This window comes from Eupeodes corollae, chromosome X (assembly GCF_945859685.1).
Source record: "Eupeodes corollae chromosome X, idEupCoro1.1, whole genome shotgun sequence".
In the NCBI taxonomy this organism is placed as follows: domain Eukaryota; kingdom Metazoa; phylum Arthropoda; class Insecta; order Diptera; family Syrphidae; genus Eupeodes; species Eupeodes corollae.
Window position 1 is genome coordinate 4,266,386 of NC_079150.1, and position 60,948 is coordinate 4,327,333.

At 28.8% G+C, this 60,948-nt stretch overlaps 1 protein-coding gene across 15 annotated transcripts; it reads left to right on the plus strand.

Annotated features, from left to right (window-relative positions):
• The first annotated feature begins 4,039 nt into the window (after positions 1-4,039).
• On the plus strand, positions 4,040-60,409 carry LOC129953421 (calcium-dependent secretion activator). Of its 15 annotated transcripts, none has more exons than XR_008782521.1 (28): positions 4,810-5,740; positions 8,530-8,589; positions 9,803-11,003; positions 12,834-13,041; positions 13,101-13,268; positions 13,326-13,501; positions 13,577-13,662; positions 13,728-13,873; positions 13,990-14,240; positions 16,816-16,830; positions 19,723-19,953; positions 20,032-20,176; positions 20,238-20,344; positions 20,849-21,024; positions 21,125-21,331; positions 22,596-22,732; positions 25,796-25,983; positions 26,128-26,417; positions 27,652-27,764; positions 32,866-33,105; positions 37,109-37,265; positions 42,639-42,780; positions 47,966-48,043; positions 51,635-51,944; positions 52,913-53,293; positions 53,969-54,108; positions 54,191-57,987; positions 58,115-60,409. XR_008782521.1 is itself a non-coding variant. In XM_056066644.1 (28 exons), the coding sequence occupies exons 3-28, from the start codon at positions 10,651-10,653 to the stop codon at positions 54,444-54,446; spliced, it is 4,647 nt and encodes a 1,548-aa protein (XP_055922619.1). In that variant the 5' UTR covers positions 4,815-5,740; positions 8,530-8,589; positions 9,803-10,650; the 3' UTR covers positions 54,447-60,409. The 15 variants fall into 15 exon arrangements, 13 of the variants coding, with proteins under 13 accessions (XP_055922616.1, XP_055922612.1, XP_055922614.1 ...); XR_008782522.1 differs by having other exon boundaries at positions 54,191-55,589; XM_056066644.1 differs by having other exon boundaries at positions 4,815-5,740; positions 54,191-54,318; positions 54,373-60,409.
• The last annotated feature ends 539 nt before the right edge of the window (positions 60,410-60,948 follow it).

A 60,948-nucleotide genomic window follows, 5' to 3' on the forward strand; every position in this document is an offset into this window, starting at 1 on the left:
TAAAATTCAATTCAAATATTCATTTATTGCAAGTAATCATTATAAATTTAACAACAGCTTTTATGAATTTTTTAATCATTGGCGAGCCGTCAGCTCGACTGGAAACTTTAAAATATTTAAGTATACAATTGAACAAGTACATAATGGTATAAAATTAAAAAAAAAAGTAAAGAGGTATAATTTGATTGTATAAATAATTTCATTATATAACTTATGTATATTCCGTTACTATAAGCATTCTCTAGTGGTAGCTAGCTCTGACAAATTTGACAAGGTTCGCCCAATCTGATCCATTTAAAATTTCAATCGTTTTCAAGGTTTACCAAAGCATACTCTTCTTTGCTGGTTAAAAATTGGACACACACTAATGAAATGAAAGCAATCTTCTTTAGATTTTAAGTAACATGAATTGATTTAAAAATAAGGAAAATATCTTTGTAGGAGAAAGAATCTTGGAAGTAGTTCTTGTCAAACAAGTTATAATTAAGTTGGCTATAGAGTAATCTGCTCTCCGATTGACATGCATTTTCAATCATCTGGTTTCGATTATATTCTTCAAGTTCTTTGATGATTTCGTAGAACTTCGTTTTCATCTGAACAATATTGTTGGGATTGATCTGCACAACTTCTCCAGAGGAAGCAGCAATATTTTCCCATGTCCTCATCCACCAGTCCTTATTCCGAATTTCGTAGAGCATCGTTATCTTACATAACCGAGTTTCCCGTAGACCAAGCACTTTAATTAAATAATCAGCCTGTAACTTTAGAGTTAAAGTAAAAAGTTTTGGCAGGCCTGTTTCCAAATAAATAGAATAGTTTGGTGCGGTTAAGGGAATATTGAATATTTTCTTTATGAAATTTCTTTGAAACTTTTCAATTTTTCGTATTCTTGAATATCCCATATTTGTGCCGCATAACAAAGCGAAGATTTCACGACTGCATTGAAAATATTATATTTTGTTAAAAGTTTCATGTATAATCGTTATTGAAAATCTTCTTCCAAGTAACATTTATTAAGCTTGTGAAGTTTTTGCTTTTTCTACAAGGTGCTTGCTATGATCCAAGGTTGGGTTTAGTAAAACTCCCAAATACTTGTATTCTTTCGATTTTTCTACGATTTCCATTAAGTATCCCGGTGTTCCTAACTTCACTCCGATTGGAACGCGAAGAGACCATTACTTTCGTTTTGATTGTGCTGAAGATTAAACTCCACTTGAGACAATAGTCCGTAAGACGATTTACCATCAATTGTAGGGTTTCTGCTGATTTCAGATAGCAAAAGAAGGTCATTAGCGTAGAGTGATACATTTATTACGATACCCGCAATTCGGACACTTCCTGGAATGTGCGTAGCTAAATCATTAATAAAAAGAGCTAATAGAAGAGCATTGAGTAGACATCACTGCCTAATTCCAGTAAGTGATTTAAATGGTTTTGAATATGTTTTGCCATCCCAGACTGCAACTTCAGTATCTGTGTACAAACAACGAATTATTTGGATGCATTTTGTCGACACTCCAAGTTGGGAAAGTTTAAAAAATAAAGCATTCCGATTCACCAAATCAAATGCAGCTTTAAAATCGACAAACAATGTGTATGCTTTTTTGTTTCTATCTTTAATGCTTTTACTATTGATGTTAAAGTAAATATGTTGTCAACAGTGGAAAAGTTCTTTCCAAAGCCTGATTGAACCTCTGTAAGAATGTTGTTTACATACACCCAATTTTCAAGCCTGTTAATGAGAACATCACAAAATATCTTTCCAATGACATTCATGAAGGATATGCCTCGGTAGTTATCAACTGCATTAAGATCACCTTTCTTATGGATTGGAAAAATTACCGATTTTTTAAAAGAGGACGGCATATCAGCATTATCAAAAATCTGATTAAAAAGTGTATGTAGATGGTTTTAAAAGGAAGGGGTTGCATTTTTAAAATATTCGTAGGGTATCCCATCTTCACCTGGTTGAAATATTCAGATAGATCATCGGCAGAAACACTTAAGCCTATAGAGTTGTGTGAACCGTTAAATTATTTTGCTATTTTCCAGAACTGTTTTGTGTTTTTGATTTGACTGAGTGAATGGGCTTGTATGGATTCAAAATTGGGTTTTTTAATGAAGAAGATTTAAACTAAGCAGTTACTTAGTTTTTGAAAAATCTTATTAGTAATGAGTCCTTATATCAAGTTTAGAGCAATCCTTTAATTTAGTACTTTCATTGTTTCAAAAAATACGTTTTGGAGTTGAATTTTAATGCTTATTTCGAAACCAAACTTTAATTTCACATCATCAGCACATCCGTACATCCGTACGTTCGGGAAGCTTTTTTTCGTCGGTCATGTCTCAAGAGTCAGCAGCGATATCGACTTCGAATAAATTTTGTTATACAGTTAATAACACAGAGACAGGCAGAAAGTTCGTTCAAAAATTGTCAACTCCGATATTTTACGAACAACCAATTATTTTGTCTCCAAAAGAATTGTATGCAACGAAGTATAACCGTTTGGGAAGGTAAAATTTTGAAAAAATCAAATTGATTTTTTTTTACAAAAAGTAAAAACCTAAAAAATCATTACTAAAAATTAGTACCTAAGATTTGATTTTCGACTCAAATATCTTTTCAAAATTAAAAATATGTTCTTTAAATTACTTTCATCTTATATCGTTTTCGACAATCAGTAAAATGTTCATTATTAGTCTACAAAAGCAGTATGCAAAATTGATAAAAACTGATATTCGATATCTCTGGAATAAAGGAATGTAGACTCCCAAATGATTTCATTTCCTCATAAATTTACTTAAAAAAATCGTATCTGTATTTGTTTAGGTAAGAAATAAAAAAATGGTTTTCAAACAAAAAAAGCTTTTGAAATTATGTGAAAAATATTGTTTGTTATTTTAAGTTAATTTTTAAGAAAAATGCAACTGACAACTTTTGAAAAAAAAACACGAAAACCTACCAAAACAAAAAAAAAACTAGTAAGAAATGGTTTTTGACTAAAGTATTAGGAAAACAAAGAAAGATATTTACTCCAAATAATTTATCTCACACAAAATATTGTTATACATATTTTATTTACGTTTTAATCAAAACAAATCGACAAACGGAACAGGAAGTTATTAGTGTGGGTAGCATTTCAGCCTCTTTTTTCTTTTTATCATTACTTTTTTTAATAATACCAATCTCAAAACCAGCAATTGTTTTTTATTATTGAATTTCACCTACTTACAAAAGAGAAAATGTACGACCAACCAATTGTGAGTTAAATTAAATAGACTCACTTATATTTTCGAAGTTAATAGGCATTACATCAAAGAAGTTATAACGGACGAATTCAAATAATTTTCTTCAGCTAATATAATCATCATATGCAGCACACAGCAATTTTATTTGGGTTTTGGATATCAGACCCATTTAGAATTTCAAAGACTATTAGTAGTTTTGAGAGTTATAGTTAGTTTGGTTGGTGAGTAACACAATACATTTTTTAGTTATAACATTCATAATTCAAAAACTTATTAACAGGTGTTGGTGAAGTGGCAAAACAATCCAAACATCATATCCTTCTTTACAGTAAAATTGATTGATGAAACAGGTTTTCCTTTTTTTTAAATCTAAGCAAGCGACCTTTGTAAATGTAATAAATTAAATCGCATAAAAAGTTTAATATTCTAGTACTTTTTTTTCCAATGGAAAATTAAACCATATCTTAAGGTGGTTTTTATAATAGAAACGATACGGTATAGGTATATTTTTTAAATTAATATCAGGATTCTGTATGACCAAAGAGAAACTTTTTTAAAGTTTTCATGGTAAATATAAAGTCATTTAAGGTCACTGACGAAATGCGCTTGCAGGGAAGTTAGCTCTATCAAAGTGGCCTGTTGGTGTGAAAAGCTCTACAGGCTACGCACGCTCCACTTCTATTTTATGCTATGTCAAAGAACAAAAAAAAAACATTTTATGCACGTTGGGTTACAATGGTTCCAGGAATCGGAAGATACTATTTAAATGAAAATGGTTCCAAAAATCAGAAGATACTATTCAAATGAAAATAATCTATAACCTTTAAAAAAGCAAATGTGTTTATCATAAATGCAAATTAATTCTTAAACTAAAATAAAGTAAAAAGTGAACCTTTAAATCATATCACACAAATTTAAATAAAACTTTGTTCATTTAAAAATAACCTTTCCTTTTCGTTAACATTATGCGATGCGTGCGCAAGTACGGTTTTGTGGATGTGGCGATGTTGGGTTTATGAAAAGCTACAAGCCTACCTCTTACAAAAAAGTTTGTACATACCTACATTGCATTACAGAATATGGCTCTGAGCTGCCTGTCGTACGTGCGTGTAGGTATTCGTGTATGTATGTATTAGCAGATTTTAATGTAAATGTTATTTTGTAAAGAGTATATATATATATTTTTAAAGCTTTTGACGGGGTCTGTTCATTTGATATTCCTAGAACTTATGGTTGTATTTTTACACTCATTTTGAAAATTAGTTATTTTGCAATCGTCCGCGTCGTCACTGTCGTGTGTCTGCAGCAATCACACTTGTGAGTTGTGCGTAAGGATTCTATTTCTACAAGAACAGTGTTTCATTACCTTTTTTGGCAAAAAATAAAATGAAATAAAATAAATATAAACCTACATATAAATTTAAAACAAAGTTAAATTTGAACTCCATAGAATAAACGAAATTTTGAGTTTGTATTAATAAATAAATTTAAAAAAAAATAGCTTACACCTCCATACAGAAACAAATACATTTTCAATATAATCATGTGTAATACATATAAATGTGTTGAAACACAAAGCTCATTAATATGTGGCACGCATGCCACAGGGTTGTCACTGTCATCGAAATTTCAAAATTTAGTATATAAAAAAGTTCAAACTTCTCATAACACCTTCAGTTAAACTGCTCATATGTGTTGTTCTGGGGCGCATACGCCGTAATTATCGGCTCATAAGAATTGCGCGCCAACAAATATCCCCATTACAATGTTTTTTTAATGAAACAACCAAAAAGTTTCTGCCCCGAGGACGCAAGTCTTTAAAGACCTAATTCAAGAGCTTTAACAAGCTTCTTTCAGCACGTTTTTTTTTTTTGAGATATAAATACAGGATGAAAAAAACGATACCTACCCTTTAGATTTTTCCGCGAAAGAAATATGCCAATTTCCTTCCTTTCGGAGTTTTTTTTGTTAATTAGAAAAACCAATCGTCTTCGTTTTTAGACTTAATATTTCTCAAAGTATATTTAAAATCTTTTAAATATTTATCTTTTGCTGTTTTAAATTTTTTCAACTCGTAAATAATATTCCAAAAGTGTGCAATGTGTTCACGACGACGATTATGAAGGGATAATGTTTCATGTTTAATTTTGACACTATAAGTCAAACTCTTCTCAGAAATAAACATTAACAAAGTACCTACTTATATGATTAAAATTGTAATAAATTAAATCAAAGAACAACAAAATTTTAATTTATTCTAGCCAAAATAAAATAAAATAAAATAAAAGTGTGTTAAAGAGTTTAGCCTAAGGAGTTTCTTATTAACTTAAAGGTATCAACCAAGAAAGAGATAACGACTTATACCGAGTGAAAAATATCTTGTTATAAATAATATAAAAAAACACACACATTTATAATTTAAAGAATCAAACATATTAAAAATATAAGAAGTGGAATCGATTGATTTCGTTTAGTTCATTCAGTTTTGTTGGTTAGTTGGTTATACTAATATTTAATAAAATTTGAATTTAAGTATAAATATATCTATCTTTGATGAATTTTTTCGCAATAACTCGAGAGAAAAAATATTAAAAAACAATCATCCTCATCCATACCTACATATATCTTCCATTATTTTGTTACATACATTTATTGTATGAAAGTTCAATAACTCTATTTTTTGTTTCCTTCTTAGCTACCTTTTTAGTAGTACCCCATTTTTATTTGTTTAGTTCTTGAGGAGGTTATCGTCTGCTTTTATTTTGCACATATGAAGATATTATAATTATTTGCATAATAGTGTGACCTTCATGATTAAGTGTTTATCTGTGTTATACATCTTTTGAAAACCTATATTCCAGTGATGACACCCATTCCCCTTGGATAAAGTTATTACACGAAAGTTTCCAAAAGTTTTGTTTTTGACATATTTCGAAAGGCCTTCGCTAGTGTGTCGCCTTGTCAAGTTAATAAATCCTGTTTTTGTGTTTCTGAGTGCTGGAGATATTAAGTTTTTACAGCATCCGCATTTCCTAAAAACATTGTATAGGAATAAAACGTGTAATTCGATTCGAATGTTTTATTTGTATTTGCTAGTATGTGTAGGTATGGTTTTTGCAAGTGGGAATAAATTTGATACTGGTAAATAATTTTGAAACTGTACCGCAATTGTCAAAAGGCCTTAGTCACAAAAATTAGATATTTGTAAGCAGAATTTACGAGATGATCCTATTATTATGGTTCAATATCAAATTCACATACTACACGTGTCCTTATTTTCAAGACAAGAAGAATTATTAATTGTTAATTTTGGTCATTATCATGGTAACTTAGAGGTCAGAAGAATTATTAATTGTTAATTTTGGTCATTATCATGGTAACTTAGAGGTCAGAAAATTTCAATTTTTTACCCCAGTGCATTTGTAACAATTAATAGACATTATTTAATGCATGAATGCCAAACGGAAAAGTTATATTATTTTTTAATATATTATTAATTTTTGTTATTTTTTTGTGTATGCATTTAGCATGATACAAGTTTTAAAAGTTAGGACGAAATAATTTAAATAATAAATTAAATTTTTCCAGTTATGTCGAATGTGACGATTTAATAAATGTTTATTTGATAACAATTTAATAATGCAAGTATTATGGCAAATTTAACTAAAAATTTAGACTTGTTGCCTTTGTTGGATATGCTGATATGAACACATATGATCAAAATCAATGTAATCCTAGACTTACGCACCAATAAAAACTTATTTTTTTTTTACAAAAAACGGAGCGGAATTTTTAACAATTCCAGGTTATGCAGCTTGAGTTATGGTTTCTCCAAATAAAATAAGAGGGAAGTTCCTAAATTGATTTAAGTTTAAAAAAAGACTGGGACTGTGGGTGGCCACACTGATAACTTCCCATTCCGTCTGTCGATTTGCCTCGCTTAAAACTTTAACAAAATATTCATAACAATATTTTGTTTTAATTAAATACTTTGAAGTTAATATCTGTCTCTGTTCTCCTTACAATTAAGTCGGAAACCATTCCATATCAGTTTTATGTTATTTTTGCAGGTTTTTGTGTTTTGATAAACAAGCTGTCTGTTGAATTTTTATAAAAAAAAATTACTTAAAACTACAATATTTTGCATAAAATACAATAGTTTGATTTTTAAATCTATTTTTGTTAACGAGATCTTTGTTTTAGTAGAATTTCTTAAGAGTTTTTGTTTCTTATATAAATCATACAACATTTGTAGATTTAAATTTTTATGAAAAACTGACTATTGGATTTTAATAAAAAATATTACTTAATATTGAAGTAAATATTTTTCATAAAATGAAATTTGTTTGAATCCAGTATTTTTAACTCTTGAAAAGATATTTGAGTCTAAAATAAATTGTTTTTTTTTTTTTTGTAAGAAAACTGTCACTTTGATTTGTCTCAAAATTTTACCAGATGTCAAAACGATATTTTTGGTTGCACAAAACTATTTTGAAATCAATTTTTGTTCGTAAACTATTTAAGGTAACAATTATTTTTTTAAATTTTGTTTAATTTAAAAAAAAACAGATATTTGTATAATCAAATTACAGTTATCAAAATTATATCCGTTTGGTATCACAGCACAATATGTAATATATATTTTAATTAAAGTCTAATCTTTTATTTTTTGTTGTTCTGTATTAATTCATGTTATGTTTTGTATTTTGTGCGTGTGTTAGGCTTTAATTGTATTGTTATCTTAATACGAGTAACAACTAACTCATGCACTTATGATGAGCCTCTGATCGTGGTTTGAAGCTTGCTATAAGCTAACTAATTTCTGAAATTCTGAAGTGTAAAGTCGAAAGCATTATTGGTTCCTTAGATATATTGGGTTAACCAAAATATTCCCTTTTTATACATTTCTATAGTTAAAAAACACCTTCCCTTTCTGTGTCTTTCTGCTTCATTATCTGGATATTATATTTGCTTTTCTGATTCTTATTTTGTTGTGGCTTATAAAATCGTTTTGATTATCTTCAAATTACAAATAGACTTCTTTGCTTTTAAAATGCATCTATAAGAGTGCGAAAGAAGCGAACAAATCAGCTTTACATTTTATGGTTTCTAAAAACTTGACTGTTTTTGAGTAAAAATTGAAGACAAGGTATTCTCTTAAAAGTGTTCTTATTCATTAACATCCCACAGAGAAGGAAAGACATCCAATAATTAAATAAAAAATTATTATGTGACATAATTTGACTAATGGAAAGAAAAAAAACATATTTTATTTTACAGATCTGTATTAATTTTAAGCAACTCGCCAAGCAATAGAAGGATTTAAAATGGCCCAAGCAGGTAAGTTGTGGTTAGATTTGGAAAGAAGGGAATATTTTAGGCATAATTAGGGAATTTTATTTCAAGGACTAATGCTTTTAGTGATACATACAAAACAATCTGCCTTAATCTGAAGAAAATAGAATTCCAGATGAGATGCTAAATGTAGTCTTGGTCAAATTTATTTAGTTTGAAGTAGTAATTACACTGGTGAAAAATAACGTTTTTTTTTCTTTTGCACAAACAAAAGAATAATTTGTTTCAGGATTAAGATTTTCTAAATTCGAATATCGCCTTTAAACTTTTTTTTATCACATCAGGTTCTTAAAATATGCGTTTTTAAAAATGCTGAAAACAATTAAAAACGTGGATTTAAAGCCTTACGCTAAACTCAAAATTTCTCTGAACAATAACAAGTATGATGATTTGAAACGTACACATTTTTTTAAAGATACAATTTAAAGCATTATAGTATCTTACTTAGTTTTTATAAATTCTCATTAGTTATGAGTCTTTATTATAATCTTTATAAAATTTCGAGAAAAGCCTGAATTTTATAGGTACCTTAATAGTTTTGGAAAATACGTTATGTACTTCATTTTTGGTAATTTAATTTTTTGAACTATTTGATCAAGTTTTAAAAGTATCTGTTTTCTAAATTATTTCTATATTTTTTAATTTATTTCAAAAACTTGATATAATAGAATTATTAAGACAACAGATTCGTTACAAGAACCAAACTCATTTAAATTTTTTGCTTTTGTCAGATGAAACCCATTTGTGTAGCACAAATGGTTTAGCGTATCTTTTATATTTGTGTAAAACAGGTGAAATCAAACAAGCTTTGAAGTTTTTTCGAATATTATATGAAATAATATATATATTTCAATTGAATATTGAAGAAAAGGATAACAGATTTGGAAAAGCATCAAAGTGAAGTCTGAAAAACCTAACGTGATACATTAATTTTTAAGCCGCCAAAACCCATTGCAAAAGTTCATTTTTATTGCGATAAAGAAAACATTTTCGACCAGTGATATTATTTACAGAAAATGAAATGTATTTTTCTGTTGCAAATACCTATGCATATCTGTTGCAATTTTATATTATTATGTGTACACATATAACGCGTGAAAATTTGTAGTCGCTCTTGTCGAAAAAAAACAGAGCAGACTTAAAACACGTTAGCTGGTTTGCATTTACTTTATACTATAATTTTTATTCTATATTTCAGGTGCAAAATTAAATGGAAAAAATTAAAATTCAACTATTAATTATAAGAAACTTCACAGACCATAAATAAAAAAACAAAATGTTGAAATAACACATCGAACAATAACTATTGTTTGTTAAGCCTTTTTTGATAACAAAATTAAGATTTGCTTCCGAAGAAAAATATTATAATTAATAAAAAACAACAAAACAATATAATATAAAAGTTAGCCCATTTCAACTTTATGAAAAAATTAGAAACAAAACAAAAAAGTCAACATAATTTAATTGTATAAAATAAAAGCTGTGTAAAATTTACTATAAAAATACATAAAACATAAAATATGCGCGACTTAAATTAAGAACTCTCAGTACAAACACATATTTGAACTCTAATCAACAATAATTATCGAATATTTTTTAGTTAGTGCAAAAGTTGAATTCAACAAAACATAAAATGTATTTTAATTAATACAAAACACAAAAATCTTTATAATAATAAACAAAAAATAATCATTTCTACCACAGTTCGCCTTATTAGTGATTTAAGTTTGGAAGGAAAATTATAAAAAATAGATCATCAAACAATAATTTGCAAGGGATACATATATAAATATAAATATCTTATAAGAGTATAAAGTAATTTAATTAAATTTAGTTCAAAATAAATAATAATAATAATAATCAGAAAAGAACGCACACATACATAAAAGCAATATAAACAATAAATAATATAGAATGTTCACCCAATTTTTTTAAGATTAAAACAATACAATAAAAAAATTAGTTAAAAACAAAAAAGCTTAAAAACAAAAAACGAAGACCAACAGATAATAAAACCAAACAATAAATAGTTAACACCAAATCACAATGATTGATCCAAGCTCAAGCGAAGAAGAAGCTGATGATGATCCAGGATTAGGAAAGGGAAGTCGTTCTCAGGGTGGCGGTGCATCGCATAAATCAAGCGGTGCAGCTCATGGTGGACCCGTTTTAGTTACAACAAATTTAGAAGTAAGTGCGGCGACACAAAATGGAGATTTTACGCCACACGGTTCGCCACATCATGGTGGTGGCAGTGCCTTGGAGTCAGGTGGCTCAAGTTCGGTTGCATCAGCACCAATGGGTTCCGCACATCACACTGCAGGTAAAGAGTTTGGAGCTCATCTACATTCCGGGGGCGATGCTTCTGGTAGTCTTGAAGTGCCAGGTGGTGTTCCAAGGTAAGCTCCCCTCATATAATGTCCCCTATGTTAACAAACCTACATGTTGTCCTCTTTACACATAAAACATCTTTACTATTATTTTAAAATTGAAGATTTGTTTAGGGTTTTGATTGAAATTGAAAGTTAATTTTTGTTATTAGAATAGAATTGCTTGTATTCGTAGCCATTGTTTGTTAATACAATATTTTTAATTTTTTGTATTTAAAAAAAAAACATATTTCAAATATTGTATCCAAAGACACTGCTTATAAAAAGTTCTTACATTTTAAAATTTACCTGCAAAATAAGTTTCTTCAAAAATTCAAATGAAAAAAGGCTGGGATGCGGCTCACACTGATAACTTCCCATCCCGTCTGACGATTTGTCTTGCTTAAAAGTTTGTACGTTTTCGTGTTTTGTTAAAAAGTTGTCCGTTGTTTTATTCTAAAAAAAAATTTAAAAATTACCAACAATATTTTGCATATGACGAAATAGTTTGATTTCAAAATCTATTTTTGTGAACGGGATTTTTAGTCTAAAACCAATTTTTACCAATTTAAGTAGCATTTCTTTAAAGTTTTAATTTTGCGTAGTATTTTTTGTAGATTTTAGTTTTCATGAAAAAACTGACTGTTGAATTTTTATAAAAAAAAAATTGCTGAATGTCAAAAACCATTCTGTGAGATCAAATTAGTTTGAAGTAATATTTTTAATTTTTGAAAAGATGTTTGATTCGAAAGTAAATGTTTCCCAAGTTTTAGTACTGTTTTTTTAAGGTTTTTATCTCTTGTAAAAAAAACTGTTGATTCGATTTTTCTTAAAATCTTACAAGATGTCCAGAACGTTATTTTTCGTTGCATAAAATTGTTTTGGAAATAAATATTCGAAGAGAGAATCATTTCTTTTCTGTTTTTTTCTCGCTTTATTTTTTTTTTGTCAAAATATAATTTTTTGGTATCAATTCACAATATTTAATATACAATTAAATTCAAGTCGCAAGCGTTATGGGTTCGTGAGATGTTTTGGGTTAAGCAAAATTGTCACTTTTTTCTTAAATTACTATGGTTAAAAAACAGCCCACTCAATTTTTTGGAGAGTCTGCATCTTTCTGCATTATTTTCTGTCATTCATTTGATTTATTTATTCAATCACTTGAGAAAACTTAAAATAAAAAAAAAAACCGTTCTATGGGGACACTGCAAGAAAATATTTATTTTTATTGAAAGAAGTAAACTTAAGAAAAATTTGAATTTTTTAATCTCTTTACAAAATTCGAATTCTTCTTTGTGTCCCAAAATGTGTATGGCACATAGACTAAAACTTACCAAAAATCATAAGTAGTACAAATTCAATAATTTGAAATATGTTTCCTTTTAAAATTGTATTTAATTAATATTTTGCAATAATTTTAAAAGTTTGAAAATAGTTTCGCTTAACATACAATTTCATAATTTAATTCTATTATTTCTTCCATTTTTGCAAATAAAATCTGTTTGAATATTCATCAATTTGAATTTTAAAAAACTATGTTTATGTATATACAAATTTTCTAAATACTTTTTGTTTGTAGTTTGTGATTTCAAATATTTAAAAGCTTTATAAACCTAAAATAGCATATATTTATCTTTTTATCTTTTCATATTTAAAAATTAATAAAACCCAAAACAATGTATGTATAAAACATGCATATTTGCTTGCCCATTTGGTTTCGCCTATGTAATTACGTACTAATCCACAATTATATAATCCACCATCATGTTTTGCAACTAAATTTGCTATTTACGAAAAATAAAATATTCATCATTAATCAAAAAAAAAAAAATTGGAAATTTTGGTCAACAAATCAAGTAGTATGACACATTCATCATTTAAATCGATAAATAAAAATAAATCGAATCATAGAAATAGTTTTAATAACCGAATATTATCGCCATCTAGTGGAATGGCTCAAGAAACACTCAGTCAAACAATTGGCTCTTCAAAGGCGAATTCGCTCCCTAGACCCTTATCCCCTTCACCATCAGTGGTAAGCGAGAAAAATGATGGTGATGCACAGGTAAGTTCTTAATTTAGTTAATTATTATTTGAAAAACTTAAAGACGGATTTGTTGGTAGGAAAAACATGAACGAGAAGAAGAAGAACGAAAACGTCGAATTCAACTTTATGTTTTTGTATCGCGATGTATATCATATCCATTCAATGCGAAACAGCCGACGGACATGACGAAACGACAAACGAAAATAGCAAAACACCAATTAGAATCAATAACTGCAAGATTTCAGGTTAAATTATTTTCTAAATTTATCAAAATTTCTTTATGAATAATCTTGAAATCGTAGGCATTCTTGAAAGGCGAAACACAAATAATGGCGGATGAGGCATTTCAGAATGCTGTACAAAGCTATCACGATGTCTTTTTGAAATCAGATCGTGTTCAAAAAATGGTTCAATCAGGTGCTTGTTCCCAGCATGATTTTCGTGAGGTTTTCCGAAATAATATCGAGAAACGAGTGAGGTATTTAAAAATATATTAAGTGTTGTATATAGTGGATTCTTAATTGATGAACATTTTTGAAAATATTTTTCTTAGGTCCTTACCAGAAATTGACGGTTTGAGTAAGGAAACGGTTTTGACATCATGGATGGCTAAGTTTGATATTATCCTGAAAGGAACCGGTGAGTTTTTTTTTTGAAAATGCGAGCATCTCCTTAAGTGTGTGAATTGCTATTTTCTTGTTTAGGTGAAGAAGATACCAAGCGGCCATCAAGAATGCAACAATCATTAAACAGCGAATTGATTTTATCGAAGGAACAGCTTTATGATATGTTTCAACAGATCCTGAGCGTGAAAAAATTCGAACATCAAATCCTTTTTAATGCACTGATGGTATGTATTGCATTGTACTCTTTTTTCAATGTATAGATTATAACATCAACTTGTAAATTATATACCCTTGCAGTAGTTAAAAAAAAAAAAACTATACTAAAATTTTCCTTTTATAGCTTGATTCAGCGGACGAACAAGCTGCTGCTATTCGACGAGAACTAGATGGTCGATTACAACGAGTCAGTGAAATGGAACGGAATCGCAAACTTATGCCAAAATTCGTACTTAAAGAAATGGAATCTCTTTACATAGATGAACTTAAGTCATCAATTAACTTGTTAATGGCTAATCTGGAATCATTACCAGTTTCAAAAGGTTCCATGGACTCCAAGTACGGACTGCAGAAGTTTAAGCGATACAACCACAGGTAATTGTTAAATCCTCTATTGTAAAATTAACATTATTTAGTTCTATTTTTTTTATTTCTGACTATACAACAAACAAACAAAACTTTTTTGCTCTGTATAAAATAATTAATATGACTGAACTCAATCTTACAAAATTCTTACAGATTTTCCAGATGCATGTTTGCATATGATCGATAAAATACAATTTTTTTCTTTATATTTTATTTTACTTCAAAAACAGCAACAACAACTACACTTTTTTATTACTCAATATAATAATGAATTAAAAACAAAATATCTTCTTCATTATCATTTTATTTTTCTTCATTTCTCTTGCTACAATAAATTAATAAAAACCAAAACTTGAAAAATAAAAGTAAAAACAGAAGCAATTTCCTTTTAAGGTATTTTTATTCTTCAAAAACGAATATTAAAATATTGATTATTTAATTTAGAGTATATGGATTCGTCTAGAAGTATTTGTATTCACCTATTGATTCATTTTTAAAACAAATTCCAACAAAATAGTTTATGGAAACAATAGTTCAAAAGAAACAAAAGGAATAAAAAGATTGTGTGTGTTTAACAATACTAAGATGATTTGAAAAGTTTCAAACATATTTGGCTGGTTTCAGAAATTTGAGAAATGTATGCCCCCGAAACAACGTTTACGTGATAGTCCGTTATAAAGTTCCAAAATAGTCACATTGATACCAAAGCAATAATAAAGGAGGCCTTTATTATTAAGATCTGTTAATAAAATAATGAATCGATAAAACACGCTGTTGATCTGGTTGTTTATCTTATCGGATATTTTAAAAAGCCCCTATTTTGTCCGAAACTTGAAAAAAAATTACCTATGTGTCCAGAATCAATACTCTAATAAAGTAGTCTTAAACCTTTATACCCGTACTTCTATGAATGCCTGTGCACAAGTACTAAAAATTCGAACAAAAGTGTCACCGTTATTCGAAGTTCTGAGTTTAAACTTCGTGAATTAATCAACTATGTACAAATATCAATTTTACTAGGGAATATCGTTAGACGAAGTCTTTCGATTTTGACGTACTAGGATAAGTTTAAAATTTGATTTACATGTACTAATTCACTTTAAACTTGTCTGTTGGAATTTGTTTTATGTGAAATATAGAAGCTCCATTTAATATTTAGATTTTTGTTTAATTAGTCTTAAAATATAAGATATATTATTGCATATTATCAGTTATGCTAGACCAAAGGGATAGTTTTACCAAAGTATATTGTTTATAGGCTGTGAAGCTATTACTTACGAAAATACAATTTAAGTATTAGAAAAATTTGTTAATTTCTGTAATCCTTTGTTCCTGAGTTCGTACTATATTTTTAACAATCACGATGTATGAAAATGTTCATTCCGTTTAGACATTGAATATCAAACATTTTCTTTATTTATAAACTATTTAGGATTTGATAACCTTAGTGTCCAATGTATAGTGCTCACTTCTTCATTTCGATCTTAAGAGCAGTGATCATTTATTTATACTGTAACTCTTTAATTAGAAACTAACTCCTATTAGAAACTAAAAAAGAGATTTTGCCAGTCGGCAGGAACAAGTTATTTCTAATCTGCATAAGACCACTTAGAACGTTAATTTGCTGACACAACCTACGAAGCTTTCAAACTAAGGTTTCCATACGTTTATTATCTTTAGTAAATGAACAACAATAATAACAAGATGTCAGTTTCCAAATTGTTATATTTTGTCAGCACTTAACTAGATAAGTTTACGACTCTTTTTTAGTTTTAATTGTCGAACTGTATGTGAAAATCGTACATTATTTGAATACCAAATAAATTGAATTAACCCTTTTCTAAGCCTACCAACCGTAGCAAATATAGACATTTGTACATTTCAAAAAATGTCTTTTAAAATTTTGTATGGAAATTATCAATGCAACTGGTAAATTTTAAACACAACCATTTTTTTAGGCAATGTCCATCACTTTTTAATACTTAAGATAAACAAGTTAAAATGCTACCCTGTACAGTATTACTCAAAGAGCGGTGTTTGGTGTTTTGAAATTTTCCCTTATACATAGAATTGATATTTTTTTTTTATCGTTTCATCGTTTTTAATAGTTTGTAAATTTACGACTGTACATTAATTCCCTTTTAAATCCAAATTTACTAGGCTTTAGTTTGTAATATAATATTTTTATTACGTCTTAATAATTAAGAGCTTAAGATAGTTTAACTTTTTTGCATATATAATTTCAATATTATAGAAAACAAGTCGTAAGATATATTAAATAATATTGTGTGATTTCAAAACTCATATTTAGAATTTAAACATTTTTGAAACTGGTCAAAGCATTTATCAGACTCATCGTACTCGTGTTCTTGAACAGTCTCAGTTTTTTAGTGCACATTTGTCTACATACAAGTAATCTACATTTTTTAAGTACACATTAATGCATATATAAAATATTTAATTAAAATATTATGAAATAATCTCTATGGTTTTGGTTTATTTGCTTTTTTTATTTTGTCATTTGAATTTACAAAAATTTCAATTATAAATCCAAAATAACTACATGATATTTTAACCTTTACAGCACACCATCATTTTTGTAAGTACCTATTCATAATAAATGTTTTACATGAATTTTTATTGCATAAGTTAATATTAAGGCTTTCTTTTAATTATAAGTAAATACTACACCTAAAAAGTACAAACTAAAAGATTTGCGAACACAAGCTACTCGTATTTGTATGGTATTTATTTGGAAAGATTTCTTACATAAGCTCTTCCAAAAAGTACCCAACAGTGAGACACGACAATAACTTTCAAAACGACTCTGTGAGTCCGAGTTCTTATTGAGGCCCAGTGTTTTAATGCGAGATCTTCCTAGTTTCAGAGTTAAGCTCGAGTTAACTCTTGAATCATGTTTTTCTAGCCATTATAATCTTGTAGTTAACTCTGAGTTAACCTTTCAAACTTGGTAAGTTAACTCTGACAGATACGGGAATTACAATGCAGAAGTTATTTGTATTTATTTTTGTGAAACAGTAAATAGTTTCTGTTCTATTCAGATTCCGACCTGCGCGATAGGGATTTTTACGAAATTTTAAGTTTAACACTTTTGAGAAGAAAAAGGTTTATAATATCGCGACCAACTCATTTGAATTTATTTGGAGAAAAACGTTGAATTTTGTTTATTCATTCAAAACAACGGCTGGCGGCTCTCAACCAAAATATCAAAATCGATCAATATCTTTATTTTTTTGACAACAGAATCTATATATCTTTTCAGTGATATCAAACTATAACACCATTCATGAGGTTAACATTAAACCCCACTGAACAAAAATTATTCGTGAGCTAACTCTGAATTCAGGATTAACTAACTTTCAGTTTAACTCGGAGTTGACACTGTAAAACTAGGTATTAATGTAATTTTAATAACTTTAGATAAGGCATGAAGACTCAAATATCATAAAGCGGTAATAACCTTTTAGATGAAGATTCAAAATATAAAATTTTGCCATCCAAAACCCATGCTGTGCTTTAGATAAACAATTTTTAACCGATTCATAGAGTTTGTTTTTGAACATGGCTTCAAAAACTTTGGGTACCAATTGTAGTTTTGAAATGGATCTATAATTGGTAACCAATTGTTTTGAACCAGATTTATGAATAGGGTGTTATATAGGATTTTTTTCATTCGTCTAAAAATTCACCATTACGAATAGATAAATTAAAAAGCTTTGTTAGAGGTTTGGCCAAATTTACTTTGCACATTTCCAAAAATATAGCCGCGATATTATTATCATCGAAACCTTTTTTACCTGATGAGTCTAGTGTAAAAAGTTGAGCGACTACTTCTTCATCAAAAATCACCCAAAACTTCAATTTCTACAATTTAACTAATGTGTTCATCACCAATGCACTGCGATGAATGATCATGAACAAATTTTGATTGGAAACACTCTGCAAACATATCAAAATCTTCTACTTTATCATTAAAAATCATATTAGCTGGTAAACCAAAAGATTGCTTTCTACTTTTTAAGAAAGACCAGCGTTTTGAAATTATTCTTAATGTTACTTTCAATGCTCCCTAAGTATTGCTGATACGAGAACTTTTTTATAGTTTCATGTTCCTTTCTGCAAGTTAAATATTTCTTCATTTTTGCATTTTTACATTTTTTTCTTTCAAAAGTTTTTTGAGTTAAGTTTTTAGTTTCCTAGGACGTGATTTGAACCAATTTAAATTTAACAAACATTCTATAATATACTTCTAATATGCACTTAAACAGCTTAGCTTACCGTTATCTAATGAAACGGCCTTTTTAGCGTTATCCGAAAATATTCAATAGATCAATTGTTTAAGGCCGACAAATGTTTAAGCTCAATTTTTTTCAGCAAACATCTTACTTACTTTACTTAAGGTGGCTCTACAGTCCTGTGTGAACTAGGGCCCCACCCACCAAACTTCTTCATCTACTTCGGTCCCTAGCTAGATTTCTCCAGCATCGCGCTCCAAGTTGGGTGAGGTCACTTTCCACTTGTGCGCGCTGTCCTGTGGGTGTGGATTCGAAGACTTTCCGGGCCGGAGCATTGGTTTCCATGCCTCTACGTGACCCAGCCATCTAAGTCGTTGGACTTTTACCCTTCTGGGTAACGTCGCTGTACAGCCCATACAGCCCGTGCGTCGTTCCATCGTCTCCTTCACTCCCCTTCGATGCATACACGGGAACGTTACCAACGGTCGTGTCAGTTTTTATAGATTTAGTTTTTTTGTATATTATCTCGCATATTGGAAATGTTTCACTTAAAATTGATATGTGTTCAGAGAAAAATACAACAAGTTTGTTAGGAAAAAAATAATTTTCTTCATATTATTTCGGAACTATACTAGTTGACGTGTCTTACTGTTGGATACTCTCTTAGAAGGCATGCCAAAAAAAAAACAATTCTTTTACATACTGTACGGATTTGGAAAAAAATGGACATACATATCTCCTATTTGGCTCACAAATGATAGAATAATTTATATTTCACTAGATTATCGCTTTGAGAATATATGCATACATTTTATAATTAGGTATACAAAATGTTGTTTTTAAATAATAAATTATCACATAGGTACATAACTTTTATTTTGTATATATGTATTTTGTTTAAGAAAACTCAATTTAAATTTTCCAAATCTCTAAATATATAAACAAAAAATGAAAGATGTAACGATATATTCGATATAAACGCCGTGAAAAATATTTCAGCCAAATCGGAAATGTATCGTTTAAAACGGTGTTCGGTTTTTAAATCAATTACTCATTTACCAATTAACTGGAGTTTTAACTCTCTTTTTTCTTATCGAAAGTCGATGGATTTTATTTTGAGTACAAGAATATAAATAGTTATATATATTAAAGTGTGAGATCTTAAAATATTATAATGAATAACTAAACAAAACTACATAAAACTGTAACTTAAAATATATAATAAAATAATTTAGCAAAATGATTCTACGGTCACATGGATCTTTGTCTAAGCTCGAAGGCGATTCAGCTGATAGCGATGCACAATTATCAAAGCTGGATGTTGTTTTGACTTTTCAATTAGAAGTTATTGTTATGGAAGTAAAAGGCCTTAAGTCCTTAGCACCCAATCGCATAGTTTATTGTACGATGGAAGTTGAAAATGGTGAGAAGCTTCAAACGGATCAAGCTGAAGCTTCGAAACCTATGTGAGTTTAATATAACTTTATTTTAATTTTGAGTGCGTTAGGTTCACACCTTGTTCATTTTAATGTTGCTTGTTAAAGGTGGGATACCCAAGGTGATTTTACAACGACACATCCTCTACCAGTAGTTAAGATAAAATTATATACGGAAAACCCTGGTATGCTAGCTTTAGAGGATAAAGAATTGGGTAAATTTATTATAAAACCCACACCATTGTCCTCGAAGGTACTACAACAATCATTCTGTTTATCAGTTAAATAATTATTAATTAATTTTAAAAATACAGTCCCCTGAATGGCATCGAATGACGGTTCCAAAAAATCTCCCTGATCAGGATCTTCGGATAAAAATTGCATGTCGAATGGAAAGGCCTCTTAACATGAAGCATTGTGGGTATGTTTTTTTATACTTATTTTGAAATAACAACTCCTTTATTCAAGTTCCTCGTCAATCGACCTTATACTAGGTCCCATCGTAAAATATTCGTACTATAATAAAATCAGTAGTATATCAGTTGTCAAGAACAAATCTCAAGCTAACCAAAACATTTTATTGTCGGATAACGATTAAAATTATGATACTTTTTTGATACCTTTGGTAGTAAGAATTTGATCCGAAGGGACCTGTGATAACCATAATTATTTAAGTTAGTCAATATGTTTTACATAAGGACGAAATTTTCCTTAAAATAAAAAAAAATATAGTTACGAGATTTCTCGAGTCTTTTAGGAAACAGGAAAGAAATTCAATCTTGAATCTTAATCAATATTCGATTTGTATGAATGCAATCTCTATAAAGAAGTATTAAAAATCGTTAAGAATAATTGTTTTTGATTAAAAAAATCGACTTTAGTAAATCCATAAATATTTTTACATTATTTTTGTTTACCTTTAAAGTTACCTGTTCGCTATTGGAAAAACAGTGTGGAAAAAATGGAAAAAAAGATACTTCGTTTTAGTGCAAGTGTCTCAATATACGTTTGCAATGTGTAGTTATAAAGAGAAAAAGTCTGAACCATCAGAAATGATGCAACTTGATGGATATACTGTTGATTACATTGAAGGAGCCAGTGGTAATTTTTTTTAAGTTAATAATGTAAAAATTAAAATATATAATATAATGTTTATAATCAATGCCGAAATATTATAAAAAAATCATTTTCAAAACTACAGCAAATCTAATGTTCGGAATAGACCTGAATGGAGGCAGATATTTTTTCAATGCTGTACGAGAAGGCGATAGTATCGCATATGCTTGTGATGACGAAAACGAATGCAGTCTTTGGGTTATGGCTATGTATCGGGCAACTGGTCAATCACATAAGCCAACACCACCAGTGACACAAGATAAAAATTCAGCTATTTCAAAAATACAAGGAGGTACCTACAAAAACAAATCCATTCAATCAAGAAATATAAATTCATACGTATATATATGCATATATATATATATTATGTAGATTTATATAGTATCTCTGATTGCAAAGATATTTTTTGTCAGATTTATTCATCTATTGTTATCATGGATTACGGCGAATACAAGGTGTTAAATTTTAAGATGAAAATGTATGTCTTCATTAATTATAAATCGATATAAAATTATTTTTAAAACTCTTATATCATTTCACCAAACCAGGACTAGTGAGTCCTGCTATCAAATTCAAGTTAACTCAGAACTGAGAACTTTATTGAGTAAGCTTAATTGATTTTCAAATTTTATAAACTCCACGTATATCTTAAAACAAATACATAAAAGAAAATTGCATTGTAATTCGAATGCCTACGAGTACTGAAAAACGTAAATCTACATTTATTAAATTTTCAAAAAACAGTTCGTTTCTATTAAATTTTAATATTGAATACTCTTTCCAAAGTATTGGAAAATAGCAAACTGGTTTCTGGATAAGTATATTTTTAAAGTAAACTGTGTCATTTTTAAATGCAGTGTTAGTTTTGTAGACAAATTTAACACCTAAGAAGTTAAGATGCGTACAAATCTACAAAAAAATTGGTAATATCTGTGCAATCAGAGTAAAAACACCTCACAAGCAAACAAAAACTAGCCGTCATTTACATCATTATATATAAAACATATATTTATGAACAAGTTTACAAATTTATACATTCCAAAATTTGGTCACAATTACAAACATAGACGCGGTAACTTCGACAATTCTGAATTGAACAGAACGTTGTGTTTAACTCTTTTTAAAAATACTAGTATTCTAAAACTTCCGACCAAATACACTTAATTTTTAAAAAAATAAATGTCAAAATAATTAATTTAATTTAATTTAAACCAAAAATACTTATTGGAAATAATGTTACATTTGTACTTAGTAAATAAATATCAGGTACTTTAAACAACTGATACTCTTTAGTTGTACATAAAATTGAATTTATTTTTCAATAATTTTTTAAATAAGATAATTTTAATGAAACGGATATAATCTTCTGTAAATTTATAGAACTTCTTTAAACTTCTTTGAGCTTCTTTAAATGACATTTTTTGATATCTGATACCATTTTAAAAAAAAATAGTAATTTTATTTCTTGTTGTAAGGGCCATGACCATGAATACAAAATTAAACAATAATATACTACATTTACATTTTATAAAAAAAATTTCCATTTACACAATTAGATGCTGACAAAGCGAGAAAACATGGCATGGAAGATTTTATAAGTGCCGATCCTTGTACTTTTGATCATGCGACGCTATTTAAAATTCTACAAAATCTTACGCTCGAATATCGACTAAACGATCCATATGCTTCATTGGTAATTATTTGTACTTATTTGTTTGAAATTATTTAATATTATTGAATATGGTGGAGTCTCTAATTTCTAATAAGCCTTCCAGTGGTCCAACACTTTATGAAAGAAAACTTTATTATTGTTTAGTTTTATGGATTCTAGGAATGCGAAAATATACAGATTGAACCTATAGACTCTATCTCTTCTAGTTTAATTCAATACCACAATTAAAAAATTTAGCTAAAGACGAATTCTATTTTTATTCTTGTCTATTTCTATTTAATAACAAAACAAAAAACTGTCAAAAACTACGACTCTAAAGTTTAAGCACCATGATATAAATCGTTAATTGATATTCTAAGGGCGCTTTATTAAAATGGTCTAATTTATCACTATATTTCTTAAAAACAACATTCAAAAACGTTTTTCTTCATAATATTCAATTTAATGCTGTTAAAACATTTATCAACTTATGTCATATCAACTTTGATAAACTGCTAAAAAGATAACATGATTTTTACTTAATTTATAATAAACAAAACACTTTACCTGCCGTCATCGTCACTGAGGTTTGAACCTTGACAAAAAGTTTTTTCAATTCATTTGAATGTAAAAAAAGTTGTTGTTGTAGTATTCAAAGCCTTCTAATGTTCAGACTTGAATCTGACATGGATATTTAAAAAATTAATATTTGGTTTCGCTGCAGCTCGTAAAGAAACAGGTGATATAGTGATTTATAATTCTCAAAAATACCTGTTGCGAGCAATGTTTGGGATGGAATGTAAATTTTTCTTGACAAATATCAAAAGACAAAAACTTCTAAAAGGGACAGCTGCCGAATAAATCTCTATTTTCAATAAAATGTTTTATTTCAAAACTTAGTTTTTCAAACATCGTTCTCTTATAATTCGCACAATTTATTTGCAATAAGTGTTCGACTGCTGGAAACATTAGGCTAGATTATTATTATTATTTACAATACAAGTTCGGGTAAGATGGTTACTAAGTTTAAAGATGGACTTGCACAGCAAATTGCGTCGTGTAATTGGCATCGTATTATTGTATATTGTTATTTTCGAAAAATATTTACTTTTGTCATTTTCTTCTTGACCATTTCTTTGATGTTACCTGCTCTATATTTGGGTCTATTTTAAAAAATCTATTCGTTAAGATTTAAACGAATTAAATCTGTCGTTCACAATTATTTGTCTTTATAAGTTAAGATGCACACAATGTTTGTCCCTTCTGGAAGAAATACCCGGCTTTCTTAAAATGTGTGTTTCTATTGGACACTCTCTACATGTAAATTTGCCTAATTTATGCTGACTATTTTTAGACCCATACATTATGGTCAGCGTTTTGTGATATGCTGTTGTTAAAAAGGTTGTATGGTGTGGTAAGATGTTTAAAGAAAAATAGGATTCACAATTACAGCAAATTCGTTTGAGCTGAATTAATACATGTATGTGGTTAGCGGAAAGCAACATTTTATTTTAAGTTTTACTTTAAATGTTTAATACAATTACGACCTTCAAATTCGATCAAGCTATACTTTCGATAGATGGATACTTGAAGCTAGAAACGCTTTCGAAAGTTAAATTTGATTAAAAATGCACATTTTGTTTAGTGTGAAGGTAATCATATTTATTTAATAAATTAACAAACATTTTAATAAAGTTGAAACAGCAAAACAAAAACAATTCATAATATATATTTATATATAATAACATAAAACAAAAACATTTTAACTCATAAAAAACGAAAAAAGAATTACATTTTTGGAAAGCATTTTGTCACTTTTGTCTGACTTTTTCTTAAATTTAAATTAATTTGAATGGCCTTTTCTTGCAATAGTTTCATGACTATAATATCAGAAAAGTCTTAACTATAATGTCCCGACCACTTACTTATCTTATCAAAGAGAACGACAGCATCCTTTGAAGAAACGTAACATGTTGGTCGCTCCATTACCAACTGCACATCTTTTTCTTCGTTTTCGGCTTCTTCAATATCCAACAATACTCTATCTTCGTTCCAATCGCCTATGTCACCAGGTATATGCGTTATGCCTTAGTTAAGATGATTGAGTAGATTAATCTCCTCTTCAGAAATATTTGTAATGTCCTGTTGCCTAACAACACTAAGGGGAATATCATCTTCCTTATCAAAATGATCGTTGGATTCAAAAATATTTTTCCAACACTTTGCAATGACAGCTATCCCATGCGGATTGTAAATTGAACACCGCATCCTTAATCGTGAAAATATTTTCAAAGCAACATAAGAAAATTTAACGTTTTGTATATTTCTTGCATCTTTGTTATCATTTCACTACCTACCTTTTTCAGCAGCAATAATTGACAATAACAAGCTTTTTCTATAAAAAAGTTTTGTTAGTCTGATTACGTTTTGGTCCATCGGTTGAATGAGTGGAGTAACATTTGGTGGCATATAGATGACTGTTATGCAGCCATCTGATGTTTGAAGCTGATTTTCCGTATGGTGACTAGGAGCGTTATCCAAAATAAGTAGGGCTTAAAGTGGGAAATCATTATTTCTTAGAAAGTTTTGAACTTCTGGAACAAATAAATTATGAAACCAGTCTTTAAAAATAGCTCCTGTCATCCAAGATGATTGTAATGAGGAGTAATGTAAAGGCAAGCACACATTTCTAACTGGGAGGATTTTTGGTTTTTCCAATTACAAGAGGTTTTACTTTATGGCGACCTAAAGCATGCAAATCATTAAAGTAATCCTTTGTTTTTCAGCTTTTCTCCCTTCTCATCGATTGAAAAATATCCATGTGACAAAAAAAGTAAACTGCCAATGTCAAAATCTATTCTTCCATTTGTATCCAACTTTACAGGATTAAGAATACCATTTTACCCGAATGTTTTGTTTTCTTTTTATTTGGGGTCTAAGTGTTCCCTTAGATTCTAGCCTATCTGATTAATGGAGTATATCTACGAAACCATATTTATTGATCAAATGTGGAAAATTTCTTTTTTCATTATTTTTTTTATTTTTTATGAAAAAGTTATTTAAAAAAAGTAAAAATTAAAAAAAAAATTCTCAATATACACATAGGGTTGGTTTAGTCCCGGACAAGTGTTCGTTTTGGATGAATACTGTGCACGGTATGGCGTAAGAGGATGTTACCGACATCTTTGCTATCTTTCCGATTTATTAGATCGAGCCGAAAAGCAATTTATGATTGATCCAACTTTAATTCATTATTCTTTTGCTTTTTGTGCGAGTCATGTACATGGGAATAGGTAATGAAATAAGAAATATTGTTTTCAATCCGCTCGTTGTTTTTATTATTTATTTTTTAACAATATCTTTATAAAATTCAGTTGAAGTCTAATAATTATCTCTTATGTAACACTATATTTCTTTAAAAACAAATGTGAAAATAGACCAGATGGAGTTGGTAGCATAACGCACGAAGAAAAAGAAAAATTTCAGCAAATTAAAGAGAGACTGCGTGTTCTTTTGGAATATCAAATAACAAACTTCCGATTTTGTTTCCCATTTGGACGGCCTGAGGGTGCTCTCAAGGCGACCTTGTCACTACTCGAAAGGGTTCTTATGAAAGATATTGTGACACCCGTTCCACCAGAAGAAGTGAGACAGATGATTAAGAAGAGTCTTGAAACAGCCGCTTTAGTCAACTACACAAGATTGTCTTCAGAGGCAAAGATCGAGGGTAAGTTAAATCTTTTGTTAATTTCCTTATCGGGTAGACTTCCACCTTTACTTGTAATAATTAAGGTATGAATCTCAAAGTCCAACAAAATTTGGGTTCACTTAACTCAATTGCAGAAATAAAGGATGGCCTTAGTATTCAAACTGATCACCTTCATTTACTATGGGAACTAACCATCCCCAGATATAATAAATAATGTGAAGATCAGATGATTACGCCAGTGCAAGTTTTGCCTCTCTATCCAAGCTTTTATTACATATAGTATAGGTGCGTTATCATGTGGGTAGATCAAGTTAATGAGTCAACAAATGTTAAATTATTTACGAACATTTCTTTTCAAGATTCCCGACAGTAATTTTTGATATTACGACCTAAACCTTAACTGTTCCATAATCACTGACAACTTTCAATATAACAACACTTCCTTGAGAGTTATAACCAAGCTTTTAACACAATTTTATTTTCTCAAATGTTGAAAATAAAAGGTTGACCCATTAGGTTCACTAAAATTAAACAGTTGTATCGTCTGAAAAAAGTGATATTATTCTTTTTCCAGATTATTTGAGTTTTGAAAAACTCTGATAGCATAACTTTCGTTTTTTCAAGAAGCAGCTTGTCTTAAGTTTAATTCGTTTAGAATGGCTCGAATTTCAATACCTTTTAATACTGTTGAGAGACTTGTGTTTGCGCCAATTTTTTGTTTTATTTTTGCTTCAGAATCACAATAAATAGGTGCTTTATGTTTTATCTGTAATAATTGTTTAAGTTAGAATAAAAACTTCAGCCAATTTCATCAGCTGCTGCACATCCGACTATCTTGTATAATCAAGTCAATTTTAGCTTTTGAAACACTTCTCAGGCATGTAGATCTACCAATTGGGCTTAAAATATTAGATCAGTACTTGACAATGCTCATATACAACGATCAAATTGTCATTGTACTTATTCAGTTGACTCAAAAGAAACAACTTCTACTTTACGTATGAAACCCTTTACAAGGGGACGAAAACAAGACTCGCAGTTCTATTTTGTAAGCTATTTATTTATATATTTTTGAAATTTGTTTGTTAACTTCTTGAGGGAGTAGTTAGCATCAACAGGAGGCACGAACAAAATTTGGTCCGTATTCAGTTGAAGCGGGGTGTTTGTATTTTAAGAATGAAAATTTATTTAAAAAATCATTTTACGAATTAAAAAGACTAACAAATGTTTGTTTATGATTCGTGTATTTCAGAGGATCTTCGTGGAGAAATGATTGTATCACCTGCAAAAAAACTAGAAGATCTAACACATTTAGCCGAATTATGTGTGGATTTATTACAACAAAACGAAGAACACTATGCCGAGGTAATATAACAATGAAATAACAAAATTGTATTTTATTTTTACGTCATATAAGGCTTGCTGTATTTTCTGTATAACTCCGAATGTATAATCTGAAAACTATCGCTATCTGAGAACTTAGAACTAAATGTGTTATAAATTTTTTAATAATTATAAACATTCTTAATATAACTAAACATTATTATTACATAATTTATTTTTAAATAATTGCAAAAATATGGGATTTGGTACGTGTAAATAATAATAGGGCTGTATTTATTAAAACTTTCTGTGATTTTTTTAGAATTATATAAAAGAAAGCGGATAATTCATAATATTATTTTTTTCACGTAAACTTAAGTATTCTGGGCGAAAAATGTCTGCGTTCGTTTCTTTATGGGCTAATTTCGGACTTATTCTAACTAATTAATTTCTGCAACCCATTATCTAAAAGAGATCAAAGATAAATATAGGGAACACCTAGATCTTACGGTATTATCAAATCAAAAATAGCTAACAATCAAAAGACAATCCTGTCAATTAAAAAATTAAATGCTTATTTGCTGCGCACACATATAATTTTGATAATTAATTAATGAATTAACGTTGGTTTTCATCTAAATTTTAACCTTTTAAGGTGGTTTTAGATTTTAAACACTACATAGCTAAATCAATTCATTTTATTTAATGTTTATATAAATTAATTATTTTTGGACTATGCAACGTGTAAATAATTAATAAATAGTACAATTATATGAATTCAACCTGAAAGTTTCGGAAAAATTGCATTGTGCGTGGTCACTGGGAAACTACATTCTAAAAACTTTACTGATTAGATTTAGACCAGCTACGTAGGTTGTAGCGTAGTCGGTTCTATCTCTTGATATTGTTGTTGTTCTTGAACTTGAAGCTGTTGTAAATTTTTATAAATTCCGAAAAACCGCACCACGAAATCCGTTCCTAATGAAAAATTGTATGAGATTTTTTACTACGAACGTTTTTTGTATTAATATTTTTAGGGATTCATAAAAGGGCTGATTATCGAAGATGTGCTCACAATGGCCGAATTTTCACGTTCTTTTTTGCTTTTGCTCACAGCACACAATTTTTTTATAAGCGAAAAATGGCAATATTTTGTTTTTGTTTGATCAACATAAGAAGATCTACTGGAACCATTGGATCCTTTAAGTATGCTCTTACACGATGAATACAGACTTTGAAACCTTAGAAAGCTGTTAAACTTCCTTTGATAAGATGAAGTAATAGTGACACTATGCAATTTGTCGGGAAACGCTCTGGATGACTTCTTATAGTCTATATTATAAAACTATCGCAAAAGCCTAAAAAGTAGTATTAAAACTATTTATTGATGCTTAATGAATCCTGTTAGTAATTTGTATTCTAATTTAAAGTTTCTAACGTTCAAACCAGTTGAGAAAAGAGCTTCCTGAGTATCTCTCCGCTTCATTCAGTTTTATGTTTTATCGCAAATGCATACCAATTAAATTTGTTAATTAATTGTTTTCACTGATTTTTGTGTTAAGCTACAGTACCAGCTGAAAATTTTTGGTTCGTACAAGCTGTATTAATTAAGTGTCTTGAAAGTTTAATTGATGAGTTTTTATTCAATAACACCAAATAAATATTACTAAAGATTTCCAGCCTAACTCTGGGGAACTATTAGATCTTGATCTTGGGTTTTTTAATGTACGCAATTTTTGTCAGCATTTTTGCGAGAAACTTAGCATTGATCTAATTTTTAAGGTTTCTATCACACGCCATTAAAGGTAACACCCAATTTAGTTAGGTTTGGCCTTAGGTAAGTGCTTTTTTCCTTATGGAATTGTATCTCTCTCACTGATCTTTAGTAACTTGATAAGTTAGTAAAATAAATCAATGCAAATATTTTCTAAAAAAATTCTCAGTGGCTTCAATCTTGGGAGAAAGCTGTGAAACTTCGGAATTCTAGAAATCAAAATGGAATAAAGATAGATCTGAATCTTTTTTAAAAAAAAAAACTATTTAATATAATAATAAACAATGAATAAATAACTAATTTAATCATCAAGGAACACAAAAAGCTCATAACACATAAACAATTATTGAGGGAGACGCACAACCAAATCCTCATATACAAGCAAGTTTTGAAAGTTTTATTTGTATTTCTTAGTTTATGTCGTTTAGATATCGCTTGTTCATCTAGAATATATTTTCACAAAATTACAATATTGTGTTGTTTTAAACAAAATGTCTTCATTTTTTACTTTTTTTATTTCTTATTACAGACACATAAAAATACATATTTGGTTTTCATTTTTAATTTAATTTTTTGTTTTAAACATTTAAATGTTAAACGTTAACTGGGTGAGAGCGAGCCATTATGTGTAATGTCAATATAACTACGGGTTTTCTTACAATTGCTGTGAAAAAAAAGTAGAACAATAAAACAAATCCAACTTATTTATTGGAATAAACAAATATGTTCTTTTCTATTACATTATAATTAAATACTAATTTTCTTTTGTTAATTATCAATTTGAAAAATAAAACATAAATCAATAAATAAAACAAAACAGCAGCATGTTAAGTTCGTATAAGCTATTAACTTTTTATTTTGTTTGAATAAACAAAATTGATTAATTTTTGTAGAAGATGAACATATTTATTCCTTTTGGATGTTATGTAATATTTCTTTTCTGTTTAAATTCGATTGTTGTGAGCCGAATTAATATATATTTAAAATTCAGTGAAAATAAAAACAATAAATGTGTGTATAATCATATTCAATAGGAATGCTTTTATATTGCATTTATAAGTTTTTTTGTTGTTATTTTTCATTTTTTTTTTTATATTTATGATATTTTAACAATTTGTCTGTAGAAAATATTTTTCGGTACCAGCATCGGTTCGTCTCATACATATCTTAAGTATTTTTTTCCTCATGTATTACAAATTTTATTTATGGAATATATCAATCTCATGCATTATATATATAAAAACAGAGCTCAGTAGAGTGGCTTCAGTAACTTTCACCTCTGGCTTCAAATTCTTTTTACGAATGAGTAAATATTTTTTTTAAAAGAAATGTGGAAAACACCTTTTCAACGATTAAAAAGAATAGTTCGTTATTTAAGTAAAACAATTCCAGACCGTGAAATATAGGATAAATATAGTTTTCCAGGCCATCACTAAATTTTGTTTCATGTTTTAAACAAACGTAAAGTGAAGTTTTCTGAAAGTACTTTAGAACCGTGAAAGCAAATAATTTTGTTAATTGTAATAATTAAAAAAAAGCAAGATTTTTTGTTAAATATGGACAAACAAAATTAAAACATATAAAGGACTTTTCTCTGTCCACATTTTGGATAAGTGGTTATCATATTTAAACTTCAGAAACACACTGATTCCATTATTTTTTTGTTGGGAATTTCGTCGTTTTACGGCCAATTTCTTGACGAAATTACAAAGTAAAATAAAAACAAGATCAAATAATTGTCGGTTTCTCTTTGGAATTTATTATAAAAGAATTTAAAACTCGAGTATTTCATCATATCTAACCATATCTGTTAGAACTCGGTTTAAAATCGTTTTTGAGTTCTAGAAATTTTAGATCTCGTTTGAATGGAACTGAGTTCTAAAGTGTTTTTTGCAATTTTTGTAATTCTGACTTAACATTCTGACATTTAACAAATAAATTCTTTTTTGATAAATGTACACACATTTGTGGTGCGATGAAAATCTTTATTTGAATACAGATCAAAAGAAATTGGTTTTGATTTCATTATTTTTACTTTTCTCTTTTGATGCATGCCATTTAAATAATCGAAAGTGTTATATTGAAAAGTTTCAAGAAATCGTACAGAAAGTAGATTCAGCACAGATGATTTCTCTCGAAATGATAAATGCAATAATATTAAAAAAGTTAACTACTTTAAAATATTTCTTGAGATGCACCTAATGCAAAACGGGCGTCTTGTCTTCTATAAACAGATTTATCTACACTTTTATCACAGATAAGAAACTAGTTTCCAATTTATGACTTTTTGAAAAATGTACATGTTTGTTTATTTTCAAAAAAATTGTTACTATTGCATATTCTTGTGGTCTGCAATTTAATCCAAAACCCAAAGAAATCTAAAAATTAAGCCTTTGAAAGATGTAAAAACATTCCTAAGCCGTGTTGTAAGATCCTTGACCACCAAATTTGAGGATCTAATAAATCGAAGTTCTATCCTAAACTGAAATCTAAATCAGGGTAACGCTTAAAAACTCAATGAAGAAATAAGTTATAATTGTCAATTAACCGAGTTTTAGAAACTAGAACTTTGACTAGAAATTGGCCCTCAGTGTAATGAAAGCTATAGTAAGTGATCAAGCTCTAGATCATTGGTACCCCATTTCTATGCTATGATAACACATCACAATCAGTATATTTTTAGTGACGCAATAGAAGTTGCTTCCACGCCACGTAAAGTTGACTATAATGTTAAAGAACATTTTCGGGGATAGCTTATGTTTAAAATAATTGAAAGAAGGAAGCAGCCTTTCCATAATTTGATGAATGGGCAAAAACATCGCTCACTTACATGAAATCTTTTAAATATTTTTTTTTTAATAATTAATTATTTATATGAACCGATTTTATTGCTTAACTTTGAAGAAAAAAAAATGCATTAATTTGAAGAAGAATGTAATTTTTCTGACTTCGTTCTTTAGAGAGATTCTGCATTTTTGTTTGCTTGACTCACATTTTTTATGTTTTTTTTTATGTTAAAGCAAGCAAAAAAAAAACGACTACCCCCAAACTGGTAGCAAAAAAGACCGAATTTGAAATTTAAGCTACATTTTATTCAGATTTATTCAATATCATGTCACATTAACCTTGCATAAATTATTAATTCAGACGTACAATTTTTCAAAATGGTATAAAAAAATCCATCATACATTTAATTTTTGATTAATCTCACGACATAAGTAAGAGTTTTTTAGGAAAACCATCCCAAAGAAACAAATATTGAACATTTCCCGTAATTTCTGTAATTATCTGTTTAAAATAAAAAGATCACAAAAAAAAATACCTGTACAATGTATTTTTGGGTGAATGTGTATACCTAACATTTTATAGTTACGCAAAAATGAGCCGGATCAAAAAGATGCAGCTGCAGTTGCAGCATCTGGCAATGCAGCTGATGGTAATGATCCAGCAAATCCCAATAACAACGCCGCCGCAGCCAATCAAGCCGCTGGAAATTCATCAGGAGGAGCTTCCGGATCCGGACAAGTTGCAACTGCCCAAGGAGCTCAACCGCCACCATTTCGATACTGCATGCCAACACATGCGGTCTATACTGCTCCAGTACCAACGGCATGTACTAGAGTTTTTTTTTAAACAAAATCCATTTGTTTTAATTTTTTTTTCTTCAATTTTTTCCGTTATTACAACAATTGTACGTAATATTGCTTTCAACAAAAAAAAATAGCTTTAGAAAATAGCTGATTTATTTTTGTAGGATATGTTGATGCGCAAGGGTATTAGTGAGGGTCGGGAAAAGTGTTTTTTTTTCTTATATCAATAAAAAAGAACACTTGCTTTGAAAAAAATTTGTTTTGAAAAGTACAATAATTTAAGAATGCTTTTTTGACTCTTAGCACGTAAATAGGATTTTTTAAAATAGTTATTTTAAAAGTTACAATTAACAAACAATATTAAAAATGTATCTCATTTTAAACTCGAAAAATAACTTTGATGCAGCACAGTCACAAAATATACTCTTGGAAAAATATTATGCTTCTTTTTAATGTGTAATTGTTTTCGCGTTTTCTTTTTATCTCATATCAAATTGCTTATTTTTGCGGACATAAAAGTTTTATTTTTATTTTATCATTAATTAATTGATTAAGAATGTACTTTCAACCACATGAACACATTCGCGTGAGCCGAGTTGTTTTTTCTTTAATAGAAAATCTACCAATCCAATCCAATTTCAACTAAAAAATGTTTCATGGGGCTTTTTTGTATTTATTTTAGTGTGGTTTAGAAAAAAGTAACGAAATAAAAACAAAAACTTAAATAAATAAAATAGAAGCACTAAAAGAGTTAAAACAAAAGCCAGCGAATTCGAGTACTCATAGTCATTAACTTAGTCCCAAAAAGCTTATTAAATATTTCACAGTTTCATGATCACAAACTGTTTTAAATGGGAACATATTTCTGCATTTTAAAAATAACATTCGCACCGTTCTTAGAAAATGAAGTTCGTTATATTTATATGATATTTTTCCTAAAATTATTTCTTCATCATCCTGTTTAAAAACTGCTTATTAGACTATAGTTAAAACCATAGTTTACTGGTTGTAAAATAAATGACTATTTTTGAGTTAACTAAGGTTGAAACCGTTTACAGAATTCGTGGCTGGGCTGGTATTACAAACATTGTCAAACAAAATCAAGCCTTTTTCAAAATTGAATTTAGTGTTCCTTTTAATTTATCCAACATGGTTTTTATATCACTTATACTTTAAGTAAGCTCATATTTGTTTTGTTTTATTTCTTATATTAAACTAAAAAGAAATTTCAAAAGTTTAGTTTCGTTAAAGTAGAAGCAATCAAAAGATTTAAAACGTTTTCAAAGATTTTAACTATAAAAATGTTTGGAAAGTGTAAACAAATTGATAAGACTATAAATAAAATTATTGAGCACACAATACATGCATTAAGCTGGTCCAAGAATATCGAATTATTTTTGTTTGATATCAGGTATATTCTGAAATTAGATTTTTTATTCCATATAATAATACCTCATGTAGTACTCGTGGAATAATAGTTAGTGCATTTGATTTCCATGCTAGAGGACTTGGTTCGATCCCTGCCTGTGCCATCTAAAGTTTGTTTTCACTGGTACAACCTCTTACGAGGAATTGACAAACTTTCCAAGAGTAATTCTTGTCATGAAAATACTTTCTCAAATAAGCCGTTCGGATTCGGCTTAAAACTGTTGGTTCCCTCCAATCCTGACATTACTGGCACTCAGTGATGGTTGAGAGTCGTAAGTCACTAGTTCCTAGTTCTCAACAGACTGTTGTACCACCTATTTTTTTTTTTGTAGTAATACCTTTTGTATATTTTCAGTTTTTAAAAATACAAAATTAGAATATGGCTATTTCTAAAAAAATATTTTGTTTATGATTTATTTGAGCAGAACATTAAATAAACCTAGTGTTTGCATATTTGCATTATCCTTAATAAATATTGTATTATATCCTGTACTATTCAATCTTGATGTACAGAGGTTTTTTTAACCAATAAATATCAAATATCAAATAAGGCTATCAAACCTTATTTTCTCAAAGCATCTGTTTTGGGACTTAACTACAGAGTCCTATAAAGTCAAAAGAATATACCTGTGGTCGAATATAAAAAAAAATCCTATAAACCAGCATAATATACAGTGACAAGCAAAAATGGTCTTAAAATTGCACTTAGGAAAAAGTATCTTAAATTTACGACTGTACTCAAAAGTGTTTAATTTTGTTCAAAAATATTAGTTACTATTCCAAAATCTAAATTGCTGTTGTTAAAATGTACAGGTTACGAAAGTATTGAAGTATCAAATTTTCACTTTGGCTTAATTCACTTAAAGTATAAAATTGGACAAGTGCGGCAATTTGAATATCGATTCGGGCTTTGGCGGCCTTAATTCAAAACCGACTTAAAAATCAATATATCTCACCAGGTTTTTGAAATAACATTTTTTAACATTCGGAAAGAAAACATGTATATAAGACTTTTTGATGCTGTTTGTGAAATAGCCTTTATTCAATAAACTCTATGATGGTTTTTTAAATCTGAAATATTTATATTATTTCGCTTGAAAGTAAGTTTTGTTGTAGTAATAACTATACAACATTAAGTTTTTGAAATATATTACAAAATGCAAACAGTTCAAATTCAAAAACATACAAATTAAGTCCAAATCGTACTAACCAAACCTATTAAAGTAAAAAATTCAAGCCTTTCTCAAAATTTTATATACATTCAAACAAAGACTTATAACTTATAAGAATTCCCAGAAACTAAGAAAGATACTAAAATGCTAGATACAAATCTAAACGGAAAAATGTTTTTTTTTTTCAAAATCATCATACAATTTATTGTTAACAGATAACAGACCGGCTGGTCTTAGCATTTTTAAAGGGGTATATTTTAAATAGAAAAAAATTAAAGGCGAGATTCGAATTTTGGACATCTTAATCCTTTATGAAAGTATTCTTTGTGCAAAAGAAAGAAAACGTTATTTCGTCGAGCAATAATTAGTATGACAAATCAATCACTTTTCTCGTACAATTTGAAATTTAAAATACATTTTAAAATAAGTGAACACATTTGACCACTTTTGCTCATCATGTATAGGTTATATGTATATTTCCATATACATGTACATGTATATATCATATTATGAACATACTCACATTTTGTTAATAAATATTTATTTATAAAAAACCAAATGGCACAATAATCTGGTTGCTGCTCGAAAGCTAGAATTTCCAAAATTATTTTTAGAATTATTTTTTCTAACCTTTTGCAAGAAACAAATCAACCCCCACCCCCATGTTTTTTTTTGTTGATACAAAAATATAATCTACTACAAATTGAATCAAATATATCAAAATCTTTGCCTTTTTTTGCTTAATCCCATAATAGTCATCGTAATCGCACCTAATATTTAAAAAAAAATTCACAATAGTTTATATAAATTACTTGCGTTTATTGAAATAATAACAAAATTATTTTTAATATTAAAATTAAATGTGTCAATTAAAAATGGAAAATTAAAATTATCACACAATTTTGGATAAAGAAAAAATTAATTATTTTAAGAATTTAAACCATTTTTGCAGAAAAATTAAAATACCACAAAATATTAAAAAAATACTTTGATCTACTTACATATTATATATTAGTTTATGTTTTGTTCGTTTGTATTTAGTTGCATCACTACTATGTATGTATATGCATGCGGCACAAATATGTGTCAATAAATGTTGTTTCACATGCTCTGTATGTATGCACATTAAGTGAAATTAATACAAACAAAAAATGGAACTTTTCAGCACTTATTTTTTTGATTTAAGGTAAAAGCAAAACAAAACCAAAGATTGCAGCTTCTTTGTTTTTATTTCTTATATTTTTCCCGGTGTTGTGCTTAATTTTTAACGTTTCAGTTAAGTTTACATACTTTTTTTTTAACTGTTCTTTTCTTAAAACAAATACTTATTTTTCAAAATGGAAAAATCTATAGCTTTTCCTTTTATAACAAAATTGGTAAAAGATTCTAAAATCAGCTTTTACAACAAAATTAAAACAACAGGCATTTGCATGGTTCAGTGATCTACTTGTTGAACATGCCGAGATCTTCTGGTCCCTCTTCGCCGTCGACATGGATCGTGTGCTATCCGAACTGCCCCAAGATACATGGGATTCATTTCCATTATTTCAAATACTTAACGATTACTTAAGAACAGATGGTAAGAAAAGCAAAAAAACTAAACACAAAACTCTGTGCAATGACTCGAAGATGGATTTAGTATTAAAAAAAAAAAATTGCACTTACATGTTATCTTAAAAATGCACTTTAATATAATTTAAAAATATATCTACATCTACATGCGAGTGTATCTAAAAGTACATAGGCCAGAATCAAAAATGATTTCGGACAGCGTTTCGAGACAATTTAGATCACAGAATATGTTTACATGTCCGAATTGGAGCTGTCAAAAACCCTGTGGCAATAGGCCAATCGGTAGAGGTCTTTTACGTTGCAAATTTGATTCAATGAAACTTGTTTGATTCCGTTAATGGTAAAGAATTTTGAAAAAGGCATTTATTCAACTAAAATTTCTGAAATGCGTTTTTCATACAGTAAAACAGTTACAGTCGAATGTCCTGAACCTTAAAATGTTCAAATCATTAAATTTAATTGGCATATTTTTGCCTCTGCCGACTTGCCTTGCAACTTAATTTTACATAATGACCGCATTCGTGCAAAACATACAGTATGTATGTTTTTTTTTAATTTTCAAAACGAATGCGCTCGAATGTATGTTTTGTACTAAATTTGTCCAGTGGTTTATGAGAGCTTACAAAAACTTAAGCTTATATTTTTAGTACCTACTATTTTAAATTTGTTTCTATTTTTTTTATTAAACAAAGAGTAGATATGTATGTTTTTATCAGGAGCTGTCATTTAATTAAAAATTTTATAACGTAATATTTTTTACCAATCATAAAAAATGTAAAACCAATAACGCTAAATTAAATCCACAAATTTATAATTTAACCTTATTTTTTGTCCCAAAAACAAAAAGATTGAAACTTAGTTTTACTATAAATATTTAGACAACCCAAAGCTACATATACATATAAAAAAAACTAATTCACGCAACTCAAACTAATCTTTTATATATACTCAGAAAAACCGTGTAGTCTTGTTTGCGTTGCCATATTTCTTTTTAAGGATAATTTAAGTTAAAAACTATTCTAGCAACGTTTTTCTGAAGTTCAAATTTAAAGGAGTTTTTAAAAGAAATATGTATATCAAGACACGCCTTTTTTATTTTATACCTTAGTTTTTAGTTTCAATATAATTAAAATCGTATTCAAAACTGCTTTTAGAATTGATGCTTTGAATGAACTTAAAAATTCCTGGTCTAATGAAATTCCGTATTTTTTAAGCCTCTACCTGAGATGATATTGGTTGGTTTCAGATTCCACATTTCTTATAATTTACCATTGCTGAATGAGGTTTCACTTGCTTCGGTTGGATTTTAGAGGTCTATCGGGAAATCAAAATGGAAAATCACAACGCTATGATTTCGTAGGAAACGGAAACTTTCTCGGCTATATTCCTTTTGATCTTTGTTCTGAAATAGGTATATATAAGATGCAGTAAGACATCCTTACGCAGATACTTTTGCCACTCTTTTCTTTAAATAGAATATGGTTTTTAACTTTTTATGCTGGCTTTAATGAAAGAAATACATAAATACGGAATTACATTAAGTGTCTACATTGTCGTAAACCCAATATTATTAATTTTGTAGTTTTTGACAGTTTTTATATTGTACGTCTTAGACAGATTTTGAAATACCGAAAAATAGATATAATTTTCCAAAAAAAACGTAGCCACATAGCCACTTTCAAATACAATCAATTTAATTTTTAATGCAAGAAACTTTTCGATTGTGCGACAAGAAATTTTCGATTGTTTTATTGATATCTGTTTTTAGTTGCAGCCTTTTTTGTATCGCATTAATAGTTTTTGTTTGAATCTTTGCTTCAAAGCTAGCAAAATCCTAACCCACTGCGTATTCCGTATGTGTACTTTAACGTTTATTTCGAATTAACATGAGCGAATCTCTTGTGATGGTCTTCTGGGGTAAGCAATGTTTTAAAATAATTTTTACACATGTGTTTTTTTTTCTTTTAAGTACGTAATATACTTTTAAAAGTGTTTCTTGGACCAGATCACAAAACGATTTTTCCATTGACTTTCTTCCCGCTTTTTCTCTAAATAGATCTTGTACCTACCTTCGTTGTTCTTACTTAAGAAAATTAAATTTTGTTCTTCTTACTTTGATCAACAATTAGAATCTGTAATCTTTCGAAAGAAAAAAATAGTCTTTTGTTATTTAAAAGAAGATTCCTCCAATTTGTAGGGACCCAAGCAACTTTAACTTTGCAACGTTGCCTTCCCGCTTGTGTTGTAAATTTATATTCACAAATGTTTTATAACTTTCTTAAAACTCTCTAAAGGATTTCATGTCTAACTTTATTTCAATGTTATTTTAGTTTTTTAATTATTATTTATTTATAAATTTATATTGTAATCATTTCAATATATGACATATAACACGACATGCAATATTGATGAAAAGCACGTTTAAAGCAAAATAGATATAATTCAATCCTAACCTAATACACAATTCTATACATACTATACGTACTTCTAAGGATAGAAGACGATAACCTAACTTATTCGGATAAGTATCTCAGTATACCCTCACAGTTTTATTTAAGATTCTCGTGAAAAAAAAAATTTGAATTGATTCAAAGAATTATATATTTTAATGTGATCTTCCATTCAGTGTCAGACAAAAATGCATTCATGGAAAAAGTAGAGGCACTTAATGTAAAGCAATCTTTTACCTTTTTTTAAACGAACAAATGTTACATGTATTTCTTAACATGGTTTGTCTCATGTTCAAAAACTATAACTACACTTTTCATTTGTAGTTTCACTATTTCAATGTTCAACGAAATCTTTAGAATGTGATAGTGTTTGTATGGTGTTTGAGCTTGAAATATTTTTTTTAATTTGTTCTTTTATTATATTTTTATAGTTCTGAATAGATGTTTTCATTGTTTTAAGTCACATATTATAAAAGAACGATTAAGTCGGCCACCTGTCCTAGTTTGCATACTGGAAAGATATATAGGACAAGTCCGCGAGTCAAGTCTTGAGAAGTTTGATGAATTTAAAATCATTAAGGAGCCGAGTGGGATCTGGCTACATAAAAGCTTGCTGAATTTCATTAAGTTTCGGATAGGCCGAAGACGTTGTTAAGAATTATGCAAGAGTTAATTGTGGATTAACGGCTTCAGAGATGGAAGAAAATCAGCTTCAGCTTTTTTTAAACTTACTAAGATTCGGCGATCCTATACAAGTACTCTGATCTAAAAACAAGTCACATCTATCGAATTGGCCGCTTTTAAAAACATACGCTTTGACAATATTCATTAATACGAGGTGTATTCAAAAATTACCCGGAATTTTCGTTTTTTTTTCAAAAATATTTATTTATTTGTTTACATCAATGTGGTCCCCTTCAAAGTAGTCCCCTGCAGATATAATACACTTATGCCAACGTTTTTTCCAATATTCGAAGCACTCTTGATATTCACTTTATGATAATTCCTTGAGCATTCTCAGCGATTCGGCCTTTATTTCTTCGATCGAGGAAAAACACCGTCATTTCATGGGTCTTTTCAACTTTGGAAACAGGAAAATTTCACACGGAGCCTTATCTAGTGAGTATGGAGGTTGGGGCATGACTACGATATTGTTTTTGACCAACAAATTACGAACAAGCAAGAAAGAGTGAGCAGGTGAGTTATAGTAGTACAAAAGCCATGAATTGTTTTTCTATAAATCTGAGCATTTTTTTCGAATTGCTTCACGCAAACTTCGCATTACTTCGACCTTGTAGTAAGATCTCTTGATGCACTATGCCATTATAATCGAAGAAAACAGTAAGCAAAACCTTCACATTTGATCGAACTTGACGTGCTTTTTTCGTTGGTGACGTTGGATGCTTCCAGGTGGACGATTGTGCTTTGGTTTCGATATCATAACCGTACACCCATGTTTCATCACCAGTTATGACCCTTTCAAGCAAACTAGGATCGTCGTTGACGTCATTTAACAGCTCCTGAGCTATGTTCATGCGATTGTTTTTTTGGTCAAACATTGTTTAAACAAGCAAAAATCGCCGAGTTCATAAAAACACGTCGAAACGTAGCAACAACCACAGAAAAAGTAAACAGTGAATAAAGCTTGAAATTGCATTATGCTTTATGGACTTCGGAACCTCTAGACCCGCGACATTTAAAAATTCCGGGTACTTTTTGAACACACTTCGTAGATGCAATGAATGTTGTTTTTGCAATGGATGAATGAATTTCTTAACAATCTCTGACTTAAGAAAATGGATATGTTAATTTTGACGTATATTTTTTTTTCTCGAATATGAGGAATTTTAATGTGGAAGAAGATTAAAATCATATTTTTTAAAAAATAATAAACATTCTTTGAATTAAAATACTTGTAATATTCCAAGTTGTTTTTAGGAAAAAAAACCTTTAACAACTTTCCTCATACCTTAAGAGTATCAAGATTTTTCGACAATCGTTAAAGGGAGATATCAATGGATTTCAAATAGCTATTCATTGGACAGTCACCCAGTGTACCTAGAATCTAAGAAAAAATCAAAACAAAGCATTGAATTCACAATTTGAATTCATATTCATAAGATTTTTCAATCGTTGTAATGAATACATAAACAAACAAAAAATAAATAAATAATAATAAAAAAAATAATTGACAAAAAATTAAACTTTCATAAAATGAAACTCAAATAATTTTGTATCAACCAACACTGAGGTGGCGGTTTAGGTACTGTCAAACTTCTTTATTACGAACCTTCAAGGGAGCAGCAAATTATTTCGTTATAAACCGAAAACTTCGCTTTCGGGCCAACAAATTACTCGTAGTTCCTTATAAAAAGAATTTCGTTACAGGGAACCTAACTCGTATGGGATTTTTCTTAACGAGAATAGGAACAAAATGAAATTTGTATAGAGAGTTATAAGGAAGTTTGTTGTAGAGAAGTTTGATTAAAAATTCCAAACCATATCAATCCCAAAATGAATGATTAATTAAATAAATCATTAAGACGTTCCTGCTTTCAAAAAAAAAATTCAAATTATAGCATAACGTACATTTTTACACCTAATTCATGTATTTCATACCCCTTATCGACCAAATCACGCCCACTCGAGGGGATTAAAAAGTAATAAAAAATACGCACTGACTAACATCACTTTTTGTTTAATTAAATTCGAATTATTATTAAGTGACAGCTCTTTGAATATGCAGTACTTTAAAAAAAAATATCATAACAAAAAAATTTAACTAAAGAATTAAATTTACAATACGAGTCATTGAACGTTTTTCGTTTTTTGTGAATTATAAGTTTTAATGTATTTTTGTATTTTTTCGATAAATCTTATTACAAGTTTTTTTTTCTTTAAACAAACACTATATTCTCAACTCTATTTAGATAATTTAAAAAATGGTCGATTCCACCAACATTTGCGAGATACATTTGCTCCATTAGTAGTACGTTATGTTGATTTAATGGAATCATCAATTGCACAATCTATACATAAAGGATTCGAGAAGGAAAGATGGGAAAGCAAAGGGTAAGTTTTGTAGTTAATATTTTCCATTCAAAACTACTCATATATAGAAATGTTTTCAAACAAATGCTGGCAATTCATTTAAGGAGTGGATGGTGTGTTTTTTGAAAGAAATATTTAAATATGTTTGGCTGAAGAAAATATTTATGATAAAGGCCTTGTGCTCAGCCATCTATTCGTATTTGATAGTGGTGTTGTTCAAAATAAAGTTTTAATAATTTAAAAATAATAATTTCAATAAGAGCACATAGTTTGTTTTATTTTTTTTAAATATGAGTTTTATTCAAAAAGCAGTAGTTGGAATTTTAAATGATCTCTTAGTATTTTTCAATAGATTTTGACTGAGAAAATATTTGGTTGCCAGCTTTAAAACCTTTCTTGAACTTAAAAATCATGTTAGAATTAAAACATATTTATCTATTACGGTTATACCTCCACTCCAAAAAAAAAAATTATGTCGGCTCGTGGTCCATTTGACATTAGACACAACAAAATCAAACAAAAATATCCATACTAACACCCATGTCGAGATCTTTAAAAAAGTAAAATTATTTTTCATTCAAACTTTTCTATTAATCATGATTCGACAATTGAAACTGATTCATATTTATTAAGTTGAAAGCTCAAAAGAAAATGAAGCTTTATTACTTTCACAAATCAAATTTAAGCTAATGATTAACTTTCAGAAGATAAACACCTTATTAAATTACCAAGGGCATTTTCCGACACCTTCTTTTTTATATCTTTATAAATATGCACATAAATGCCTTATAACAGAAAATAATAATTGTTTGTATCCTAATTCTTTAAGATTATAGTTTCAACTCAAGAGTATTCAAATATCTATGGTCGAAGCCAGAGGGTTTTGCTCATATATTTTAGCTTTCAGATGATAGGTTAAGACAAGAATAAAGCCATGCGGGAGGGGGGCCTATTGCTACCCGTTAAGGTGGGAGTCAGTTTTATAGAAAATTAATTTAGAACAATAACATATAGCATGTATATTAAAAACAAACGGCAACAAATACAGCGTTTTAATAAGCCTGAAACTCATTCTTTAATTGTATATCCAATCAAAGTTGTTTGAGTGAATAGTTTACGAAAAATAATTTTGTATAAGTTTGAAATAAACACCAATCTCATTTTTTTCGAAATTAAGTATGATTTTTTTAGTGGTTATTTATTTTCAAAAGTTTTTGAGAAGTTTAAAAAAAAAATAAGGGAGACAATTCTTTGAATGGAGTTAGGACAGAGCATATATTTCTGACATTCCAAAGCTCTTTGAGCGTCGATAAAAGAAACGGTAATAAATGATGTTTTTATTCATGGAAAGTTTTAACCACATGAAATCAAAGACGGAGTTGGTGAAAAGACCGTACTGTGGTTGGTAAAAATTTACATTCAACATCATTTCTAATTTATGTACAGTGGTGGACAAGAATTAAGCAATCTTGTTAAGGAAAATAAAAACCATTTAATTTTCAATTTGTTTTCTTCTTATGAAATTAGTTATATTTTATTTACATTACATATAAATAGGACAATTTTTTCATATTACTTCATCAAATATGTTTAATATCTGTAAGAAGAAAAAATCATGGAATGTAGAAACATCAATTTTTCGCCTGGACACGAATTAAGCACATTCAACAAATTCTTGATAAAATTTTACTTACCGTTATCAATTCTAAGTTTTTCTTAGTATTTGGTACGGAACCCTTTATTTTGCAGTACAGAAGCAATTCTTCTTGGCAAAATTTCAAACAAAGCCTCACATCGTGACTTTGGAATTGCATACTAAGCATTTTGAATTTCCTGCCACAATTGTGTTAAATTGGTTGTTTTATTTTTGTTCATTGTGATGTTCAACATCATTCACTTCACTAACTTTGAAGTGTGTTTAGGGTCGTTGTCGTGCATGAAGCGCCATAATAACGGCAAATTGTCGTTCTGGTCCATTTTGGGTCAATTTTTTCGATGGGACCAACGCCATGCCATGACAAAGCAGCCCAGACCATAAGTTACCTCCACCGTGTTTCACCGTCTTAATGGTGTACCTTGGATCATATTCCATGTTTTTTGGACGCCATTCATATTTTTTCCCATCCGATCGGAACCGGCAGAATTTTCATTCATCGCTCCAGAACACGTTTTCCCAAAAACTAATTGGTTTGTCTAGGTGAGCTTTGGCAAACTGTAACCAAGATTTCAGGTTTTTTTTTTGATACAAGCGGTTTTCTCTGAGCAACGCACACACGTAGATTGTTTCCATTTAATCGAGGAAACATTTAGTCCATAGTTCGTTGAAAGTTCGCTCCGAATGGCACTGGATGTCTTAAACGGATCCTTGGTAGATAACTTATAAATAATTCTATTTTCATTTGTAGTTGTCTTTCTGGCCCGGTGGGTTTGTTTAACGTTTTCAATCACTCCAAACTTTTTGAAATGACGAAGGGCATTATAAACCAGCTTTCTGGAGCATTCTAACAACTTTGAAATGTCTTTTTTCCTTTGAGCACTATTTTTCTTTAGCCATGACTAGTTAATATTAATTTTTTTTTATTATATATCATTAAATGAATATTTAATTGCCTCAAAAATTAGTATTTTCTTTTTAAAAAACACAAAAATTAAAAATAAACTCTTTGATTGCAAAACGGGATACATTTATGTCCAGCTAAAATCAACGCAAATCACAAACATTCTTCATTTTTCACAAAACGGTATTTTAATTTTTAATCATTTACACATTTTTATTACCATATTATTATTACTTACAAGTAATAAAGAATTGAAAAAAGAAAAATAATTGCACTCTTTTCAATGTGCTAAATTCGTGTCCACCGCTGTATAAGGCTGGGGAAGAATATTGGCATCACGCTATACGCATGAATACAAAATTCAGGATCGGAATCCTCACCAACTGAGTGCCAAAACAGTTGGCCTTTTAGAAACAGTGTGGAAGTACGCAGCCAGAAAACTCATTTCAGTATAGCCAAATTTAAAAAAAATCAAAAATGAGATTATTAACTTTACAATCGGTTCGATTTATCAAATAAATTTCTTGACGTCTAAATCAAAGATTTGCACGTACGTTCGGGAAGTTGTTTTTATCGTCCATATCTCTAGATCCAATAGAGATATCGTCATCGAATAAGTTTTGTAATAACGCAGAAAGATGCAAAAAAAGACTTTGGCGAAAAAAATGAGTATATGGTTTTATTACGAACCAACTAAGCTAGCGACTTACATTAAAATTTGTACTACGAATATATAATGTCACGTGATACCAAACAAGCATAATTTTGAAACAAAGTCAATAAAAAAAATAATTGTCATCTCGTAAATTTTACGAACAGAAAATGATTTTACCTCCAAAATATTTGTATGCGACGAAAAATAACGCTTTTAACATCTGGTAAAATTTTGAGCAAAATTGAATTAGAGTAATTCAAACAGCACCTTGAAGTCCCTAGAGTCAAATTGCAGTTTAAATTTATCTGTAGCCACAAGAACAGTAAAGATCATATCGAAAACTTATTTCAAGATACCGGGTCCGCAAAAAGATCCATATCCATCTTGTTGGAACCAGACTTCTTTGTGGTTCGTAGTAAACTGATTTAAGTTTGGTTGGAGGAAGGTCGCAATCATGTGACTGTAACTTTTTGCCCATTTTCTTCGAAAAAATACGGACCGACAACCAAATTCAGCAACAGCACACCAAACTGTCGCATAAGGGCTATGAATGTGTTGATGAATTTCTTGAGGGTTTTCTGTTGCCCAGTATCGAAATTTTGTTTATTTACAGTACCCAAAAAATGGAAATGGGCCTCGTCAGACGAAATTAAAACAGCACCAACGGTAATGTTTTGAAAAATGTCTTCACGAACAGCTCTGCAAAACCACCATTACGGATATATTCCTCTACGACAAATGCGCGATGCTCACCGTGGCACGCCATTATGATTACTAAAAACGACACGTAGACCTCTATCTATATCCGGAATACCATTTTAAATATAAATAGCTTTAAATAAAAACGTCTTAAAATACGGGAGGTTTATCTACCGCACCCTGTATGTTAATTTTATTGTAACATAAATAATAGGACAAAAGGTATCAAATATAAGTTTTGTATTGCTTCCTAATAAAACTTTATATCCAAAGACAGAACCAACTTTCTTGTAAAAAAGTACGTTTAACATTTTTGATTTCTCAAAAACTAAGATACATTTTAGCGTTTAGTATTTTCCGTTTCTTATTTTAAAAAATAATAAAAGCATTGAATTTAGAAAACAAAATCCACAGCAAATAATTAAAAATTTTGAAAAAAAAAATAGTTTGATATTTTTCCTTTTTCTCAAAATTTCAAATTTGAAAATTAATTTTTCAAAAACAATTCGGCAAAAGATTTTTATTTTAAATTAAATTTCCGTTATTTTAAAATACTTAGTTTTATTTTTTTGATCAATTTTCATAGAAGTGCCTATCGTAAACGTCATGGGATATGGGCCTTCCTTCCATACGATGTTTTTCTGTCTTAACACAACCTACTTTCTCTAGTCTTTTAGTGCACCTTTAACCAATCACCCTGTATTCGTATGTTTTTCAAATTAAAAGTGCTAAGAATATAAATCTAGATATTATGTTTCTTATTTAATGAAAGTGTATATTTCTTATGATTAATTATCATACGAATGTTGTCGAAAGCCACATAGAAAGGGACTTTTTGACAATTCCATAAAGAACTCAACCCTAGTTTTGTACTAACAAATAAATGGGTTCATTTTTTTAAGTTTTTTTTCGATATTCGGCCTGAAATAATAGGCCGAGCATATTTTTTGTGTTATTAGGAATTTTATTTAAGGGCAATGCAATCAAATTTATCAAAGGAAAAATAATGTAAACAGGATCCACATTTTGTTCTCATTTTTTTATATTTTTTCTATAATTTTTTTAAACATATCTAATTTTATGTTATTTAAAAACACATACACACAAACAAGCACATTGTCCTCATAAAAACACAATTCTTAACAAAACAAAAGTTTTGACTTATAGTTAATTTATGTTTCTACTTTCACAATTATTTTTCTTTGCTTACACTTTGGATCCAAAATAAATACATCATTTAACCGGCTATGGCTATAAAAATATCCGGCAAAAACGTGTGTTTATATATTTTTAGACTGAGCTTAGTCAAAAAAGAGAAAGATATTGTCTTTTACATACCCAAGCTACGTAATGCCGAGGAAGAGCCAACGAGGTTTTTGAATTTGAATTTGAATAAGAATTAAAAATAAAAAACTAACTTATTTAAAAAAAATGCATTGATGCCACTTTTTAAGTTCCTCATTACTTAATTTTCTTTTAACAGTATTATTTTTGTTTGAATATACTTACATAATGTTATATAAAACAGATTGGATAATTTTGTGTAGTTTTCTTTGTACGCGTTGGGCCCTATAATATGCTAATTATAATATTATATTTATGCTGAAAATTTTATATACATTTAAAACCTTTATACTTTATTTGTTTTGTTTATTGAAGTAGATGTTTTTGTTAAATTAAAGGAACTGAGTTATAAGAGATCCTCATTCAGCATTCTTATATGTATTTAACCTACATCATACCCTGTTATAGCTTAAGCTCTATCCATCTTTATTTTAATTTAAATTTATTTAAACAAACAAATCTATACAAAAAATTACACCGCTCTTCATTCATTATTTGTTTCAAAATACTCTGAAGAATATGTACAAATGATTTTATTAGACTCGATGAAACGACACGAGGATGGTATTTTCTTTTTTTTTATTTTTAAGGACATTCTTGCTTTTTTGACTTTGCATTGCCTAACTTAAAAACATAGGCTTGCGCATAGCAGCAGAAAGATAGATGGATATAAGAAATCAATGAGTCCCAAGATGTTTTCTAATTCATGCAAATATTTTGAAAATGGGATTAGTCTTTAAGAAATGTCATACAAGAACGGTTACTCACCAAGTATTGTTTTTAATTTTTAAAGCATTACTGAAGGAATTGCTAGTTGCGAGCTCAATTGTTTTATTTAAAATCTTACAGAGTCCTCAGATAATCACTGTGAGCAAAGGATTTTATTAAAATGTCCAAATGAAAAAAATCACGAAGAACTCGCTGACCACATAGCTCCTAAAGTCGGTTTTTTTTAAAGAAAAAATTAATAATTAAACTTTTTGCCTTTTAATTTACTAATATAAGATAATGTTACCTTTAGCTTTAAAAACTTCTTCAAAATGTGCTTTTGCATTTAAAAGGCACATCAATCTGCCTAGCTAAATGTTCTCTAAACTTATAGAGATTTTGTAAGAATTTTCAAAATTTGTATAAAGAACTCGCATCGGAATTGGGCGGTAGCTACTTTAGATTTTATTTTTGATTTTACATTCTCCTCACCATTTTTGTCCAATTATACCAATTTAAATTCTTCCTTCAAATAATCGGATAAAATGAGTTTCAGTGGAATCATTTTCAAACCTTTGTCTTAGTTATTTTGCTAATATTGCTTTAGTTGAAATTATTCTGGCTTATGTATGTCTTAGAAAATACTTCGCCATCGCTAAAAGGGGAACGATGATAAAAAATATAAAAGTGAAAGACATTGTAGACGAACAGACTAAAGGTCAATTAACTTCAAGTCATAACTCAAAAATGATTTCTGAATTATTTTAAAAGTTTAATAAAAAGTATTAAGATAAGAGTACACGATCAGTAGATCTTAAAATATTATCAGATCTGTTGGTGAAAAACATGCTTGCAATGTTTTACAACCGTATAACCTACAGTCAATTCACAATTTTTCATTTTAAGACAAAAAACATATACCAATCAGTAGACTATTGAGTTGTGGAGGTAGAAAATTATGCCAATCCCTTAAATTTGTTGGTAAGCCTTGAACCAGCTATCTGACAATGACAACAATTGTTTCCCAACTTCTGACAATACATCGCAAGAGATTGGTTTTACTAACCGCGCTACCACAAAATTAAAAATATTATAGTTAGATATTTTTTTGAATCGTATACACTTCATTATCAAATGACTTTAAGTTTACAGCTCCAATAAACTTCATATGCATTAAAACAAACTTCTTAAAAATAAAACTGAAAGCCAAAAAACATCGTTAAAATTGTTTTCTGTTGTTAACGTCATTTTCGAAATCACAACTTAAAATTTTGGATAACTCACAACTTTATTATTACATTACATCCTTTTAAACATAAAAAATCCTAAATTTAGTTGAAACTCCCATATTAACAAAACTAAGCAGCTTTAGATTTTAGTTATTACTTGTTTTTCCTTTTATTATATTTTAAAATAAACATGTTAATTTAGCTTAACTTTCAATAACTTTCTTTTAATACGTTTTGATATTTATTTTATTTTTGTTTTTTTTTTCTGAAAATTATATCAAATATGGAACACTTAGATATTTTTGTATTAAAAGGGGTTTTCAGTAAAAAAAAGACGCATTTCTTGACTTAAATTCTATTTTGACGGAACAGATTAAAAAAAAAAAAAGAGTTTAATGGTCTTAAAAATCGATTACTCTACACAGCTAAAAGCTTCGCTAATGAACAGACAATTTAAATTTTATTTATATCCCTTCTCCGTAATTACGCATTTCCATCAGCACCGAGCTGGAGTAATTAACTTAGTTTTATTACCAGAAGCAAACCAACTTCTTAGGAAATAAAGTTGATTTAATGTAGAACTTACTCAGAAATATTTGTCATGATTCTAACCAGATATTGAATCCTTCTATGGATAGCGGAATGGTTAATGCATTGGATTGCCTAGTTTTATATTGAATCACAACGTCGTGATTCTTGTTTACTCTGAATTTATGATCATGGTAATTTAAATAAAATACTTACGAGGAAAGGTAAAATTGACATTTATCTAATACAATAAGACGTCGACTCTATTGAAAACCCCATTTTATTTTACAAACAAAAATACTAGGTGTCCTACAATCACCGCCATAGATTAAAACAATGAGTTCCTGAGGTCATTTTAAGTCTAAGAACTCTTCTGAGAAAATTATCGCACCTTCGCTTCCTTTCGACATATAAGGATTGTTATGATATTTGTTTTCCTAACCTTATTTGAACATAATATTTCAAAAAAGAAAAGTAATATATAAAATTCGATATTTGAATAGAAAGTTAGAAAGAGTCAAGACTGGAAAATACAAGTTTTTCAAATTTAATCATTCAATTTTATTTTGAACTAAACAAACAATAATTAAAGCAAAAGGAATGGTAAATATAAGGAACATTTCGTCTGTTACGTGGAAAAGATGAAATCCTTAAAGTGACTGTTGTAAGTTACATCACATGTTCCATGACTTTCCGTAAAATTTCCTATGATAACAACAATTCTCTGATGAGTATTACTTAGAGGCCAATTATAGCTATCATTGTTTTTGATCATTAAAACCAATTATTTGAATTTTTTGACAGGTCGTTTAAAGCGATCATGAAAAATGTATCTCATTTTTATTTATTTCAATTCCTTATATAAACAAACAACAAATTCTAATATAAGGTTGCGAGGTTTTAACTAGTCAAAGAAGAGACTAAAAAATTGTTATTAGTGGAAAATGAAGTAAAAACTGAAAAATTACTTTATGCAATAAGAACGAGACCTCAGGAGCCCATGATTTTTCACTGCGGAGATGAATGTGGAACACCATGTTTATAAAGAATTGTATTTTACTCTATATATACCACGTTCGGTTGTAGTAATAAATAAATTATTTATTTATTTAGATATAATTTTTTTTAAATTACTATACATTTTGTACAAATAGCAATGGTTGTGCGACTTCAGAAGATCTATTTTGGAAACTAGATGCCTTACAATCGTTCATACGGGATCTTCATTGGCCTGATGCCGAATTTCGACAGCATTTGGAGCAGCGTCTTAAATTGATGGCATGTGATATGGTGGAGCAGTGTTTGCAGCGTTCAGATGCTGCATTTCAGTCGTGGCTTAAAAAGAACGTGGCCTTTATATCGACAGACTATATTATACCATCGGAGATGTGTGCAATGGTTAATGTGATATTAGATGCTAAAAACCAAAGCTTTAAACTATGCACAATCGATGGTGTAGATTTGGTATGTTTTTTTTATATATACATATATATAATATATATTTTCATTAATTTGATTTGTGGTAACAATTATTTAAATATTTTATACAAGATAGATTTTTAAAGTAGCGTTAAATAATTTTGTTCAAGATTAAAAGAGATTTCGGTGGTGAAATGTGAGTTGCTTCTTGATTTAAAGGTACCTTTGCACTGGTTATGATCCTTGAAGTTTAGTCTCACTGTACTTTTACATTCGTATATCACTACACCATAAATAGTTTTTTTGAGTCAACAACGTTAGTCTCATTTTGCAAAGCTATCGAAAGTTAAAACTCTGTGAAGGATTTTGGATCTAGAAACACAAACCTCATATGAACACAATTGTCAACATAAAAAAAACAGTGTCTAAAAACAAACAAAATAATTCCTCAATACCCTTGCATAAATGTTAACCCAAAGAAGGTATTTACAATTGAAATAAAAAATAATTAATTGTTTCTTTTGTTTGCCTCTTTGGCCCTATGTGTTCTTCTTAATGGATTTTTCATTCAGGCCTTTTTTATGGGTCATCTAACTTCATACAAAACTATGAGCCGAATAGTATCTCTTCCCTATTAATTTGAAGTTTGCGACGCAAACAATTGATAGTGACTACACAATCAAATATGACGCCTGTAGTCCTCTTGGATTTTTTAAGAGCTTAAAAATTGACTATTGTAGACTGAATGCTATCCAGTTCAATGAGGCCCAGTCTTCACTTTGAAGAAACATGAATATTATGCCTACATGAAAATATAAGATAAATATAACAATTTTACATTCGTTCTTTTGATATAAAGAGGACCACGGAAAACATATTATGTCCATCAATTGATTTTTATCAAAGACTAAACTATTGTAGAATGAATTTAATCAAATATAATTATTTGTATACATTTATTATCCAATTTGTATCTACTTCAAATTTTCTTATCATTGTTTATCTAATTTCAGTACAAATATCATTCAAAAATTGATGATCAAATTGACAAGGCCAATGTTGCAATGACACAAGGCCTTATTGGTAAACTTATGTCCGTATTAGATTCAACATTGTCTAAATTGTCACGTTACGACGAAGGAAGTTTAATTGGATCAATACTTAGTTTCACAAATGTTTCGAGTTCGGGTAAGGACCTCGGTCAAGGTTATGTGAACTTTTTTCGCAATAATATGGATCAAATTCGTGGAAAAATAAGTGACGATTTATGGACACTTAATTTCTTCGAACAATGGTACACGCAGCAAATTAATATGCTTTGTAATTGGCTATCTGAACGATTAGATCATGCTTTACACTATGCTCAATGTACATCTTTATCACATATAGTAAAGGTAAGTTTCAAAAACTAAAGAATTATTTATATGAACTTTCCTATAAATTCGAATATAACGTTAAGAAAATAAAGTTATCCCTTTGATGTTAAGTCTTATGGCTTAGTTATTAAATAAGGCCAGACATTAAAAAAAAAACGTAAAATACACGAACTTCATCATGTCTCCAAAGAGTCTATTTAAAAATATTTCTTGTTTTTTTTTTTAAATTTTAAAATGTACCTCCTGACATTTTTGATCATTAAAAACTATTGAGACAGTATAGGAACTTGTGCAGAAAAGTATTAAAAAGAAGTTAAATTAAGACAAACAGAAATTTAAGACAAAACTGAATACAAAATCTATCGGTGTTTTTGAAAAAAATCGATTTTAGTTTTAAAATAACATTAAATAAAAAATGTCTAAGAAGAATCTAATCAGAACCTTGATTTACAAATTTGAAGCCAAGTCCAATGATTTGGGCTGTAGGGGTCAGGACAGACAGACAGATGGACGGAATCGTGGGACCCATTTTGTTCGACTTTCCCACTATCTTAATGTCATTATTGATTAAAATATATCATGAGACAAACCGTACATATAACTGTTAGAAATGAATTCCTAACCTAAAAAATATCAAAGCTTTTAGTGTACCATTTCCATTAAAATTCTTAATTTATTATTTTACTTACTCAGAAAATTTACTCGGACTTTGAGCTACAAGGTGTAATGGAAGATAAACTTAATTCCAAAGCCTATCAAACTGTTGCGCAACGAATGGCCACTGAAGAAGCTACATGTGCCCTTACAATGCCAGAAGGTGGCGAAGGTGAAGAGTAAGTTGATTTGCTTAGATAGAATGTTGGAAAACTTGCTTTCACTTGCTTTAACGGAAATTTTTTCAAAACCAATGTGTAGAATGCTTGAAGAACTTGATGGTGAAGAAGGTGAACCGGGGACAGGAAATCAAGGTGGAGCAGCTGGTGGTGGTGGAGGTGGACAGAAACCCAAAATTGCTGCTGCAACAGCTGCCTTACCACAAATCGGTGAAGATGGAAATGTGGTTACAAATATTAGTAATGTCACTAATATGGTTGCAGGGCGAGTCGGAAACATCTTGGGGAAAGGCATTGGTGGGCTTAGCTCGAAGCTAGGAGGCGGTGGCTGGTTTTAAGATAAAGAAAAACAACAAAAAGCAACAACAAAGAAATCATAACACACATAAACATACTCTCTTTACATACATACACTTTTCCATATACATGCCTGCAAATATATATGTATATATATATATATATCTACATCTATACCCATACCTTTATCTATATCTATATATACATATGTATATACATAGATATATATCATATACATATATACATCTATATCTTTATCTACTCGTATAAATAGATATATACATGCATATATATCTGTATATATTTATATATTTGAACTGCGTATTTATCATTGGTATGTGTATATTAACAAAAACTAATAATTTTAAACAAAAAGTATATTTATTCCAATTTCCTGCTAGCTTCAAAATTAAATTATTAAGAAATTTTTTATTGGTTAAACTTGAATTATAAATTACATAAGAGTTAACCTAAATCTTTTCAAGGTTGTCAATATAATACCTACATACATTATTATGTACCACAATCACCTTACACAGAAAAAGTTATCAAAAAAACAAAGGATAGAGCCCATCAATCTCTTTAACCTATACCCTAACGATTCCTTCTTTAGTAAAAAAAATAAATATGTATACAAATTATGACACACAAAAATTGGCTCCAAAAAGAAATCAAAAATTAAAAAAAAAACTAACCAATCAATAATTTTGTTCTTCTAAAGTGTTATATAACAAAATTAATAGTTTCTAATTATATACATTGTTACTTATTAAGGACTCTGTTCGCTTTGAAAATAAAAATATTATCGAAATTAAATTTACTTAAATTAAATTTAAACAAAAAAAAAAAACAAAACTGTATTCTTAAAATTTCAAAAGTTTGTTCATATAATCAAAGCCAACAGATATTTACAAATTATATCATACAACTGCATTTACCTTTTCCCCATTATCCGCATTCATCCTTCCACTATTCTGTACATTTGAAAAAAAAATGTTGAAACATCGAAATAGAATTACAATAAGAAATCCCAAACACAACAAAACGCATCCCTTGAAAATCACATCATTCAACATAATCACACCAAATCAAACGAGGCACAAGCCAGCTTTTTTGCCGACACAACACTTGTAATCTTTTATACGGAAACAGGAAACGATTATGCACTGCAATATAAGCAAAAGGTTATTTATTGATATTGAAGTTAAATTGCATTTTTTTAAAGCCTTTAAAGTCATTTTGCTTAGTGTTAATATACATACATACATGCATTTTTAAATAATTATTTTCTGTACAGAAGGTAATCATTCCCAACAACCTAATTTTATTTTAGTGTAACTTCTCGTTCTAAAATATTTAAAATAAATACAATATTGAATTGAAATGATAATCCTGAGTCAGTATATGCATGAATATTTTTGTATAGTTATTTTAAATGAGTAATAATTTTCGTTTTAAATTTTGTTAAAAAAAAAAAATATTTTACTCCTGTAAGCCTTATAAACCTGGCACTAATCAATTTAAAAGTATATAAACACGCAATGCATAGCAGAGTTACAAAAAAGGAGAATTCAACGTTTCAAAAACTCAATGCTGTCTCCGGTCGTTAAATTAAAGAAGGCTGTACCTAGCTCTGTTCGTCACTATAATTTTGATAGTCAAACATTTTAGATCACTTTGTACCAGTATCTCTTCTTTAATCGTTCCATATTTTTCTAAAGCTCGCACTTTGTTTAAACTTTTAACATGTTAAGGGTATTAATGAGCCCTTGAGTGCCAGCTAATCATAAAAAAGTGCTTATTGCTTTTCCAAAAAATATTACACATAAATGTAAATAAATATTATATTCATCAACTTATAACCTGGAATGATAAATTCTTGCAAGTTAATGATCAATTACTTTAAACTGCAATTTCAAAGTACTTTCCCTCAAGAACTTGAAAAAAGCCAATACTATTTTATTTAACATGTGTTTATTAAGTGCATTTTTTCGATTATAATTACAAATAATTGAAATGCATGTATATTTTTAATTGCAATTGCAAGGTATTAAAATGTATAGTTTTTCAATTACATTGCAATCACTTATAATTGTAATGGAAACAATTTTACTTACTCGTACTAATTACTTCAATTGGTATGAAAGCCGACATTAATTACGAAAATTAATCATTAATTTCCAACTCTGCTGCATAGGGTATCAATGACCGTAGAATGGGGATCACTTGGCTTTGAACTTCGACTATTGTCTTCCGGTGCCTATGCGTATAACTACAATGAATTCGTTTGAACAAACAAATACTGACTCTGTCATAAGATGTGTAATTAATTTATCACCCAAAGAAACCCTCTGCATTTGCTTGCACCTTTTGCTCCCGATACCCTTTTAAAAAGAGTTCACACCCTTTATATCTGATAGCGAAAGATCTAGGAGCCAAATATATGTCATTAAACCAACTAAACTCAACACCAGACAATACACAATTTCTTTCATTTTGAGTCTCCTTATACAAAATTGAAAAAACAAATTTAAAAACTTGCAATTTCCGACTCTTATGGACCACGGCACTGCAAGAGTGTTGACAAACCATCATTAAATAGTACAAAACACATACAGTGTAAATTTAAAATTGTGGTTACAAGAATGATTTTAACCTTTCTAAGGAAAATATTCGAAAATTATATATTTTTTATATTAATTGATTCCAAAGTTCAAAAAATATTTATTTTTAATTATTGCTTTAAATATTTTTAATTTACATATTCATTTAAGAAGACTTTCGTGAATGAGTGGTCCTTGCCAAAAATTTGGGATTTGAAAAACAAAATAATTTTCGCATTAAAAGCGAGCAAATAAAAAATTAACTTTTGAGTTGGTGACTTTCATTTGACTTCGAATTTTCTTCATTAGAATAGTACGAACAAATTAATTTCACAAAACTGGCAGTTGAAACATTTTTCAAAAATTACTTTTGCTTGTAAAATCGTTAAATTGTATTTTTTCTTATACAGACCCAAAATAGTAGTTTTAGTTCAGTAATTTCATGCTATAAAAATTTGTTTTAATAATATTAGAATTATTCTTAAATATTGGACATTATAACCCAAAAGTATTAGGGTGCAACTACGTTCCCGCCTTTTGTCCATGGATGGCTTCAGCATTAATTGCTGGTGGCGGATTTTCACATATACAAAAAATTATGACACAAGCTTAGACTTATTTACACACAAGTGATTTTGTTTTGGTGTCTTTTTATTTTGGATGTGTAAAAATATCTGGTATTTTCTTTAAAATGCGGAAAGTGTTGATTTTACGCTTTCTTTCGAATGAAACAACGACTGAAGTGCACAGAAGGCTCCAAAAAGTTTAGGAAGATACTATTCTAAGCATGGAAACAAGGAACAATAACATCATTCTAAAGCATGTCACTCAAGCTGTCAAAACAGTTTAAACTCATTTTGAAATGTTAAATGCGACGTGCATCGTCACCGAAATCATCAACAGTTCCACTTATATGAAGACATCAACAAATATCTTTATTCTTGGATAGCCTTAAAAGATGAACACTTTTACCGTTACGGTGAGAACTTAGTTGCACACTAAATAATACCTCAGACTTTTAGATATGAAAATTATTATGTAGATTAGTAATAGATAGCTCTGAATACAAACAATCAACAAAAAACATTTATTTGGTTTTATTTAAGGCAAACTAATATTAAACCTGAGGAAGCATTCCAGGAAGGACCTCTGAAGCTTTACCGAATTCAACGATAAATCCATCCTCCTTTCATAGAAAAAAAAAGAAAACCAAATACAAAATTTAAAAAAATAATAATTATAGTAATATTTTATAAAAATTATTACTCAAAACTTAAAACCCAAAAATAAAATAGCGGCAAGATTTAATTCATTCACAATAAAGAACAAAATAAAATCATATCAGCTCGATACAAATATTTCTTGAATTGTTACTTAGCTTATTATTTTTCTAAGAAAAAGAGAATATTGAAATTTTGCATATCGCTGCCTTACTTATTTAAATGGAATATTCAATATAACAAACAAACAGAATAAACAAAAGTGTTAACAAAATAAACATACACACAAATGTCAAACAAAAATATCTCCTTGCATGTATAAAATAGACAACAAATCTTATTGCATAGTTAAAGTGAAACTCTTGAAGTGAAGTATTTCAAAATGCATGAACTTGGTATCGATATGAAATTATTTGTAGATGGTTTGACCCAGGGTTCTTGTCTTCTACTCCCTTTCTAATAGTATTCAAAAGTCGATGAAATCCTTCTTTAAAATCATTTTTGAATATTAAAAAAAGGAAAATACGTTGCACTGGACGTGTGATACAAAATTTCGTTTTGCATTTTACCGAAGTAGTTAGCCTAATCGTTGTAAATAATTTTAGGGTAATATTTGCGTTAAGTTTACCACAATATTCGAATGAATTAATTGAATGAAACAAATTCAATCTTAGCCTCCCTTAGCTCGCAGTCTTGAATAATAAGCTATCAGGTTTGAAAATCAACATAGACATGGAATTATTTTGTACTTGTTTTCCTCGGCAAAAATTGTGCTGATCAATCGCAATATAAACCAAAGGACCAAGTTTAAACCTTACAACCTAATACACATAAGGTTATGGACTTTTTTGTTTTGTATGAGTTTAAAAGTACCTTAACATACAGTTGCTAAGAATGTTTTTTGAGTACATGCAAATCTTCATATAATATTAATAAATTAAAAACTTTTACACATTCAATATATTTTTTTAGAAATTGACAGATTTTTTTCTATATTAAGGTCTTGTTCGATGTTCTCCGCTCAGGTCACGCTAGGGAATGTCAACTAACCATAAAATAGTAATTGATTCTTAAAAGAAAATTAATACATAGGAACTTCTTTTCAGCCTATTTTGAAAAAATAACACGGGCTTTTTGGCATATAAAACATAAACTACTATATGGCCATCTGAATTACTATTTTTCTTTAGGAACCTAAAGTCTCTGAGAAACGAAAATCAAAAAACATAAAAACAGATGAAGACCTAGACGAAGGGAGATTGTCCACTTTCAAGCTCTGCGTTCATTTATGAAAGTGGTATGAAATCGACTACAATATTTGGCTCAAATGGTAGTTTGAATTTAAACTTATTTAGAAATTTATTTCAAAATGTTCAAAGTTATTCAGAAACCAACAATAATATATATAAATAAATTTTGGAATTCAAGTTTTTATATTTTAAATACAATATGTAATTTTAGTTCACTTTTTAAATAACTATATTGTAGTAAAATAAATCTAAATTTCCCCTTACTTTGACGGACACTTTACGGCGGAACAAATAATTCGAGAATTGAGCGATACAAAAATGTTTAGCTCGCATAAATTGAATTTTCCGGTAAAAGAAGTCTAATTTTAGCGTTAAATTGAAAAGCTACAATTATTGGAATTGAAAAAGTTAAATTCTTTTGAGAATTTTGACAGTAATAGAATTATTGAATAACATATTTCACTCACATAACGTGTTCAATCTTCAGTTTAATGTGATGCTACTTTCATTAATGAACGCTCTGGACTCAGGCTTAACATAAAGCCATCTCCGTTAAAAACCTTAGCATGATAGTGCACAGACCTCGAACAAACCTACATATCATGTACAGTGATTAAAGACTATCTAAATATTATTTTTATTTAATTCTTAGATACCCAACATTAAGAAAGCAATATACACAAATATTACAAAACACAGATAATACACTCGCAGCATCCAAATAAATACAAATATTTTCTATCGACACTTACAAATATAAACAAATAATAAATTTATACTTAACACCAAACTACAATAAAACATCAATATTAAAAATTAAAAGCACACTCCATTAAAACGAACACAAAGAATGCAACCACATACCAAAGTAAAGCTGCGAGTTCAATGTTGTCTTTAGTTTATTTTTTTAAATTTTAAAATGTAATTTAAATGCAAAAAAATCCATTCTTAGATTTTAAACATTTTTCTCATATTTTTCAAATATGTTGTCAGAACCAAAGTTTATAGAACGCCGTATTAGTAACATGCAACCAAACGGCCATAACTATAAATAATAATAATAACAAGTAATTAAAATTAATAAATAACAGTAATTCAAAAATAATAATAAAATATAATAATAATAATAATAATAATAATAATAATAATAATAATAATAATAATAATAATAATAATAATAATAATAATTATAATAACAATAAAAATAATAATAATAATAATAATAATAATAATAATAATAATAATAATAATAATATTAATAATAATAATAATAGTAAAAATAATAATAATAATAATAATAATAATAATAATAATAATAATAATAATAATAATAATAATAGTAATAATAATAATAATAATAATAATAGTAAAAATAATAATAATAATAATAACAATAATAATAATAATAATAATAATAATAATAATAATAATAATAATAATAATAATAATAATAATAATAATAATAATAAT

What these genes read in the sequence shown, in the direction of transcription:
- LOC129953421 (XM_056066641.1), top strand. Translation starts at nt 10,651, where the DNA reads ATGATTGATCCAAGCTCAAGCGAAGAAGAAGCTGATGATGATCCAGGA. An exon ending in GCCGAGGAAGAGCCAACGAG is followed by an intron (nt 48,044 to 51,634) that starts GTTTTTGAATTT and finishes TTGTACAAATAG; the next exon opens with CAATGGTTGTGCGACTTCAG. An exon ending in CTTTATCACATATAGTAAAG is followed by an intron (nt 53,294 to 53,968) that starts GTAAGTTTCAAA and finishes TTACTTACTCAG; the next exon opens with AAAATTTACTCGGACTTTGA.